This window comes from Candoia aspera, chromosome 6, assembly GCF_035149785.1.
Source record: "Candoia aspera isolate rCanAsp1 chromosome 6, rCanAsp1.hap2, whole genome shotgun sequence".
Taxonomy (NCBI): domain Eukaryota; kingdom Metazoa; phylum Chordata; class Lepidosauria; order Squamata; family Boidae; genus Candoia; species Candoia aspera.
The window spans coordinates 74117688-74189776 of NC_086158.1; the positions used below are offsets into that span (position 1 = coordinate 74117688).

Sequence of the window (72089 nt, forward strand, 5' to 3'; positions counted from 1 at the left end):
ATAGAACCTTGAAATTCAGAAGCAGTATCTCTAAATAATACATTTTAGAGACAAGCAGAATTGGTGGAATGTGCATTCTGTTCCAGTAATATTTTGCTATTTATAAAGGGCAACAGAATAATGGAGTCTAGATATGATTCAGCAAACATCTCCGATCTTACAAATAACAGTTGTATCTTATATTACTTGTAGGATACCTTCCAACATACTTTGATACAGTTGGATAGATTGCACTCTAACCATAGAAGCACATGGATGAAGTTTGGCTTGGAATTTATTAGAAGGGATGAAAGATTTCTGTAGCAACTGTTCTGATTAAACATTAGCAGATTCAAAGAGAATCTGGGCTACTTCCCTGCCCATTGCTACCATTACAAAAATGTGCAAAACTTAACTCGCTAATATCTAGCGCTTTAAATACTTGCTTTTTGTTGGCAGACAGCTGATCTATAAATGCCAAGTGGCACCAGTAAAAGTGGAAGGGCTGAGAATGCACTTATTGTGAGATTGCAAGTGGGGAAACCTAACAAGAATTATTTTTAACAGTGGAGTCAAGAGTACTCATTCAATCCAAGCAGATGCAGCAGCCTTTAAAAAAAGCATTTAAGGGATTTTTAAGGGATTATATCAAAAGGCTTCACCTGTAGAAAACGAATGATTCATATTTAACTTGCTTTGTGTCCATGACATTCTAGCAAAAGCTAATTTATTATGGATCATCATGGTGGAATCCCATTCATGAAAGAATCTGATTGGCTGAAAATCTGGGTCTGTCCATCTAAGTAACCCTGAAATAATAAAAATAGCACTGAACAAACAGCTGATTTTGTATTGGTGAGAATACTCCAGTGGAAATGAAGCTGTTGGGATAGCCATGGGTCCGAGAACCAGGAGATGAAAGGAATCAGCCATTATGCTTACAACCATGACGGAGCCTTTTTAAAGGTCATTGAGTTCACTAACCTCACTTTCTAATCACTTTCAGAAATTGCTTATGTACTGTTCTAGGGCTATTTGAGATTTTTGGAATGACAAGTTTGGCTTGCAGTTCCCTCACAAGAAGCAGCTGTCTGGAGCCCTTGTGGATGATCTCAAGTCCTCTCCTTGCCCAGAGAGGAATTATCGAAGAGCCAGTGTACTTGCCGGCTCTTCATTCCATTGTGGACTTTAGTCCGCCATATCTTCCCTGGAAGTATTCAGGATCACTTATTTAGTAATACGCAAATGTGTCTGGCAGCTTTCAAGGTGGGAAACAGATATCCTGGTTAGTCTACCTGGATCCTAAAGCCTGCCAAGATTTCAGACACACTTGGTTTCCAAATGGGCTCCAAGGAGGATAATAATCATAAAAATTCTCATTCTAAAATAATAGAGATGTTAAAATAAAATGTTAATGATTTAGTTGAAAATCTTATAAGTTAAAGTCATCATCATTGTAAGGTAGCCTCGCTGCTCTCATCATACACGACAGTCTATTCCTTGAGCCATGGTGGACATGAGTAGTAGTAGCTACTACTTGCTTGATGCTGGATAAATCAATTTCCAAATGCATTGGGATTGCAATTCTCAAGTTTCCTGACCAGCATTGCCAATGGCTAGAAATACTGAGATGCAGACCACAGAATCTGAAGAACATGATATAAACAGTACTCGGGTCAGTGAAATATGAGTCAAGGAAGTTGTGAACTTAGTAAGAAACTTTACATGTGAGCAGAGTCTTAGTGGGTGTTTTCAAAGTTTCTTTCTTGCGGGTGGGGAGTATTACATAAATGTAACTGAGAGTTAAGTAATCATGAGTTAGGGTAGTGAAGCACCATCGTGTTAAGCTCACGAGATGAGCTTAAGGCATTTTGTTGCCTGAGTTGGAATTCAAATGTGAAAGGTCTGAACTGGAACACAAAATGCCCCCACATTCCTCAGTGGGTGGATTTGAGCCTGATGTACTAACTTTCATCAGCCTGATCTGCCTAGATGGGTTATTGTGAGGATAAAACAGAAGGAAGGTCAGCTATAAACATTTAATTATAATAATAAATCAAATGATTAATAATTAAATTATAGTTAGGGGTAAAAATGTGTAACTTAAGGTTGCCTGCTGGAATAGACAGGATGTCTGGAATGAGTAGCACCAGTATCTCTGGTATCTTTAGAGTATTCAATGTCAATCCTACCTGGTTTATAAATGTTCCAATTATAATATGGGAAGACTAATACTACCCTACGTTATACATCCTATAAAGAGCACTTGCCTATTCATCGTCACAGATATTCATCTACCATTACAAGAAGGGTAGAATGAGGGTGCTATTATAAAGAGGCTTTTCCTACTGCTGAGTTGAAATACTCCCCACCCATCCTTAAGTCATCAGAAAACTTCACTGGCATGAATTGAAGCATCCTGATCCCTATGCTGCCTGTGTCTTTCTTTCAGTCAAGGTGTCAAAGCCAAACAGATTTTGCACACCTTCAGGCTGCTGTTGGAAGGTATTGAAATAAAGAGAAAATAGTACTTCAACTTCAGTACAGCTAAGGGTGGCTTAAATGCATCTCACTCACAGCCTGGGGATGAGATGGACACATGTCATGGGAATTCAGCTGAGAAAAAGATGTTATCAGGGCACATGTCTGCCATAATTAGGTGCAAGAAACGAAGGGTGCATTTTGAATTTGTGAAGGTCTTCATTGCAAATAAGAGATCCAGTGTGAAGGGCACATGAATGTCAGGAGACAGGTGGTGGCTCTGGGTAGGGATTACTGGGGTATAGAGATATTTTAAGTATTGATAGAAGCTGGCCCTCATTCTACCCTTCTTGTAATGATAGATGAATATCTGTAACAATGAATAGGCAAGTGCTCTTTATAGGACTTATATTTTATGGTCATGGACAATACATAGTCACATGGTGAAAAATCCATTTTGAAATCACATTATTTTATGATGCCCAAACGATAAAACACTTCTTGATCTATTAAGTCATTCAAACATATGGGAGGAGGCATGTTGATGCTGACTTCCAATCTTTGGATTCCCATAATTATTGTTGGACTATTAAACCACAACAGGTGACATGTTCATTTACAACTTCCAAGGAACTATAAAGGCCACTTGGGCTGACTGCATCTAACACTTTCTTAGTGTTAGCCTCCATTAATAATTGTCCTTCAGGCAATATTATGTGAGAGTGTTATTGCCTAAAATCGTCATTACAGTTTCAGCATCTGTATTCCTTTAAGGGCCAAACTGAACATAAATCAGCTGATTTGCAAGTGGCATTCAGCAAGATTTAATCTGAACATTAAATACCAAGTTACAATTGTAATCATTTATATTTTTATGTATCCAGGTTACTTGGCTGGGTCATGAATATCAGTTACCCAACTATACGTGTTCCCAAGTAAGCAAGTAGTATCTTCATAGTCAAAGAGCTGTAACAGCCTCAGCCAGCATTCCTCTAGCCTCAGTAAATGTTCGTTCTCTTCTGCAAACAACGTATAGCTGACAGAGAATAATTTACCCTTCCTTTGGAAAGTGGCACCAACCATTAGCAATTCTTTAGTGAAACCGAAGCTCTGAAGCAGTGTTTCTCAACCTCAGCAACTTTAAGATGTGTGGACTTCCACTCCCAGAATTCTCCAGCCAGCACGCTGGCTGGAGAATTCTGGGAGTGGAAGACCACACATGCTGGCTGGGGAATTCTGGGAGTGGAAGACCACACATGCTGGCTGGGGAATTCTGGGAGTGGAAGACCACATATCTTAAAGTTGCTGAGGCTGAGAAACACTACTCTAAAAGACAACAACAAGGGAGGGAAATAAACACATCTCACAAAGCCCAAATGCGCCTGTAGCTTGAAACTACTTGTGCTAATACAAAGCCCTCACATCATTAGCTTGAGTTGGGGAAATCCTTGTTTTCCCCACATTAAACCTTCTGCCTCTGTCTCCTTTCTCAGGAATCAACTCACACTCCTGCCAGGGCATCAGGGGCAGAACAAAAAAGTAAAAATGGTGACCATGATCAAAGCCCTTCCGCTTTCTATCTGCCTCAATGCATGGAAGAAAGAGGCCACCATCTTTTTTGCCCCCCACCCCCAATGCCTCTGAGTCTCTTTCCACTATCTTTTCTATCTGCTGACATGATGGAGTAGAAAGCAAAAGAAAAAGCAACAGTTCTTGGGGAAAAATAAAAATCTTGTAAGGGAAATTATGTGACTGATCTACATTTACAACCCCCACTTAGCTCCTCTGTTTTTAATCATCATATGCAGAATCCAATAGTTTAACTTCTTTCATCTGCCCACCTCCATCTAACATGGTTTAAAAAAAACAACATTAGTAGGAGCCACACTGGATAGCTTGACTTTGTAGATGGATAGAATCAGGTGCTTCCAAGTGGTATACACTATTGTTCTTATAACTAAGGTTGGGATTTTACACACGCACACTTACAAGAGTATTGGCCGGAATGGTCACTGCTTCAAAATAGCAGGCAATCAACACCCCACCCTTTTTAATGTGTGTCACATGCATTGCATGCACATAAGAAAGGGGGTGGGGCTTCTATCACCTGGTTGCCCCTGCCATTTTGAGGTCAGTGACTGTAGCTGCTGCTCCGTGAGTGTGTGTATGTACAGGTGGTCCTTATTTAGTGACCACAATTGGGACCTGCAACTCTGTCGTTAAGCAAAGGGGTTGCTAAGTGAAATCGTGACTGTGCTTATAATCTTACTTCAGCTTTCCTTCACTTTACAGACCTGTGAAGGTCATAAATGAGAGAATTGGTTGCAAAGTTACTTTTTCATCACCATTATAACTGTGAATGGTCGCTAAACAAGGCAGTCACTAAAAGAGGACTACCTGTATGTATGTATATGTGTGTGTGTGTGTGTATGACACTATGGAGGAATATATATATATATATATATATATATATATATATATATATATATATGTATTTTCCTCCATAGTGTCATTAAGTGAAGATGATTTTATTCTTGCAACAGATGTTATTTTATGGCTATTAACCTGATTTTATATAATTTCAAACTTGTTTATTAATTACATCCTTGATAATTGTACATTATGTATTAACCTACAGACTGGAACAATAATCTCTCTCACCCCCATCTACAACTAGCTGGATTGGCTGCTAGCAAAGTACATCGTACAGGAAACTTGACTTTCCTCACTGATCTTCAACCATACATTTCTATATACAGATTTCTCTTCCCAGGGTACTGCTGTAAACCAAAATTGCTAAGCAATTTGTCACAATTTCCTGCTGCAGTTCTGTGTGTGAACATTTTTTTAGCAGGTCACAAGGTTTGGAAGTTCTGACAATTCTGTTATCATTTTCACAGCAGGGGTCCTTGTGAGACAGTTCCTTTAACAGGGTTGGTGGAGGCAGATGGGAAGGAAAACGCAGAATACGTAAGAAACAAGTCATGGGTTTTATTGTTATTTGCAGGCAGCTAGCTCCAATCCACCACGGAAAGCCCAGAAGCCACAAATATTGATGTTGTCTTCACAGCAGGACTCTGCAAGACACAATTAATTTTACTTTGAAGCATTCTTCCCCACCCAGGTTGTGTTTGCGTTGGGAATTCCTGCAGTTGCCATCCTAACACACCAGAAGGGTGCCAAGTTGGAAAAAGCTGCTTTAAAATAATAAATCATTACTCTGGTTTTTCATGTGATTGGAGCTTGATACTTTTATTATTTAGAGTGATAGTCAAAAGCAAGGGACATAGAAGGTGTTCTGCACTGCTGAAACTCTGATATAGCTGTCTGGCCTGGCAGAAGACACAGGTCTAAGTCTTCAGGAGAAGGAAGACGAGAGAAAAAGGAATGGAGAATCCTGCAAGGAAATGGCTGAAACGGTGTGGGAGAGAGAGATCTGGTTTCTCAGATCATGATTTGAATATTTGCATGATGGACCACAAGGACAAGATGGATTGCATCTCACGAAGACTGATAAAAATGTTTGGCTAAAGCATGGTGAGCTTGATTGAGAAGCCTGAAAACTAAATCCTGGGAGGATTAGAGGAGAAAACCCCGAAGTAAGGACTTCATATGAAAATGTACATGCTGTGGAAGTACGTGAGAATATTGCTGTAATGGGACCTATTAAACCATTCAGTGAAAAATCAGAAAGAACATCCTCTCATAAAATTCATAGTCTTCATCATCTATACATGAATTCACAAAGTGTGGGAAATAAACAAAATTAGCCCGAACTCTTAGCACAGGAAAGCAAATATAATTTTATAGCTATAATGGAGACCTGAGGGAATGACTCTCATGATTGGAATATAGCAGCTAAAGGATACAATTTGTTCAACAAAGAACAGAAGCAATAGAAAGGGCAGAAAAGTTGCATTATAAGTTAGAGGTATCCACACCTGCTCAGAAATCCAAGTAAATGAACTTGGCAGAACTGTAGACAGCAGCTGGGTAAGTGGAGGAATGAAAAAATGCATTATTATTGTTGGTGTCCACTATTACTTGCCCAACCAAGGGGAAGATGTAAATGATGCCTTCCAAAACCAAGCTGAATATTTTTCAAAGAGGCCTGAAGGAGTAGTGATGGGAAAGTTTAATTATCTCACCATCTGCCAACTCTGCCAAGCATAGTCCTAAGAAATTACTAAGCTATCTTGGTGACAATTTGCTTCTTCAGAAGGTGAGGGCCAGCACATGAGAATCAGCTTTTCTTAACTTGGTACTAACCAGTAGGAAGGATTTAATCAAGGAAGTGGAAGTAGCAACCTTAGGAGATGTGATCATGTAATGTCGGTGTTCTTGATTTCAAGGGATATTGAAGCTACATACTCAAACATGAAGTGCCGGTATATGCAGGGGTAAGAGGAGACAGACAGCAGCAGCTTCCTAATTTTTTCTAGCCTGAAAAAAGGTGCATCTGCTTAAATGGTTCAGAAAGTAAAAGCTGGGTACACACTCCTAAGTGTTCATTATTTTTGAACAATTTGAAAAACCACTACTTAAGTATGCACTGGATGGCATGCCAATTACATGGATGCATACAGTATCTGGCTTAAAAGTCGTATTGAAAGACTGCTTATCAGTGGTTTCTCATCAAACTGGAGTGAGATACTGCAAGTCCCCAAGGTTCAGTCCTCAGAGATAATAAAAATAACGCAAAGACTAAAAAGTACAACTGCAGAAAACTTCTCAGTCCCCTTCTTTGTGGGGTGCCACAGAGTTCAACATCCTCTCCCCTCCTGTTTAACATCTACATGGGTGAGGGCATCCATTGTAACGGTACGTGGGAATGACCTTGGGAGACACCCAAAAGACGCAACCAAGGGAAAGGTCAGATAAAAGGCAGCTGAGCCTGCACCAGAGGCAATTGCTGCAAAATCCTTGACTGGCACTTTCCATAGTATTTTTCAGGCCTTATTCAGGTTCCTGATAAAGAGGAGTTCAGTGCTGTCTTGATAGACTGCTAGGCCTGTGTGCTGCAGAGAAGCATTTGAAACATTAACTTAAACCAGGAAAGAGAGCTGAGGTCTGCCGACTAGGTGTTCTGTCACCACTGCACATTTTAAAAATTGTTCCATGCTCCTGCCGATGTTTTGTGTGGTTGCACTTTTTGCTGTTTTTACTCTCTCTCTATGTCTGCAGTCTCTCACAGAACTACGACTCTTACCCTAATCAGGCAATGTTCCTGAGAGCCAGTCTAATGCTGATGCAGTTTCTATAGCTCCTTGTACAATGCAGCTTCATTACTTATAACCCTCTGTTGGTGACAGGTAATGGGTGCAATTATTTCATTCTGGCATTGGGGGCGCTAGGCATCATGGGGATGATTGTTATTGCAAATAGGCCAATCACAGTTATGTATTCTCCATATCTACTTTCTGGCAACTTCCATGTTAAGAACTGGATGTATTGGTCACTTGCTGCCAGTGATGCCCATCCCTTGCACTACTAATGAGGGATGGAAATCCCTTGTTATCATTTGCTCCCTCCTGCACCCACATCCCCCCAGCAACGGTCACTTGTCAGTCAAGCTACTTTCAACATTAATTTGGCATACTTTCAGAAGAACACTATATCCATTTCCATTGTCAATTCTTGATAGCCAATTGTACCCTAAAGCAAGATTCTCACAGAAGCTTCTTTAACTAGATTTATTGGAATGGTTAGAGATTACAATAAGTGATTTGTTTTCATTTTCAGAAGCCATCTTACCTCCCACCCTGCCAAAGGGGAACTTTCTCAGCCTCTTAACCGCAGCTTTTGTGTGCACTGAGAAAGTTGTGGTTCTTTTGATTGGTAAGATAAGAAAGTATCAATGTCCAGAGTGAGAATCCCATTTAGGTTCTGAACATACCATCACACCCATGTATGAGAGGTAAAAGGCAGAGTTTAGATCAAGTAGGAGCATTGGAGTATTCTGTCCCACTTCACCTGATGCTCCCCCTATTAGCACCTGCAACCTGTTACTCATGCAACTTGAAAGGTGTCTAATTCTCTGTCCCAGGTACCCACTTGTCCAACCCTACATTAGAGAGAAGAGTATCCCCTTCCCCAACAGCAGGTGATGCTTGATAAGAGGGAAACAATCCACCATTTTCCTTAACTTGGAATTAAGGTCAGCTCCCTTCACCAGCACTGTTACTGTGGAAGAGTAGGGACTGGCAATGGGGACAACCCAATTTATGCTAGCATAATTTTCTTCTGGTTAAAGACTGATGGTAGATAATACTTTAACTTAGCCACAAGGAAGAACCTAAAAGGCAGGTAATGTCCTGACAAGCAGGAACCACACCAAGACGAGGAATAAGTCTCTAGTGTTTTATTACTGCTACAGTAGACAGAAAATCCTACCAAACTGAAGAAGCGTGGGAAAACCCATACAGATAAATCCCAAAAGTCAAGGCGGGTCTGTTCTGTGTCTCTCTGAATGACTGCTCAAATTCTCTCTACTACGCATGCGTTTTCCCCCCTGGATAGGGGCCCCCTCCTGCTCACCATCAGAGCTCATGACAGGTAATTCATTTAAAAGTTTTTCATTTTCATTCAAAAGAACTCATGGTCATAGCAGAGCTAAAACAAAACAATCCATCCAGAAACCTTCAGTATTCAACACTTACCTCCAGATAGCTGATATCTTTTGTTTCACATTTTTTAGATGTTTCAGTAGCATATCTGATTATGGTATTTGACATATTGTGCTATATAACTACCCTTAGTATTTGGCAAGCATTGCTGTAACTCTGAAATTATTTGATAAGTTGACAGATAACTGCAGACATGATATCCCATGGGTATATCGACATCAATAATCTTAATGCTGCATATGTAAATATTAATCCTTTCCTTATTCTTGATGCCATGGCAAGGGTGTTTGTTGAACTTATCTCATTTTAGTATGAGTGGCTTCTGACATTATGGAATGTGATGAAGATAAGGGACTCTAATCTTCCAGTACTCATTGTTTCTTTGGATGGTTTCCACGTTGTTCCTGCCTGGTGCTATGAACAAGCTATTTACACATCAAGGATTTATGGATTTCATAAAGAAGAACCAAAAGTTCTGGTATGGATGATTTCAGAGCTCTGTTCAAGCATTGTTGACAGTGTTGAAAATCAGTAGGCATGGAGAATGAGACTGTGCTCTCCAGCTGCACTCTTTAATGTTGCACATGTCATGTAAACCTTGCCCAGACATCTGTGTAAACATCTGGGTAGGCCTTCTGTGATCCCAGGGAGTGCATGAGGCTCCAGGCCCCTTTCAGGAGTCCCACAGCCTCTTTTCACTATGATAGTTGAGAATTGGTGGACTGGCGCTCTTCCATTTCGACATATAGTAGGTACATGGTAATTATTGTATCAGTTATAAAAAATGCTGGGAAATTCTGGGAATTGACGTCCACACATCTTAAAGTTGCCAAAGCTGACAAACATTGCTCTAGAATATTCTCCTCCTTGAACTTCTGGTGGTGTTGGCTGCTATATATTTTAGGTGATTTCTTCAGTCAGGCCTTCCCTGTATGAATACAGATCAATAGTTCCTCCCTGCTGCCCTTTTAATGAATATATTAGTCTTGTTATAATACATTGCTTTTGTTAGTGTTTTAATATAATCCTGGAAAATATATTAAACAAAGAAATTTCATTAATATTTTGATGCATGCTCATAGAAATTTAATACTTGAAATGCATGTTTAAATAAGTCCTGTTCTCAGAAGCAATACCCTCTGAATTAGCTGACAGTCTTGCCACCAAGTTTTCCAGCCATGGAGCTGGTTATTGCCTAATGTATTAACCAACAATGGATGCTTGTAAAGGCAATGTTCTTGTGGAACGTGGCAGGCCATTAAGTCCTCTGTTCTACCAACAGCTTCTGCTTGTAATTTTCTCTTCCTGGGTGTTGTTTATGTTTACCTGATGGTTTCATAGCAACCTGCATGAGATTAATTCAAGTGGCAGCATTATCACTGAGTCCTCTTCTGGGCTGAAATTATATATATACAGTATGTTCACTGGATGTGTATAAAATGTGTCCATAGGAAATAATGCAACTCTTTCCCCCTGGAGGGTTTATAGAGTAGACACTGCTGTTTTCATTTCTCTCTTGCTTCATCATTCACGGAAAATGAATGTATCCCTGTAAATTGCTTGACAGTTTTGTTGATATTATGTACACGATTTGTGATGTATGTTATTCCAATCCTCTTCCATGATGCTCATGCTTCTATCTCCCCATTTGGCTGTCATAAGAACCAGTGAGGGAGGGTCAGGCAGAGAAATATGAGCTGGAATAGGCATTTGAGCCCAGACATCCAACCACATTCTTCTGGCATATTAGCCAAATACAATAGTAATAAATTAAACAGCTGGCAATTTGATAACCCTTTGTACTATAGCTGGGCTGCAAAAATCCAGATGAACAATAGATGGTAGCAAAGACTTAGAATGTGGAGTACCTCTTTGCTTCCCCCTGCTGGTCATCTGCATCTTTGCAGTCCAGATATAGCAGTGTTGCCTTTTGTGAAGCAGCTCTCTAATGGTGGGGCTGGAACTAGGGCTGTTCCCTCCTGCCTCTCCTTCATGACTATTTTTTTAAAACTAACTCTGCTCATGTGCTTTTAATTGTATCCCAACCATGTCAGACATTAAACACTGAATTAAGTTAACAAAACAGAATGTGTATGTTCATATAATATGGTATGACCATACTATGGCTTCATGTGGTGGCCTGGTTCACACAGCATGTTAAAACAGTGGTTGAGTTTGCACGATATGCTAAACTTTGCCCCTCCGATTTGTGCTTGAGTTTACACTAGTTTAATTAGCTCAAGCAATATTACAATAACATTCAGACAAAAGGATTCTTACAGGTATGGCAGAAAGAGACACACACAGTTTCTAAAATCTTTGGTTACCTGTTTTAAATGATGTAACGTTAAGTGATTCATCTCTATTTCAAGAATCTGATACAAGAAGAAACAGTTGCTCTGAGCAGATGTGTGCCAGATTATGTGTTTTCATGGTTGTTAATGTGCAGCCATTCAGATCTGAAGTGGAAAAAGGGATTCAGAAGAATGGTGGTTGCACTTGCTGCAACTGTCATAGAACCCATTCCTGCTCCTCCTCCTCCTCCTCCTCCCATCTCCTTAACCCAAATGTGTGTTTTCCTGGGAATGTGCAGCTATCATGCAAGCTCCAGAAGTCTCAGCTTCTTTAAGGAGGTACTAACAGGTACAATGAGCCTGCCTAGATCCAAAGCTTTGGATCCTCATCCTCATCCTCATCCATCCATTCATTCATTCAATAAGTAGATCACCATTATCTGCTAGGATTCCAGGGATTGGTTAATAACAAGATATGCACAATGATAAAACAATAATAAAACAGCCATAGTAAATAAAACAGTAAAACATCCACAGCAAACAAATAAGTCAGTGAAACACTAATAATTAAAACAACCAACTAGTAGCATAGCAAAACAACAAAGAACTCAGAGGGGGGACAGATCTGATTCTGACCAGAAGTTCATTCCAAGGAGCAGGTCCTGCTGCTGAGAAGCAGTATGGACCCATGTGCATTGCAATAGTCCAACCAAGTGGTGATAAAGGTGTGAATTACTGTGGCAAAGTCCCCTCACACTAGAGCTTCAGCTAGTGCACCAACTGAAACTGAGCAAAGGACTCCCTGCCATGGTCAACCCCTGCCCAACTAGCAATAACTATGAGTCCAGGAGGACTCCAAAATGGTCCTGTCAAGAGACAATCCTGAGGCTGAGAAGAACCTCAAGGCAGAAACAGTAGCTTTATCTTGCTTGGATTCACCTTTGGCTGCACATCCCTGGTTGCTATATAATACATTTTATATAATAATATAATAAATACAATATGATATGATGCCATTTATATGACTATAAATCATTTATCTTATTGGCTTGAGTATACAGTACTGAATAGACAAAGTCAGCATCCTCCCAAAAGATGCTGAACCATGTTCAGGTTTGATAGCACTGCATTCATTTGGAAGGGGATTTCTTATCCCTCACTTTCATCTGGGAGGTATGCACAGATGGAACAGTTTCAACTTGGGTTAGCAACTTGTATCTTGTATCCAACAAACCTGAAAATAAGCTAGAGCATTGGTGTTGGGGGAAGCAAAGGAAGGCATGTGACATTTCAGGCATCATTAAATCTTTATTCAAATTATCCAAAATACATAATTCTTCTCATTTGTGCAATGACACCATGACACAGAAGACATCATCACTGAAAGCCTATTTGGTAAAAATATGAGAGTAGCAGTTCCCAGACTCTCGAATTTCTAGCTTCGGGGAGCCAGGATAAAAGTATTCTCTTCTGCTCTCAAGTAAATCCATTCTATATTCAGGCAAACTTTGAGCATTCTGATGGCCTTGTTCTGGGGAAGCAAGTTTAATTGGTTCTGGGATTTGTTTCTTATTGTATTATCAGACTTCTTTAAAGTGATGATGATGATGATGATGATGATGATGTAATTTATATCTATCAATTTCTGAGTTTTAATTATAATACAGTAGATTTATTTGGATTTTAGACTTTGAGTGCTATTATGGGGAGAAAGGCAGGATATAAATTTAAAAGAAAATGAGTAAGTAAAACTGTACCCAAGTTTATTTTTTAAATGTTCTGTCTTCAAAATGAAGTGATATGTGTGATCCAAAGCCTATTAATATAAATCAAATTCAAATGGCATGATATGGATAGATAGCTGGTCTGAAAGTCATCTTTCCCCCTCAAACTGTTTACAAGACCTCTTTTTCAAATGATCTGGTTGTGTGAATCCAAATGTTTATTCTAAAAGGACATCTCCTACGTTCCTGTTCCTCTCTCCACAATGTTTGGTTCTTGTCATGTTTGTGATTCTTGTGGGCATAAATGCTGTCTCAAATTGAGGAATACTTAATCCACCAATAGCATGAAGTTGAATCATCATCTGTCTACATCTTTAAGGTTCATTAATGTCCTAACAGATCTAGGAGATTTCCGAGAAGCAGACTAGCATGTCACTTTGGGCAAAGCTCTGCCACTTTGCAGCAGCTGAGAATGTCAACCCTGCTCCATCAAGAGACAATCCACACGTGTTTCCTCAGAGCTAATATTCCACTTCATATAAAAAGACATACTGATACCCCTTGGCTCTAAGTCCATCTTTTAAAAAGAAATGAACAGATATACGGGAAATAGGGAAGCAAAATAGCACTTCTCACAGTTTTCATGATAAAACTAGCTCTGTATTTGTGTATTTGTTTGTTAGATGGGTATCCCACTTTCATTCAGGAGCATAGGACAGTGTACACAGTGCTGTCCTCTCCCATTTTTCTCCCTGGCAATCAACCTGTGAGGTAGAGTGGGCTGAGAAAAAGAGCTGCCAACTAGGCCAAAATCACCCAGGGAGATTCCATGGCTAAAGGTGGATGTGAACCTGGGTCTCCCTGGGGCTAGTCCAACACCTTATCCAGTAGGGCTATCAGATAGGGGCTGCAACAGTCTGGACAGCCAGAAGATGTCAGTAAAGAGTTAGTGTGTTCTGTATCCATCTAGTGGTCACCTGGATTTTGTAGTTCAGATCTGGTAGCCCATAAGTCTATGAAGTGGCTGCCTCAGGTGACAAATGCTGGTGTGGGCGGGGAGAGTGAATGTAAGTAGTCTCCCTTCTGGCGTTTTCTCCAGGTTGTTTCCTTAATTGGAGAAGACAGCTATGTGTGTCATACAGTCTGCCCCATGCCATTTAGCATGTCTCTGTCAAGGGCAGTGGAGACATGTTGTCCCACTGCCAGTGTTGAAAGGAGGTTTAACTGGCAGTCCAGTAATCTTACGTATGTGTCATGTATTTGTGTGGGAAGACCTTTTGTCCTTTGTCTCAGGCAGCAGAATATCTTGGCCACCCAGTCACTTCCTCACTGTGGACAAGCAGCAAGTGCAGGGCAACAGAGTTTATCACATCCCACAATGAAAGCAGGGAGCTCAGGGAGAGGTTCCAAGTCCACATACAAAGGCTCTAAGCATGTGTGGTTTGCACATCTTCTGTTCCAGCATCTCCAACCCTGCCCAATAAATCCTAGACTATCCTGCAATGAGGATGGAGATCTGAGGGGTCTTCCTCATATATTTGGGTATACAGAAGTAGAAGCATCTATCCAAACAAGTCCTATGCTTTCAAATATTATCCCCCTCATATGACTAGGCTGAATCTTAGACAGGGTTGCAGTCTGAGCATTGTGCATCAATGTGCCACAGTGTTATGCTTCATGAACCATACCACTTTTCTTTCATTCTAAGGTCTTTATACCAAATGGCCATTGTATCAGCCTTCCTCATAATCCAGGAATGTCCACCTTTTTTGAGGAGCATGGGTCATGGTTGAGAACATACAAGGATATAACTTAAAAATGACTGAGCAGGACAAAATATTAAATTAAAAATGATTTATGTTTAATTAACACTAAATACAACAAATATGATTTTTTTTCTCCAGCCAATTATTTAGCAACTTCCACTTTCTATTACTTAAAAAATTACAAGTTGATACAATCTGAGTTTGTTAGCAGACTCGGGAAACCATGCCCAAGTCTTCTGGCTGGGGTTCAAGATGCATACCATAGCAATAATGTGTAACCAAGCATGGCCATTCTGACATGCTCTCACTCTTCATCTTGGTTGGATCTGGTGAGAGGTAACATCATTTTGTTTGGTCCATAACATCATTAATCTGAAATTCCAATTAATCATCTATGAAAGTGAATAGGTTGAGAAATCTGTTCATACATTGCCTTCAAATCTTGCCAGGTGACTAATCAACTAACAAAATATATGTACATTCAAAAAAACTCCTAACATTCACTTTTCCCAAGCTTTTTTCTGAATGAGTTTTATTCTAATCTCCATTATTGTTTTTTGTTAGGACTGTGAGTGATTTTAAAATTTTGGAGGGGTTGTTGTAACATTTGTAGTATGTTGGTTTTGTTAATATTTCAGTTTTTTGGAATATGAAAGCTGCTTTGGGAATGTGTTTTCCTTCCAGGAAACATAGAAATATTTTACCAAAATATATATTTTGCTTCTTACTTTTTGAATTAAGGAAGCCATATCAAATTGCCTTTAATTAAAAGCAATGTGATATATTGGACAGAGTTTTCAGATCCTGTTTGCTGAGTGTTCTTCACTAACCTACTTTTTAAATTAACCAGCATCGCAGGATAATTGTGAAGAGAGAGAAACAGTAACAAAGCAAATATTCCTGTAGTCTTCCCTCTTAGCTGACTCTCCTATAAAAGCAAGTCCAGCAATATATTAAGTTTGATGGATATACATTTAATAGATTAGTATTTATGGGTTCTGTGAACTTAAGGGTAATGTGGTTGTCTGAATGTTGAAAGCACCAATGGACAGTTGCTGTTTATGCAGAATCTCAAAGAGCTTAATAATCAGCCTTTTGAAACTGCCTTGAGAATGCAACTTAACAAAGATTTCTGAAAAGGATTGGAAGGAAGTTCATCTAGCAGATTAATCAATGAAATGCAATCAATGGAGAGCATTTAAACTGTTATGGAGTCTATGAAATTTTAATAGGAATTCTGAGGGTCATTGTGCACTGCCTCCAATATTCTAGTAGGATATGAACACACACACACATGCATATGCACACCCATATTTGTTGGTGGGAGTGAGGACGGTTGTATTGATTAAGTGAGGAAAGAAATGCATTCTTGAAAAGTCTCAGGTTACTGATTTCTGTAGGAGATATCTACTTTTGAAGGCCACTTTTGAGCATGCTGAAGTTGTTTTTCTTGAATAAATAAATACTTTCATTCTCATCCAGTGAATTTTACTGGTCCTTTGTACATCATTCAACATCCAGCTAGGAGATATAACAAACTGAAGTGGATTATATTTAATGCTTTTTAAACTTCTATCCTGGCTTCCCCCTAGTATCTCAAGCAACATAGAATCATAGAATCAAAAAGGAGGATGTGGCCTTTAAGCTGTTGTGTCTAGCCCTCTGTTCATTGCAGGAATCCAAATTAAAGCATTCGCCAAAGATGACCATCTAGCTTCTGCCTGAACACCTCCAGTGAAGGGAGCCCACTCCCTCCCTAGGAAATTGGTTCTACCATTGAATTGTTCATATTGTTCATGAGATTTTCCCAAACTTTCAAAACTGTTATTCCATGTCTTGCCCTCTGAAACTATTTGAAACAAATCATGGCCTTCTTCTATGTGGCATCCTTTCTGGTACCTGAACAATGCTTTCATAAGATGGGTGGCCATATAAATCAAGTAAGTAAGTAAGTAAGTAAGTAAGCAAGCAAGTACTCTCTCCCTGACTCCAGCCATCTTTTCTCAAGGCAAAACATATTGAATTCCTTCATTCTGTCTTCAAAGGAATTAGTTTCATCCTCAGTGCCCTCAGTGGGCCAATTTTAGTTTCCCTGAACATTTAAAATCTGATGCCCAGGACAGGACACAATACTTTATGTGGGGTTTAACAAATGCATCATGGATACAGTGGAATTATTACTTACTTTGATTTGGAAACCGGTATCAGTATTTCTAGTGATACAACCTAAATATACCATTGATCATATACTGAGTTTGCCATCATCTACAATCTAAGATTGGTTTCAGAATTATTACCAAGTCATTCCCCAACCTATATCTCCACATTTGTTTTTATATTCTTAAGTCAAGGAACTTCCAGCTTATTACTTTAGCTTATCAAATAATCTTGAATTCTGTTTCTGCCTTCTAGAGCATTAATAATCCCAACTAGCTTGTATCTATACATTTGACAAGCATTCCATCCATCTCTCCATACAGACTCAATAAAAGTAGTTATAGTCTTCCTGTGGACTTTATTTCCTGATCTGGTCTACTTAGTGGGTTGATACATCCATTCCATACTTAACAAGGACTCTCAGATTGCACACCAATCTGAAGTTGGAAAGTGCAATGCAACCCCATTAGAGTTAATGATGGAATATTTTGAGAACCAGGAGGCCCAAATAAACAGAGCCACTGGGTCTGTTCAGGATTAAGTCTGAGTCTGTTCATCTCCATCCAGGCCTGCACAGTCTCCAGTCACTGGTCTAGGACTTCAACAGCATCATTCAGCTGACCCAAGGTTCAGACGTATAACTGGGTATCATTGGCATACTGATGACACCTGACTCCAAATTGATGGATGATCTCACCCAGTGGTTTCATGTAGATGTTAAACAGAAGGGGAGAAAGCATTAAACCCTTCAGCACCCCTCAAATAAGGAGCTGTGGCCATGATCTCTTCCCATCTGTCAACACCGAGTGAAACCAGACACAGAGAAGCAGGAGAACCACAGCAAAATGGTGCCTCCCCCCATTCACTGAAGCTGGTCCAAAAGGAAACTGTGGTTGATAGTATACACCACCCCCATCCTGGCTCTACCGGATGTCATTGACAACTGCAACCAGTGATGTCTCTTTTATTAATGTTATATTGAGCATAAATTGCACAATTTTAGTAATTCCCTTTGTCCACTTATCAACATTATCTCTTTTGAAATTATGTCTTTTTCAAATTAATAAATACATCAGAAGATTTCACCCCTGCTGGTGAGTTCTGTTAAGGCCATGTCCATGTTCTAACTAGCCCTGGGTAACATTAGCCCGGCACCTGTTTCTCTGCCACGGAATGTCCTCCAATAATTTTTTGAAGGATAAAGTGCCATTTCCTCCTTCTGCCCTTGACTTTGCTCCTCCTTTCTCTCACAACCACTTTAAGCACATCTTCTGACTTTCCCTATTTCAATTTATTTCCTCATGAGAATGCTGTCTGGGAAGGAAATGGCTATCAGAAGAATATTTTATGTAGCAACATTATATAGTAGTGCAGTAAAATTGGGCCTGGATTGGTTACTGAGGGCACTCATCTGAAATTATTGCTGCTAATATGACTATTGATTTTAGTGGGATATTTCTTTTCTCTTTACCGTAGTTTATTAGATCTGTATTTTATACTTTGATTCTTTTTTTTTAAGGACAGGTATTTTTTTTAAGCTGCACGTTGCCTTGGTCACTTGGAGATGGAATATGATTTCAAAATCCAATACTTGAACTTTTGAAATGGCTTTTAGTGAGGACTGATTAAACAGATTAGGATACTATTGACCAGTTGCATCTTTTATGTTTACTTAGGGCCAAAATTCCAATGTCCACCATAAATTCTTCATTAAAAGTATACCTTGGACAAGAGTTAGCTTTTTAAAAATTGCTATAATTTCTCTGTCTTTTCCAATTTCATTGGAAGTCTTTACTTATATTAGATTGTCGTTTCACCTTCCTGCCCCTTGAAACCAGAGATCATAATCCCTGTTTATAAGCAGTGACAGATTCCAGAGAAAATGTAAAGCAGGCGAGTTTTGCGTTCTTATCTTGATGGCAACTTAAAGTGTCACTGAGTCCTTTTAGCACCAGAGACATCACTCTGGCTTCATAATCCCTTCAGAAAATTCTTCTCGACAAATATAGACAAGTGACATCATGATAAGTGTGTGTGTGTGTGTGTGTGTGTCTGTGTGTGTGTGTGTGTGTGACCAGTGGTCAGGGGGAAGAATACATTTCCCCACAGAACTATTTATAAACCCTAGAACAGGCTATCATGAAAATAATTATTTTCCATAAGTTGACCTACTTCTTTGTTTATCCACAAAACGATGGCTGCCTTGTCTTTTTCCTGGTGTCTGTTGCTCATGTGAAAGTCAGTTATGATAAAGGGTGGTATCTGCAGACAGCTGTCCTAATGGGCACTGGACAGACAGAATGGCTAGCATTGCTGAGCTATTTAGTCACTGTGAATGGAATGAAGCTCTTGTATTTCACACTGATTCAGATATTCAGTGCCGTTACACTGCAGGACTTTTCCTCTTCCCCTCACCCTCCCTCAACCCCACCCCCCCTCCAGTTCCTATCCTTGACACTAGATCTGGCTAGTTAATATGCCTGGAATGTGAAAACACCTATTGCTGAACTGTTTGGATTCCCAGGTTGGAAGCTTATCTCACTCAGAAGAAGTTTTTGCAAAGATATATAAACTAACAGAGCGTGGCATGTCTCAGTCAAGTTGCCTTGGATAGTAAAGGCATCTTTCTTGAGAGGAGTACTACACTGCACCATCGGCTTTGGATCAGACAACAGCCACCATGATGATGCTACTGGTAGAAGATCTGGTAAGTATAAAACTACCTTGTGTGATCATTTTTTAAGGTGGGTACTGCATCCAGTTCAATAGCATGTGGGGGTAAATAGCATGCCATAGGACTTGTAGTGCTAAGAGAAAACTGACTGTTTCTTGTGATTGAAGGTGAACTCATGCTACACATAAGAAAATTATATTGGAATGAAAATATCATTGATGAAAGGGTGTGGGCCTTCCAAGCAAACAAGAACAAAGCAACGAAATCTACCATTTGAATCTCAGTTCACATATGAACTCACCAATGGCCTTAGCTGAGCTGCTGTCCCATAGTTTTAACCACTACCAATATGTTACATTGTGACAATAATGATATTGTCCTATGTTAAAAGATTATTATGAAGATTAATGAAATGACGATGTGTGTAAAATGCTTTAAGCCGATAGGGAAAGGGTTATTTATTGCTGAAACTGTCGCTGAAGAAAAATGATCTAACTTTAGGTTAAATACGGGTTATACATTTAATAGTAGTAATTTATGTAGAAATATGATGTACTATAGTTTAGCTTGCAAACTATACAAAAAAGGAAGCTTGGTCTTATTTAATTGCCAACATACTTTTAAATAGAGTGTATATATTTATTTTATGCCATCTTTTGCCATATTGGGACTTCCAAGATAGTTCACAACAAAATACAACAGAAACAGAGGGAGCATGATGGGTTCACAGCTACTAATACAGCCCGTGTGATTCAGAGTATTTTCAGCTATGCGTGTACTATGCCAGGCACACAGGCCTGGCTCTGAGACCCATTCTGGACAACACAATAAAGAATCAAAACAGGACTTGAATGACCTAGCTTTAATAGGCCTCTAGTCACCTCTGCTGTTTATGACTGTGTTATTAATGGCAGCAAGTTGCAGTGAAGGAATGGAAAGAAAATAGAAGTGTTTCTGAAATAATTGCTTATCTCAAACAGTCCAGCAAACACTTTAGCTGTAATTATAGCACATAGTTGTTCTGACAAATAAGCAAACCCTTTAGTTATTCCGCCACTCAGAGCTTAATTTGTCACCCAATACTGGTACGACAACCTGGATTGTTGTTTATGAGGCCTAGCAAATGAAAACTGAAAGTAAGTCCCATGTAATTATCTGAGAGTATTATTATTGAATTTAATTGGACTCAGTGTAGTGGGTCTTATTTCTGAATAGATGTGATGTTTCACATAGACTACTGTGGTTTGAGCTGAAAGAGATCTGTGTAAATCTTTCATGAAATGGGGATTTCTCTCCTTTCAGTGGAGATACTGTATGGTTTGTCAACAACTCACAGACAAAACTGGTGTGAATTCAAGAACAACATGATAAATTCTGTGTGCCCAGGAGATTTTTCTGTTTTTCAACAGCAGGATCCCAAGTCACTTTAAGCTTCTTCTAAGCCAGAAAGCATTTCAAAAGCAGATGGCATAGGAGCCTGTCAGTCTATAGAGGGTGGGGAGGAGAAAGGGAGTAGGATATTTAAAAAACACACACACACACATCATTGTGCTCTTGGATAGATTCTTCATCATTTCCCTTAATCCAGCTAAACAGAGTTGTGACTAAAACCCACTGGAAGCAATGGGATTTATAGAAGTCACAGCTAAGTTGTTTCAGTGATTTCAGTGAGATGTAGCAACATCTAACTTTAGCTCTTGCATACTGTGAATACTGCATGTTTGCAATAGAAAAACTTGATTCTAAATTTAATATAAATATATTAAATGGACAGATTTTTTTTCCTCTTCCATGTAAGATATTCTGTATCTGAGTCCATTAGTATCCAAATCTTTCCATGTATTGCCACCTCTCCAAATGCTAAGTCTAATTCAAGCTCACTCCCCTTTCTACCTGTCTGTCCAGATGCCACTGCTTAGTTACAGGAGGCTAGTAATCATATCATTAGTGCAACAATTGCTTAGTTGCAGACAACTAGTAGTCCTGGCGTTAATTGATGACTAGCTGTGTGCAGCTAAGCAACGTATGGCTAATTCACATTAATGTATAAAAGTCTGCCCTGATATCCCTCAAAGGTTCTGGGCTTTCATTGTCCCAGGTCACAATGCTGCTGTGATGGCAAGTGCCCTAATGTAAGTGTTAGATGTTGCAACCCAATACTTTCATGGTCCACAGTGGTAATTGGTCTACAGTTTCCTTACTTTAGTCAGTCGACCATCCTATCTCCAGCCCTCCCCTGTGTGGGTGAGGGAGAACCCCAGGATGATTTTCTTCTGGGTTTCTCTGTTTTGCTACATACCTTGTCCCAGTCTCTCAGATTGCTGCTACCCTTAACTGTTTTTCTTGAACCACTCGGACTCTTGATAACTATCCTACTATTGCTATTTTGTCCCTACCTCCCAACAGAACTGAGCATGCTATTCTTAAGGATTAACAATAGTCCTCCTGCTTTTGTTCCCCTCTGGCTCTTTCCAAGTTTCAGTGTCACCTATTTTTCTTCGGGTTTCTCTTTTGCAGACTATTTCCTCTGCTCCATCCGTTCCTCAGACTCCTTGCTTCTGAATATCCTGATACTTAACCTTTTTTCCACAGATATTGGATTGCAAACATACTATTGCCCTCAGCAATGCAGTCCATGCCTTCTTATCAGCCATTTACCATTTCCTCAAGTCTCTGCCTCTGATGATAATCTCGGGCCATTGATTTCACTTCTATTTCTCAACAGGTTCTTCCTTCTGTATTTTCCAGTGGTTGCACAACCCATTTTTCATAAGCTTTCTCCATGCCTTGGTCTGTCAGGGACAACTTTTTGGAACTGTAAGCTTAAGACTTATGTTTCTTTTGACAGATGACAAGCAAAAAGTCAGATGATAGAGAAACAGGGGATTTCCTTCCGGAGGACTTCAAAGATGGAGAATATGAAGCTACAGTGAGATTAGAGAAACAAGAGGACCTGAAGACGGTCATTGATCCCTCAGTGACACGGCGCAATCTCACTTACAAAGAGGAGAAGGAGCTGCAAGCTGAGGTAAAATATTGAGTTCTTGTATATCTTCTGGGAGGATATTCACCAATGTTTTGGTTTACTAATGTTCTCTACAATGATCATATTAGAAGGAATGTTAGAAGGTCACAGGCCAAAGAGTCTGGTAGGACTGTGCTGAAAATCAGGAAAAAGTTGCTCAGTCAAGCCTAATTATAATGAGAAAACCAGGAATTTGAGACTTGAAAGAAATTAGAAGCATGAGCTATTAAGAATCCCTAGGGAGTGCCTAAGCTTTGCATTCATGATATAACACATTTCCTCTTTCAAAGAAGTTTTAGATGAAAGTATCTCAAGCTACAAAGTTGGGGCATTTTGTTTTGAGAATCTGGACAATGTCTGCTACTCATGGAGCATCAGACAAGACTGACACAGAAACTATATGGTACTGGTTCATATGAGCATGATTCAAAAACTTCCTCAGATGCTATAGGTGGTGGCAGGTTATTTGCTTCCCCATCTATTTACTTATAAAAAGGAATATCAGATTAGAAAACTCTAATGCTTGTAATTCTGCTCCTGCCATGCAGCAAATGATTGTCTAGTTACTCTTAGCCAAAAAGAAAAAGAAAAAAACCCATGGCTGCCATTAGGTCTTCAAGCAAGAGCCATGAGTCTAGGAGGACCTCCAAATTGTACATTGGCCTATATGGGGTAGTACAACCCCATCCAGGACCAAAGTTGGAAACTTGCTAGAACCAAGCAGTCCCAAAATTCACAGCCATTCAATCTTGCCTCCATATACCAAGATTAAATTTAAATGACATGACACCTAATCCCATGCTGACCCTACCCAGAGATCTCATGTAAATATTGAAATGGGGAGAAAATCAAGCCCCGAGGCACCCCACAAAGTAAGGGCCAAGAGCTAGACCTTTCCCCCCATCAACATTGATTGGAACTGACCCTGGAGAAAGGAGGAGAGCCACTGTAACACCGTGCCCTCCACTCTTAGTCCCTCAAGCCAGTCCAGAAGGATATCAGGCTCGATGGTATTGAAGGCTGACAAGAGATCAAGGAGGGCCAGGATAGATTAGAGGGCCAGGTCCAACCATAGGTCAGTGCTCTCTCAATACTGTTCCCAGGTCTAAAACCCAACTGAAAGTGGTCCAGATAATTTGTTTCCTCCAGAGGAAATGCTTTTTCAAGATTTGTGGGACATTTTTAGTAGGATCCTGGATTGCATGGAGAGTTTGGAATCAGGCTCTTCCCCTGACAAAGCTTGTTGTAAAGATGGCTTTTGAAAATCGTTGATCAAGAATCGCTTCAAAAAATAGATGCAAAGGGGCTGTTGGTGCAATAACTATTATACATTATGGAATAGGTTGTCACTTAACATCGCACTCATTAACACCTCGTGAAAAGTCACTTGAGCTGCTACACTGTAAGAAAGATGTGTCAGCTTGTATTTAAAGCAGAGACAACATACTCCTAAAAGGTTCTCAAGTAACTCATAACTGCATCATGTAACAGACTGTTGCTTCTTACTCATCTACTGATCTTACCTTTGAAGGACTAGCAGGAGAATTTCAGGAGCATGTTGTATGACGTGTAGCTCATTTGGCTGACTCAACACATTTCTCAATTTGTTCTGCCGTCTCTAATTCTCTCTATGTGTCTCTCTCTCTTTTTTTATGCCTTCAAGTCAGTCATGACTGCTAATGACTACATGGACAAATCCATGCAATTTTCTCAGCAGCATTTTTGGAACTGGTTTGCCCTTTCCTTCTTCTTCCTATGGCTGAGAGAGAAGGACTGGCCCAAAGTCACCCAGCTGGCTTTGCGCCTAAGGCAGGATTAGAAGACACAAGTCTTTTGCTTTCTAACCTAACACCTTACACCTTTAACCAATACACCAAACTGGCGCTCAGCTCTCCCTCTGGATTCCCTCAAAAAGCTACTTTTATCACAACATTTTTATAGAGTAAGTTTATTTATGCATTCAAGTATTCTATCTTCTAGATGCACTACTAATAATTACAAGTATAATTATTGTACAATACCTCTCTTCCAACAAGTTCTTTACTAAGTTCTCAGGTAGGAAGAAGGGGACTTGCAAAGACAAAATCCATGGTTGTTTCCACCCCTCAAAACTATTTTCTCTGCATACCTACCAACAACATAGCTTTTAAAATCTGCACTCCTGCACATCAGCTGCAGACCTAGGCATATGGATATCAAACTTAAGAAACAAACAAATAAAAGACCAGTAATCTCACCCTGCCAAGACAAAATTAAAACTGATGCAATCAGTGGATTCCTCTAGAGAAATGTGCTCATTGTACACTACGAGACTTAATTGCTGGACACTGCCCTGGGGCATCTGTGGGGTGGGTGGGGAGAGGTAAGGAGAGTAAAAGAAGTCAAAAGACAGCTGCAACCATGGGATTGAAGCCTTTCCTCTTTTTAATGTGCATCACTGCCATGCCCCTCCTTTATTGCACATTTGGAAGCATTGCTTCCTCTTTCTCTTGCAACCACAGTACAAAAAGAGGATTGATCATGCTATAAAGACAAGTGAGAAAAACAGGTGGGCATCCTTATAACCCTGCTTACTTTTCCTGAAACCTTTTTGCATTGTATAATAAGCCCAGGCGGTTTCTTCCTTTCATATGCCTTCCCCACTATAATCATACTTAGAATATTGGCACAGCAGTGACTCGGAAACAAAATGGCTCCAGCGTAGTCTGTACCATTGTAACAATTTTCTACAGGTATGGCTCATTTTAGACAGCCCCATATGGTCCTATTCAGATGAAAACCAGAGGAGATTCTGAGGGAGGACTAAGCCGAGCTCATTTCGGGAGGCCAGCACAGTATTTCACTTCAGGATATGAATCCATAACTTGTATCTGGTTTAATTTAATTTTTATGCACTCAGCCTATAGCTCATAATACATAGCAGACATAAGGTACAACTATGGTTGAATCTTACGTGAACATGGAAGCTTTCCATTTCTTCCTCTTGTGTAGAAAGGAGCAAGAGAAGTTAGTGGATCATCTTCTGAAATGATCCATTCTGTTCTCCATCAAATGATGAGAGGTTCTTTTAGATTACAGATTCAGTCTATGTTTGCCCTGAGAACTGACTTCTCTCTCTCTCTCTATATATATATAATGATGATGATGATCATAATAATAATAAATGAATCAAAAAGAAGAAAAAGAAAAAAAGATTAAAAAGTTTCAGGTGAATAAACAAAGAATTTACAGTATAAGTGTCATAGACATGGAAGGTTTTTTTTTTAGTGTTTTATTGATTAATTGTAAATAACTGATTATATTATATCATTTTAAAAAACTAATAATCATTATTAAGAGCCAGTTTGGTTAAGGCATCAGGCTAGAAAGTGAGAGACTGTGAGTTCTAGTTCTGTCTTAGGCACAAAGCTAGCTGGGTGACCTTGGGCCAGTCCCTCTCTCTCAGCCCTAGGAAGAAGGAAATGGCAAACCACTTCTGAAATCTTGTTGGAAAAACTGCAGGGACTAATCCAGGCAGTTGCCAGGAGTCAAGGCTGACTTGAAGGCACCAGAAAAAAAAAATCATTATTATACTCTAAACAGAATATAAATATCAGGAACAGTCAGACTGTAGAAATAATAACATTTTAAGAAATACTACAAAACTAAATATTAAGACTTGATATAAAAAAAGAAACCCAGTTTTTCGATGTAGTTCAAATCCATATAGAGACCTGACATCTCTGTGAGTTTTCCACTCTTCTGGGAATATCTTTTAATCCCTGTCTCCATTATGTAGGTTTTCTCCTTCTTCCCTCCCACTTACTCCACCTCCTGTCATCTAATGATATGAAAGCAAGACAGAAGTAATCTGATGAGTCTCCACAGAGGAAACTTCTCATAACAGTGGCATCATAACAGAGAAGGCCATCAGCTCTATAGGAGTTACAGCAGTGTTTTTCAAACTTGGCAACTTTAATAAGATGCGTGGACTCCAACTCCCAGAATTCCCTAGCCAGCATGCTGGCTGGGGAATTCTGGGAGTTGAAGTCCACGCATCTTATTAAAGTTGCCAAGTTTGAAAGACACAGAGTTAGAGCCTAAAGCAAAATTGTATGGTTGGAAATGCCAAAATGGACCCTTGAGATTCATGTTAATAATACTGTATTGTACTTCTTTCAGGACAGTCACATACAAACCACCTTACCATATTGTTCATTCCTTTTGTCCAGCTCAAAAGAAAGAAACTAGAGGCAAGATCAAAACTTGAAAACCTGGAAGATCTTGAAAAAATCATTAATCTGAAGAAAAGAAAAAAAGTTAAGAAGGTCAAAGTCCCTGTTTTCAAGGACCCTGAGCAAGAAGTTATAGTACGTTCAAGTGACAGAATATTTTAATTTCTTCTGTTCTGCATTTAGTGGCATCCCCGCCAATTGTGATGATCTCTTTCTGCTCTATATCAGACAGGACCTGTGGATGTCCCCACATTTTTAAAAGCTGCCTTGGAGAACAAGATGCCAGTGATTGAAAAGTATTTGGCAGACAAAGGGGATCCAGATGCTTGTGATGAGGTATATCAGCTCTGATTGATTTCTGTACTACTATTCATTTGATCCTAGTGGAACAGTTTCCCCCAAAAGGATACTAGAAGCTATAGCTCAGTGAACTGTTGTCTTTGAAACACCCTAAGCTTTCTACCACCAGTTTCCAAGTTTTCTGGGAGAGAGGAAATCACTTTCAAAATCATTTTAGGGTGAATGTGCCCTCTTCTTAGAGTGTAATCCAGCCTTTCCTCCCCCAACATTGGGAAGAAAGGTCTGACTTTGAGGGTTACATCAATACTTAATACTTTAACACCTCTTGCCTCCCTGATATTAGAGCTCCCAAAACCAGCAGAGGGAAATAAATAATATTTTTAAAAAGTTAGACTGGAGCTTTGCTGAATGTGTGCCAGAAGAAATTCCTGATAATTATTATAGGCTCTATAGACCAGTGTGCCCCAAACCTGTATGGCAGTTTTGGTGCTATACGCACAAAGATATGCACAATCTAGATGGCAATACTTAGTTAACATTAGGCTGATCCAGAAAGCTAAACCACGTTGGCTCTGGTTAGTACTTATATGGAAAACCATCAGGAAATCTGAGGACTATAGATCAGAAAATCACCAGGAGAAAGAGAGAGGGAGAGAGAGTGTTCTTTTAAGGCAGTTGTTTATGATTTATTGTGCTCTCTCTCTCCCAATTGACAGTATAAGCGTACGGCTTTGCACAGGGCATGCTCACAAGGACATCTGGAAGTTGTGGAAAAGTTAGTAGAAGCTGGGGCTCAACTTGAATTCCAAGATATGGTAAGCTGAAACTGCAAGCACTCATACTGCTCTTTGGGCTGATTCTCAAAAGCATGTGAAGCACCTGAAAGAATTATGAGAACGAGAAGGAGCCATTTCCCTATTCATTATTATTTTTGAATAGAGTATGCTGACAGAAGGAACAGAGACAGAATTAAGATACCATCTCACGTCATACCTGCCTGGCCTCCTTGTGTCATATGGTGGTGGTGGAAGTGTCTTTAAAATTAACCTGACGATGAATGAAGCCTCACAGGGATTCTGCTTTATCCTTATTCTCAATCACATCAAGCAAACTCTTGTAGACCACAAGCCCTCTTCTCAAGTTGACTTTCCAGTTGACATGAAGAAGTGATCAGGATAAAGGATGTGAGCTGTCTGGAGTGAGGCCAGCAGACATGACTCCACCCCTGTTATTCATGTTAGCAATGCATACCTCTGGTGAGATGTAATTGCTAAGGAGACTGTTGTTTACTGCACTGCACAATTTATAAAGAGGTCTTTGTGATAAGTTGCCTTCTAAGGGTATGCTTCTTCTGCAATGGTACACACATGACTTTCCCAACTTTCATGCCAAGCTGAATATATGCAGAAGCTTCTGGTCAAGTGGTAAGGCTTTTTGGCCCATTGCTTGTGTGATTAAATTAGCGCATGGGGAGTTGAACATATCCAGAAAGTGCCAAAGCAGAGACAGCTAGTCACACAGATCAGTGTAAAAGTCACTACATAAACACTGGAACAGAGCACATAATGAATGCCATAAGGTTGATTCTGAATTGGAGAGGGACTGTAGCATAATGATAAAACTTATGTTTTATATACAGTCCTAGGCAGAGAAAGGCATTTGTTTTTGACACTAGAAAGTAATAGCTACTAGTCAAAACAGACAACAGTTTAACCTGGAATAAAGCTGTGCTTATGTTCCTCAATAAACACAACTTAATCAAGTCTTGGTCACTAGGAACTACTGTTTATTTTCAGCAGCCACCATGACCTCAAACCATCTGTTTATCTCTAACTTGCTGGCTTGTATCCAGAAAAATCTGAATCTTTTATTGAAAGATCTTTCAACTTTAGTTCAAAATAATCTCTGTGTCCAAGAACCTGAAAAATTGTTGCCAGACTAGAGGATGACCAGCCAACAGCCTGAATACTTTTAAGGCAGGTGTATGCTTTCATTATTCCCGCATTATTGTAATCTCCAGTCTTTTGTTCTGTTTCTTCTGATGTAGCTTGAATCAACAGCTATTCATTGGACGTGTCGAGGTGGAAATGTAGAAGTCCTGAAATTCCTGTTAAACAAAGGAATAAACAGAAATGCAAAAGACAAGGTATTTTATTATGGTTGTCCCAAAATTCGGTTTGGGGAAGATGTGGAACTGGAACCTATTGCATGAAATCCTTTTCTCAATCCAAGTTTATTGTCTGCCATTATGGATTATGCTTTTTTTCACTTTTTTTTCCTTTCCATTAGTTGCTCAGCAGCCCTTTGCATGTGGCAGTAAGGACAGGCCAATATGAATGTGGAGAACATCTCATTGCCTGTGAAGCAGATCTCAATGCCAAAGACAGAGTAAGTATGTTCTCTCCTTATCAACAGAGGATAGAGTAGGTGGTACTGGAATGCCCATCAGAAGGCAGTATTGAGCAAGATGAACCTAGCCTATGGTAGCTCTCTGTGCTTGTAAAAGTGGGCCATTCAAAATGACTCAAATACAGAGGAAGAGAGGCACGTGATGCTACTAAATAGCATGAATAGAGTGACCATCAGCCAAGCATAACCACTTTCTACATAGCATTCATAGGCCACAGATTTTCAGAAACAGACATTAATGCTTTTCAATATGATAAATAGCCATTTCCTTTCCATTTCCTGGATTGCTATGTGAATACGATAGTTTTGCAGTCTTCTCCTCTCCAGTGATCCATAAGAACAACAAACTTCTTTCATAGAAACTACAACTCTAAGAAAAGAAAGGTAAATCACTCACACATTATTTTTACAAGCTGCAAGGACTTGTTGGAGATCTGAATTCAGCAAGAGCTCTTGTTAGAGGATATGCTCCTGAACATAACCAGAGTATTGAATGACTGCTGAGCAATTAAACTGCAGAAGGCCCCATTAAAAATATAGAATATTCTCATAATATAGTTGTCCTGGGTACAGAATGTGAACTTATTCAGCTATCAATGAATGCTAACAGTTATTAATGATAGTTTCCATAAAAGGTCGATTTATTAAGAAGTATGTGAGGATAGAAAAGCCTCACTTCTACCTAAAGTACATTTTGAAGAGAAGGAAGTGAACAAGAGGGAATGAGAGAGAGAGAGAGAGAGAAACAGGAAGTTCCCTTTTGTGTCTTAAACACAGAGACTCATTTAACTAACCATGGGCCAGAGGAGAAAGAGGGTTAGCATGTAAAGACCCTTTTTCTCTGTCTCCCCATTTTCCCTAGTGGTGAAAACAGCTCATAGGTACAAAGAGATGATACAAATCCAAACAGGAACGAAGGTGGTGGGGCAAGAACCAGTGTTTCCAGGCTAGAGAGAACTGCTGTGTGAAAATAGATCAGCTGTCCTCCGAGTTCATCAAGAGCATGGCCAAAGATACATTGATTTGGAAAGTTGGGAGGAAAAAGCCTACATTTTAAACCCTGAAACACAGACCTATAGATAAGCCGTGACTTCACTGCACTAAGTAGACAAACATTCTGGGTGTACAAGGCTTTATTCTCATCTTCAATAAAAAGACTATCTTGCTGAGTCATATCAGTGAATCTGCTGAATAAGGGGCTAAACGTCTGACAATGAAGATGTACAGCCATATCTCTGTCTGCAGCCTGACCCAAGCCCATATTCCCCCAACATTTGTAGCATACCCATAACAGTAAAAAAAACTAAGCTTGAGAACCAACTTGTTCCCTTTGCTCTTTGTCTAGATTATATGCCATTAGTGAGTAACTCGTAATTTATGAAGGTGACTTTAGGTGATGTAGGCTTAGTAAGGGCATATCTACATTTGCATACTTGTTTCCCCTCTATAGAGATTCTAGATACTTAAGGAATGGCAGTGTTCTCTGTAACAGGATAGCAACTGTGTTTAGGATGCCTTCTGTCCAGCCATTCCAGCTCAGTGCCATGATACCATACCTCTTTTCTAACAGCTCTTGGTTGCAACATGTTGGTATCATTTGTTAAGAATTGTCAATATTATTGATGACAAGCCTCCAAGACCATCGTATTCAATTTTCCTTCCTTCTTCTAGGAGGGTGATTCTCCTATGCATGATGCAGTGAGATTAAATCGATATAAAATGATTCGACTCCTGATTCTCTATGGTGCCAACCTGAATGTAAAGAACACTGTAAGTAGCAGGTTACTCCATTTACAATTTTCCCCTACTGTGATGAAACTGAAGTCATATAGAAGCAGAGTTGAAATCAGACGAAGTCATACAGAGAGCAGATGCACTGAAATCAATAGTATTTACAGTAACAGTGATTCAGTTTAGTCTCATGGAATTTAATGAGTCTGTTTTAAACGTGATGAAACAAACTCACAAATTGCAAATTACATGTCAAATTATACTCATTATTAACATACTGCACATTGCAACCCTTCTCCGAAAAATTATTCCTACTGTTTTTAAATATATTTTTCGGTTCATTTCCCCCCCCCCCCAAATGATTCTAATGCTGTATTTGGAAAAGACAGGATCTAAAATAGGCTATTTTAAAGATGGGACTGAATACTATTTTGTGGAAGGAAGCATTGGATAGACTCCTACAAGAACATGTCACAATTTGGGCAGATCATACCAGATCTGCGGTGCGAAGAAACCACTTGCCCAACATTGTGAAGCTATTTGGATTCAAAGATGAAAAGGTGCTTCAGATGGGATGTGGATGTTTGCTTCCTCTGTTAGCACCACCTTAGAGAAGCTACCCTTTTTCCTGGTCTTGCACAGGAGCTGTGCGTTCCCAGGAAAAACGTATTTGTGGAAACACAAATAAGATGCAATAGGTTCATCATACGCTGCTGCTGTGTGTGTATTTTTCTGGGGATGTGTGTCAGATGTGTATTTTTCTGGGAATGCGCAGCTGCCACAGAAGCTTAAAAAATGACATAGCTTCCTTAAGGAGGTGCCAGCAGCTGCAGCAAACACATCCATAACTCTTCCAAAGTATTTGCTCATTCCATATCCTCCACAAACTGGGACTTCTGCACTGTTTGCTTGTTAATGTGGTTTTCCTTGGTGCTGCAGATTTTATATAGAATATGCAAGCCGAAGTGGAATTTTGGATCTTTAAACTCATTTATAAACCTAGAAGCATCTCATAGAAACTGATCCTAAAACTAATTGAAATCACTGCAGTGGGACTTGCTTGCAACAGATACCTCCAGTGGTTTAAATTGTTTCTTATACACATTTGTTGATGATGCCATTTATTGGACATGTGTTCATAGAACTGATTGTGCAATATTATTTTTGTATTTTTAAGCATAGGCAAGGTAAAATAAAATGAGCAGAATTCTCTTTCTTGCTTTTGTATGTCCGTGCGTATTTCAGTGCCTCACTGCCTTTCTAGATTTGAGAATTTATGCAAATGGGTTTGGCTCTTTGGGGCAAATGTAGGTAACTGAATAAAATAATTTTTTAAAAAGATTAAGTAGGCAAGTTCATGAGAAAACAATCACAGATCTGTTGTTGGATAGCACTGGTAGGGTCTGGACTGACCATTTGGAACAGAAGATACCCTTTTATGGTATTTTGGTTTGTCTAATAAAGGTACTGCCTACTTGTGGATTTTGGGTGAAGTATGTGTGAAAGATGAATGGGACAAGAACTTATGGCAAGGGTACAATACATACTACTGTATACACTGAAAACACATTCATTGTTCAAATTGAATTCCATGTTGGCATGAACTCTAGAAGTGTGAAACACCTATTTTCTTGAATGTGTTTATTCAAAGTGATGTGATCAGATGCATGACAGCTCCCCCCCCATTCTGCCCTACAGGAAGTTGATCAAGTCCAAAAATATAAGGTAGCAAAAATCACATTCCAAGAAAAATAATCATTTTTTTCCTGTCTTGTATAGGAAGGGAAAACTCCAATGGATCTTGTTCTACAGTGGCAAAATGGCACCAAGGAAATTTTCAACAGCCTGAAGGAGAATGCTTATAAGAATTCTCCCATTGATACATTCTGAAAACCAAGGCTTCAGTGAATGACAGTTTCTTTGCAAATGGCACAATTGCCAGCATGAATGAACAGCGTGAAGAACAGTTCCATGATAAGGGATGCCATATTTTCCTCACCAAGCAAGTGGTTTATTGCCTTTGTTAAGCCACATGGAATAAGTCTGAGGACTAAATATTCAAAGGCATGGCTTGAGTGTTACAATTCCACTGATTTCAAGTCTTTTTTTTTTTTTAATTCCTATTTATATCTTGTATTCCATTCTTCCCTCTTTCTTGGGTAAAGTTTCTTTGGCTATTGTTTCTCTGCTGATCTTTCAAAAAGTCATGTTGATACTACAGTTGTAGCGGGTTACTGATGTGATAATCAGCTAGGAGCATTTATACAAAACAATCACATTTCAGAATATATTAGCAGCTTCCCAACAAGCTTCTCTTCCCCACAACCTAAACCCAACATAATTAATTTTTTAAGTGTTATCCAACATTTCTGCTGAATTGCTATTATCAGAGTAAACTGTTAAAGCAAAAGAATGGGGGCTGGAGAACAGCAGTATGGAAAGCAATGAAATTACGAAGGAACAGTGGAAGTAGAATTAAAAAGGAACAGATCTGCTTTTTGAGTAAAGTTTATTAAGAAGGGTAGACCAGTTTTTACCCCAAATAATGGAAACTGAACTACAAACTTCAAAACAGAAAGTTACACAGAGGAAAGTGTTGAAGTGAAGTTAGAGAAAATGCAGTGATATTTTCAATGCTCGGTAAGGGAGGAAAAGTTCTGTATATTTGTATGGCTTTTTATGTACATTTTGTATTAAATTCTCTCCAAGATTTAAGTAAGAGAATGGCTTTTCTTCTGCCTGAGTACTTTACTTACTTGTCTGAAGATCTGGGGTGGAAGACATGTTCCATCAACTAAAAAAGAAAATGTTTGCCAATTCTCAGTATAAGTGTTGAAGGTTATAAACTGTAAAGCTATGAAAACTCTTTACAGGTTCCCTTCTCAAATCAGATGGCCAATACTCAAATTATTGGCACTGACTGGATCAATACTTTGCACTAAACCATACCATTTGTTTAGCTTCGGCTTAGCATTTTGGGTAAGTTGTGGGTTTTATACCATAGTTACTGGCTTAAGAAGGTTACATGAACAAAGCCAATGGTGGTGCATTCAATAATTCAAGTCTAAATAAACCATGGCTTGCTGTCATGGTAGGCTACTAAAGACCATTGAGTCTCTATCTGTGGCCCTCCTTCCCTCTGTAATTATGAGTGATGAAAACTTTCAGCAGTTTTGAATGGGTGCTGAATGAAAGCAGACTGAATACAGGCGAGTGATCAGTAACCAGGGCGAAAGCAGTATGTTGAGGTGGTTTGGCCATATAGAAGGAATGAATGGGGATCAAATCGCATTTGAATGAATGAGTAGGTTTTGATGAAGACAAGAAAGTTACAGTTGTATGGAGTTGATGAGATCCTCAAAAAGAGAGGAGAACAAAAGGCAATGTTTGGTGCATTGTACGGACATGGTGGAAGGATGGTTGGCAATGACAGAAATGCATGGAGAGGTACAGTGAATGGTATTGGCATAAACTAGATTTAGTTAGATTTCCTTTCATCTCCATCTTTGGCTACTTCTAACTATTCATCACTTTACGTAACATAGCTTATCTGAGAGAAAATAGCACGACAGGTATGTCATTGCGTGGATGTACAGACAAGGTCTGCTTAAAGCCCTAGTTCAAGTTATATGGACTAACTTCGACATTTACCTAAAGTGTTTTGGAAGCAGGAAACCTGAAGTCAAGTTGCAAACCACTTGGCCAACATCAGGATTACTGATGGATTGCTGGTTTCAGGGCTAGACTCAACCAGTAGCCTCAAATTGGCAAACCTGGACCCTGAACAACTGCTCCACACCCTCCAAGTCTTCACAAGCTTATCATCAGGATCTAATTTCAAGTGACAATAGTGCAACCCTTGCACTATATATAGAAAACGTGTGATGTTCTGAACAGGTACAGAGCAGAAAGTTGAAGGAGCAATTTAGAGTGGAGAAGCTGCAGGAAGTGTTGGGGTGCTGAACCCTCTCTCCCCAGCTTTGGTTTCCTGATATGCTTCACTTCTCAATCTGGATATCTGGGTAACAGTATCTTCCTTCCACCTACCATTCTCTGACCAGAACCAACTTTTAACTCACACTTGAGGTCCACTGTATATACTGTATTCTTGAATACAGAGATGGACAGGAAGAATGATCCACTCTAAATTAACATTCATTCGTGAGATGAGATGGAAACGGGCAAGCAAGCCTTAGAAACATGTACAGGACTATTATATTATTTGTGTTTATTACCTTGTTTGAGACAAACATGCATTGCCTCTGAGCCCACCTCATCTTGTCTCATCTTACAGCTGGCAAAGCATGGTTACTGCTAAACCCTGCATAGTACGCTACTTCTAGTTAAATTGCACAAACTATCTGGATGCTCCAATACTATAGCTACAAGTAAGGAACTGCTAGAAACTTTGCTCATAGCTAAGGCAGCAGTTCCTTCAGATGAAGGAACCTTCTGACCTTACAAACAGTAGGTCGCACCAATAACTCTGTAATCAGAAACTCAGATGTGGAATCCTTGAAACTTTATTTATTTTCTATCCTGCCTTTATTATTTTTATAAATAAGCCAAGGCGGCTAACATACCTAATACTCCTTCCTCCTCCTATTTTCCCCACAACAGCAACCCTGTGAGGTGAGTTGGGCTGAGAGAGAGGGACCGGCCCAAGGTCACCCAGCCGGCTTTCATGCCTAAGGCAGGACTAGAACTCACAGACACCTGGTTTCTAGCCCGAAATTACAGTATTGTAATAATTTTCAGCATGCATACGTAGTCAGAATAAAAGCCAACACAATTTTTAAAAACCCAGATTACATATATAGTGTCAATTCCTGTTTTGAACATTAGAGTGGGCAACTGGATAGAAAAGTTGGATTTGGAAGATATATTTATTATAAAAGGCAGCATAGCTATATAGATGTTTTCCCATTCCTTTCAAACTTTATATTGTCATCATCTACTGCTTCCAAGATCCATATAATCACTCTGAGAGTTCATCTAAGTGGTAGATATTATTACCACTTAAATAGAGACATAAAAAGAGACTCCTCTTCTCAAGCCAGCCTAGGATATGACAGCATGGAGGTCTGGTCTGAGTGGTGGGTGTTAGAGAGGTGAACTTGTACTTCACAAGTCTGTCTTGGCTTTTTTATTGAGTGGAGCAGAATCATCATCATCTTCTGGAGTTTGAGGTTTCTTCACTGTATACACCACTCCAGAGGCAGTCTTCCTGGCTTCTAAAATTAAGAATGTTTCACAAACAACACATAGAGAAAAGTATGATGAGATGTGCGATGTAAGAACCTGCTCTATTGCAGACAATCGAGCCAATGCAACCATGGAGTTGAATTACCTATTGCAGTGTTATGGGACCAACTAGAACTCTTACGTAGGTGAAAAGAAAGTTCAGCATCACATGCAATTGTGGGTATCAAGCCATAATGAATCCAGTTTGATAGTTCCCTTCCCCATATAAGCCAGCCCTAAAATAGAAACTGAGGACCAGAGTAGATTATCTCACCCTAACTGTGCAGGTTGCCACAGAAACTAGCTTGGAACAAATCACTCCATGCTCTTCTTGGTTATCTACACTTATACTGTAGGGTGAAGGACCGTAGTCAATCCAAGAGGATGCTTACAAAACAAATGCCTGTTCAGAATAGCAGAGGACAACCTTTTTCAACCTGGAACCCTCCAAATGAAAATAGATACAAGTTTATTGCAATCAAAGACCATAGAAAACAAAGAAACCCATAATGAAATAAAATAATTGAAAACCAACAATAGAAAACTTACCTTAAAAAGAAAAACCATGTATAATAACAATATATATCCAGCATCAGTTGTTTGCATCTGCTGCTGTATAAAACTTGGTGACATTATGTGTGACAGAAATTACCTTGTCTGAAAGGAGAAGGATGACCACCTGTCATTTAGTGCCCTCCTGTTCAGTTAAGGCTGCCTGGGAAGTGAGGTGTGGTTTGGTCCATAGGGTGATGAAGGCATTTTTGGGTGAGGGAGTGCTTCTGCCTGCCTTGAAGGAGGTGATGGAACACTGTCTCCTCAAGAAGCTATTGCTGGACCCAACGTTCCTCCTTTTTTAGGGAAGGTGGTTAATAAAGAAGATTGGGTAGCTGCTTCAGGGGGCCCTGGAGGAAGCAGATTATCTGGATCCTTTTCAGTTAGGTTTTAGGACAGGACATAGTATCTCTGGTGGAGCTGGGACAATGGTAATGCAACTGCCTTGGTTCTCTCTGATCTCTCAACAGCCTTCAATACCACTGATCATGGCATGCTCCTGGACCAACTGTGGGGTTTGGGAGAGGCAAAGTGTTTCAGTGGTTCTTCTCCTTTCTCTTTGACCAGTTCTAGTTGGTTTTGATGGGGGGGGGGGGGAGAGGCTGAGTAAGGCCCCTGACTTGTTCTCCCCACCACCACCATTTAACATCTACATGAAGCTGCTGCGGAGATCATGCTTTGACATGGAATCTGGTATCAATATGCTGATGATACCTGGTTGTACATCTTGACCTCAGGCAAACCAAGTGATGCAAGGTCTTGGGGTCCAGGTGGGGAGGAACAAGCTATATGTTTCTGGTTCTTTTGGTACCATGGATTCTCCATCTTTATATCTGAATGGGGTAGCCCTCCCCCAGGAGACAACTGGTGTGCAATTTGGGGGTCCTCCTGAATTCACAGCTCCTACCTGAAGAGCAGGTGGCAGCCTTTGCCCAGATTCGTCTGGTGCACCAAATGCACCTTTTCCTGGACTAGGAATCCCTTCTCATGGTCACATATGCCTTTGTCACCTTGAGTGTGGACTACTGCAACGCATTCCATATGGGGCTGCCCTTGAAGACCACTCAGAATTGCAGCTGGTCCAGAATGTAGTGGCACAGGATATTATGGGTGCACCTTGGTACACCTATGTAGCATCTCCACTTGAAAGCTGCATTAATTACCAGTAAGCTTCTGGGTTCTGGTTGTGACCTATGAAGCCTAGCTGTCTGTGGGAACACCCTTCTCCCATTCTTTCCTCCAGTCCATTAGAGTGGGTGTGCTCCAGATCCCACCCTAAAGCGGTATCATCTGATGGGACCCAGGTGTGCCTTTTCTGTCGTGGCACCTTCCCTCCAGATAGTATCTGCCCAGGGGTTCAAGTTGCCCCACCTCTACTGTCAGCCCCACAAGGCCAAATGGACCTAGAAATCAACTCAAGAAGGCTAAAACTACTTTTATTGAGAGTGGCTATAACAGAATCTTGCAACTCTGATTGTGCTGTATCTTCTCCCCCTTCTTATACTCATGTGAATACTCAGTTTGCCTGAGCCACTTCCAAATGTTATCTGTCTGTTGTGAACTTAAAATATTTTTCACCCCTTGTCACTTTAGCAACAGATCTTGCATATCTCCATGAAGGACATCTTTGTACTCTCTACACCTAATGTCCTTTAAATAAGCCTTGAAAACTCAGCTCTTTCCCCAGGCATTGGGTTTGAATGTATGTGCCTTAGTGAAAATTTTGTGAATGTTTTGTATATCTTAGTTAACTTTCAGGAAATCCCACTTGAGAATGCACCCCTATTTTAAGTCTCCAATTAATTGTTCCATGATTGTTTGCTGCAAACTATGTTTTCCCCTCCGGTAATTATAGGCACTGGTTATTGGTGAGATGTCAAGATTAAAGATAGACATTTTGGGCATCAGTGAACTGAAATGGACTGGAATGGGCCACTTCACATCAAATGACCACCAGATCTACTACTGTGGACAAGAGGACCACAGAAGAAATGGAGTAGCCTTCATAATTAATAGTAAAGTGGCTAAAGCAGTGCTTGGATACAATCCAAAAAACAATAGAATGATCTCAATTCAAATTCAGGGCAAGCCATCTAACATCACAGTGATCCAAATATACGCCCCAACCACAGATGCTGAAGAAGCTGAAGTAGAGCAGTTCCATGAGGATCTGCAGCACCTACTGGACAACACGCCTAAAAGAGATGTCATTTTCATCACGGGAGACTGGAACGCTAAGGTGGGCAGTCAAATGACCCCTGGAATTACAGGTAAGCATGGCCTGGGAGAATAAAACGAAGCAGGATATAGGCTGATAGAATTTTGCCAAGACAACTCACTCTGCATAACAAACACTCTCTTCCAACAACCTAAGAGACAGCTTTATACGTGGACTTCACCAGATGGACAACACCGAAATCAGATTGACTACATCCTTTGCAGCCAAAGGTGGCGGACAAAAACAAGACCTGGAGCTGACTGTAGTTCAGATCATGAACTTCTTCTTGCACAATTTAGGATCAGACTAAAGAGATTAGGGAAGACCCACAGATCAGCTAGATATGAGCTCACTAATATTCCTAAGGAATATGCAGTGGAGGTGAAGAATAGATTTAAGGGACTGGACTTAGTAGATAGGGTCACGGAAGAACTATGGACAGAAGTTTGCAACATTGTTCAGGAGGCAGCAACAAAATACATCCCAAAGAAAGATAAAACCAAGAAGGCAAAATGGCTGTCTGCTGAGACACTAGAAGTAGCCCAAGAAAGAAGGAAAGCAAAAGGCAACAGTGATAGGGGGAGATATGCCCAATTAAATGCAAAATTCCAGAGGTTAGCCAGAAGAGATAAGGAATTATTTTTAAACAAGCAATGCGTGGAAGTGGAAGAAGACAATAGAATAGGAAGGACAAGAGACCTCTTCCAGAAAATTAGAAACATTGGAGGTAAATTCCAGGCCAAAATGGGTATGATCAAAAACAAAGATGGCAAGGACCTAACAGAAGAAGAAGAGATCAAGAAAAGGTGGCAAGAATATACAGAAGACCTGTATAGGAAGGATAAGAATATCGGGGATAGCTTTGACGGTGTGGTCAGTGAGCTAGAGCCAGACATCCTGAAGAGTGAGGTTGAATGGGCCTTAAGAAGCATTGCTAATAACAAGGCAGCAGGAGACGATGGCATCCCAGCTGAACTGTTCAAAATCTTGCAAGATGATGCTGTCAAGGTAATGCATGCTATATGCCAGCAAATTTGGAAAACACAAGAATGGCCATCAGACTGGAAAAAATCAACTTATATCCCCATACCAAAAAAGGGGAACACTAAAGAATGTTCAAACTATCGAACAGTGGCACTCATTTCACATGCCAGTAAGGTAATGCTCAAGATCCTGCAAGGTAGACTTCAGCAATTCATGGAGCGAGAATTGCCAGATGTACAAGCTGGGTTTAGAAAAGGCAGAGGAAGTAGGGAACAAATTGCCAATATCCGCTGGATAATGGAAAAAGCCAGGGAGTTTCAGAAAAGCATCTACTTCTGTTTTATTGACTATTCTAAAGCCTTTGACTGTGTGGACCATAACAAATTGTGGCAAGTTCTTAGTGGTATGGGGATACCAAGTCATCTTGTATGCCTCCTGAAGAATCTGTATAACGACCAAGTAGCAACAGTAAGAACAGACCACGGAACAACGGACTGGTTTAAGATTGGGAAAGGAGTACGGCAGGGCTGTATACTCTCACCCTACCTATTCAACTTGTACGCAGAACACATCATGCGACATGCTGGGCTTGAGGAATCCAAGGCTGGAGTTAAAATCGCTGGAAGAAACATTAACAATCTCAGATATGCAGATGATACCACTTTGATGGCTGAAAGCGAAGAGGAACTGAGGAGCCTTATGATGAAGGTGAAAGAAGAAAGTGCAAAAGCTGGCTTGCAGCTAAACCTCAAAAAAAACAAGATTATGGCAACCAGCTTGATTGATAACTGGCAAATAGAGGGAGAAAATGTAGAAGCAGTGAAAGACTTTGTATTTCTAGGTGCAAAGATTACTGCAGATGCTGACTGCAGTCAGGAAATCAGAAGACGCTTAATCCTTGGGAGAAGAGCAATGACCAATCTCGATAAAATAGTTAAGAGCAGAGACATCACACTGACAACAAAGGTCCGCATAGTTAAAGCAATGGTGTTCCACGTAGTAACATATGGCTGCGAGAGCTGGACCATAAGGAAGGCTGAGAGAAGGAAGATCGATGCTTTGGAACTGTGGTGTTGGAGGAAAATTCTGAGAGTGCCTTAGACTGCCAGAAGATCAAACCAGTCCATCTTCCAGGAAATAAAGCCAGACTGCTCACTTGAGGGAATGATACTAAAGGCAAAACTGAAATACTTTGGCCACATAATGAGAAGACAGGACACCCTGGAGAAGATGCTGATGCTAGGGAGAGTGGAAGGCAAAAGGAAGAGGGGCCGACCAAGGGCAAGGTGGATGGATGATATTCTAGAGGTGGCGGACTCGTCCCTGGGGGAGCTGGGGGTGTTGACGACCGACAGGAAGCTCTGGCGTGGGCTGGTCCATGAAGTCACGAAGAGTTGGAAGCGACTAAACGAATAAACAACAAAATTATAGGCACACAGCTACTGGAGGTGGGTGGTGAAACTAGAAAAGGGAAATGCTTATCACCACCTCTTTGCATTATGTATTTGTCAATATTGCTAACACACTGACTTTGCAATACAAAGTTCATCACTGTTCGGACTCACCTCCATGAAGAAGGACAGCTCGGCTGTTAGTCGAAACAGCTGCCTTGGCGTTGCTTTCTGAGAGGCCAAACAACCACCCTCTGCCAGTTTCATTAAGGATCTTTGGGTGTCAAAAGATAAACATGCTTTTCATCAATGAACAACAGCCAAGTGCAATACAGGAGAAAGAGGACCTAAGGTGGGAACTGAGCTTACGCACCTTTTTATATGCCTATGGACCTGGGCTGGAATGAGAAGGTGGGAGAGAAAGTGAGATCAGAAAACCTGGCCAACAGAATGACTCATCTGATTAGGTCCTTCTCTGGCCACAGGCCTTCAATATTAAATATAGCTGATGTCTGGTGGGCAGGTATCAGATTTTTCTTCCGATTCCTTTTCATGTCTAAACTGAGTCAGTTATTTAGGCACTCATGGTCAAACCTCTCCAGGTTCTATTATTCAGACCACTGCAGATTCTGCCTTTTCTGGCCTGTTTTGTTGACTTACGAGTAATACTGTGGTCTCGTATCCTGCTGGCAGCATTTTGTGTGTTGTTTCCTTTCCAAACTTTTTACTCCTCTCACAGAAGAGATGCTATTCACTAGCATTCTATGGCTGATGTTCCCCAGGAAGAGGTTACAAATACACATCGTAGCATATTTTAAGAGTTCAGGGCCTTATAAATTCATTTTAAAAGGATACAAATTAGCCACATCGTACGGACTTCGCAACTGGAGAGGCTACAGCAGGAGGAAGGAAAAAAAGAGATAAATACAGATGCAGGTCATAAATTGTAATTGCATACTAGAGAGTTAAAGCACTGCATTCTGAGAGTCAACACTTGGACTATGGGAGGACAGCCTTCTTCCCCCAACCATCAAACAGTTCATTAATTTTTATGGAGACAAGCTGCATCACATAATTATCACTTAAATCGTCAAGATTTTATGTAACAACATCAGCTTTCTCCCAGACAAAGAAATATTCAATTTTTGCCAAAGGATGTATTATGTTCTGCAATAGATTCCAAGGCCATGGACAATGGAAGACCGCATGTTCCCCACCATGGCTTACTCACAATGGCTCTCTTCTTTCCTCCAACTCAAGCACAGGCACCTGCTCCCTCCTCTTTTTCCTGTGCATTCCATGGCCCCTTTATGATCCTCTTTAAAAGCAAGTAGTTTGCCAGTCTTTGCTAATGCAATCCTAGGTGTCAAAGGCTGGATGCAGCATTAGCCACTGGAGAAGGAAGGTGCATGGAGATGCTTACTTTCCTCCCAATTCACATTTTCACATTCACACTCCCCCCATCAAGCCAAATGGCTGCAGCGGCAATCGTGGGAGGGGTCTGTGTGTGCGTCACAAAGTCAAAATGGTGGTCACAGCAGCACAATCAAATGCATGCACATTAAATGCACGTACAAAAGAGGCAGGCCTTTGGATGTGCTGCCATGACCACCATCTTGGATTTTTTGACACCCCTGCCTATGGACCTGGGCTGGAGCGTGAGAGTGCGAGAGAAAATGAGATCAGAAAACCTGGCCAACAGAATGACTCATCTGATTAGTTCCTTCTCTGGCCACAGGCATTTAGTATTAAAACATCTGATGTCTGGCGGGCAGGTACCACATTTTTCCCCCCGATTCAAGTCTGAACTGAGTCAGTATTTACACCCTTATGGTCAAACCTTTCCCAGTTCCAGTGGATTTTTTGACAAGCTACTGAATGGCAGAAATGTAATTATGAGCTAGAAGGCACAAGAGGGTCCCTTGCCTTTGAGATGGAAGGGAGGGGGGAATTTGGGACACCAGAACGAGCCACACAGAAAATCAAATATGGGTTGGCTGAATGACTTTAATGGATTCCTTTAAATAAAGGAGGCACCCCTTCACACAGCTGCTGATCCTTAAAGAACCAGAGTGATGCCTAAATCCAGCCTTACCTTTTCTGCTGCACTGGACAGAATGATATTCTAGGAAAGAAGGCAATGCAAGAGTTACTTGTTTTAGGCATGGAGTCTACATAATCGGAACAAACTGCCAGAGCACCACATTCTCAGAGAACGTTCCCATTTGAGCAAAGGCCTCATTTCTTGCACCAATCTGTGCATCTCTCTTTAGCAACACAGCCTGTACACTCTGCGCAAAAGAAAGCAGGGAACACGAGGTAAAGGAGATGAAAAGGAACTGCTGAAAGTATATAGAATAATCCAAGTCAAGCTCTGCTACAGCTGATATGTCACTCCAGACACTGAGTGAGACTTATTATGAGCAACGATGAACCATGCTGGCTGGGAAAATCTGGGAGTTGAAGTCCACACATCTTCAAGCTGCCAACGTCGAGAAACACTGCTTTACCCTATCCATCCTGTTTTACAGATGTTACAAAGATGTATTGGAAAAAGGAAAGAAAATCATGCATGCTCCTTTTAGCTGCATGGAAAAATGGTAGGATATATATATATTTTAATCTGTCTGATCATGTCCGATTCTCGGAGACTGCCTGGACAAGTCCCTGCATTTTCTTGGCAATATTTTTTTTCTTCAGAGGTGGTTTGCCATTGCCTCCTTCCTAGGGCTGAGAGAAAGCGACTGGCCCAAGGTCATCCAGCTGGCTTTGTGCCTAAGGCGGGACTAGAACTTATGGTCTCCTGGTTTTTAGCCTGGTACCTTAACCACTACACCAAACTGGCTCTCAGAATATAAGTGTAATCAATCAAATACATTTTAAAAAACCTATGCTATGATAACCTGAATCCTGCAACCTGAATTATCTCAGTTGAAAGGATTTAATATTAGCTGTTTTCTTCTTGTCTATAATCACAGCCTCCTTTGCTGATTTTGAAAAAAAACAAATGTTACAAACCTCACAACCATTCATGTTTGTCTGAAAGGGCAAAAGCAGGAAGGAAGGAGGCCCAAGAATATTTATTTCCTTAGTGTAAACATCCAATATAGATTGGAAATGTTAGCAGTAGAAACAATAATTCTGAAGCGAAGACAAGGACATTCCCACAAGAAGAAATGCACTTCTGAAATACATTGGGTGTTATAATTGTCTAATTATCATCTTCATTATTATCATAGCCGCTTTGTTAGAAAAAAATCTCTTTTGTTCATGTCTGTGATTTAGGTGGCATATAAGCTGACAGACCAATATATAAGTATCTGTTCATGAAAGGCCAGCTGACATCCTGCAGCTGTGTCAGACCACAACATGGGTCACATCTCAGCTTGCATGATCTACATTGATCAGGGTTGTAGGCACTGTAACTCAACACATCTGGGAGATTAAGGAAGGCTGGCAATGGGCATTCAATCTTCACCCTAACACCAACAGCATCACAAGGCCGTTAGAAAGCTGGGCACCAGCTGAGAGCTGGTGGCTTCCCTAAGCAATGGTGATGAGAATGAAAGGGCTACAACTGTCCATATGGACCACTTACTCTCCTCTGAGAGACCAAACCCCATGAATTGTGAGCATTATCTCTTCTCTTCTCTTCCCTTCTCTCTCTCTCTTTTTACCATCCTTTCTTCCAATACCAAATGTCAGCAATTTACTACCTATCAGTTTGCTGAGTGATGCATGCAGATGAGACAGACTGCTGGCATATTGTGGTGATTCCAAAAGAGATAAATTTGCTAATTATTCAGGAAAAAGATCTCTTCCTCTAATAACACAACAAGGCTCCATTTCTGTGGCTTTCACAGGATGTTCTGAAGACATCCTTTATAGCTCAGAAGACTTTGAGCATGCCAGAAGGTTCTCCTTTGGAGGACAGAGTGTTTATACCATAAGGCTAAAACACTGCCCTCTCTGTGAAATTAACTGGAGAATAAAAAGAAAAAAAAATTATCCTTTTTCCTCTCCCACTGTCTGGAAGCTTCCCATCTTCCCATCTTTATTACTTACTCTAATGGAAGCATATGGATTTGAAGAAAGGAAGGAAGGAAGGGGAGAAAGAAGGAGAGAAAGGAGGAGAGAAGGAAGGAAAATGAGAAAGGGAAAAAGAGGAGAAAGGGAAGACGAGAAAGAGGAGAAGGAGGGAGGGAGGGCATTCCTTGCCATCAAGCTTAAATCTAGAAGACAGAGTACAAGGAAAAAGAGATGAGAAAGTAAAAGGACAAAAGCTGACTGGGGCATCAGTCCTTAAAAGGGGTTAATGTGGGGGGAGGGAATAAGTGCATCTAGAATTTGAATGGTGTGGCGGCAGCAGCTTCCAAGGCCCAGTCCAAGTGGGCAAATCCAGCTAGAAAAATCCATTTTAAAACAAGTGTTAAACATCTTTGTACATTTACATTCATGTAACACTTGAAACACATATGAGCATTTCCATGCACAAGTACCTCCAAATTGTTCTTTGTCCTCTTTTTTGTTTTTTACACTCTTAGTCTCCTCTTATTTTTATTTATTTATTTATGATATTTTTTTATGTTGTGTCCATTTCATTAAAATTTTTTTTTACAAAACCTAAATCTGGTAAACCATCCTATTGCATTAACTAAAACACAATTTTAAATTAAAATGATGCCATTAATGTGTTACTCCTCATGCATTTCAGAATTTTCCCCTTCTGTCCTATGAAAAGTCATAGTCCAGCAGCAATTTGCACAGGGGTTTTGGGGAGTCACATGGAGTCCAGGGACTTGTGCAACTTTGTCCTGAAATTTCAGTAACAACAGTAAAGCTCTGATGATTCTACCTTTTTTGTACCGTATAAAATATCAGGTAGATTTTTTTTCTTTCTTTCTTAGTTTGTATTTTTAGTTTTTTGAATTTTTCCTTAATTTTATTTTTTCCCCTTCCCTTCCCTTCCCTTCTTAGTTTGTAAATTTTTTTAAACATTCTTTTTCTTTAAGATTAAAGATTGTCTTGTTAACTGTGTATGTATAAACTAAATAATTAAAAAAAAGTGCTGGTGATTCATCCTGGCAGCAGGGGAGGAAACAAGGGGAACTTGCATGGGAGAGAAACCAATTCTTTATTCCTTTCCCAGGAACCTCCAGCAGCATCCCTGGGGGGGAGCAGGGGCCATGCCCGTGTGTATACATGCACAGGTACTAATCCCACCCCTCCCCTTTTCCTGCCAAGAGCACTCAGGGCCACCTTGGGGCTGTTTTTGGCCAAAAGGCACTGCAACCCAGCTCACCTGTTAAGATAATTTCTTTGACTTCCTTCAGGATTTTGCAAGCTTTTCAGGTGCAGACAAAGCTGTTGCAATGACATACAACCTGTTTCCTCTTCCCTTGAAACAGATTAGTTGAACATATTGAACAGATGTTTGCTGACGGATCCATTTATTATTAATGCTACAGTAGGAGCATCTATGGGGGAGTGGGGTGTCAAAAAAGCCAAAATGGCGGTTGCAACTCCGTGATCAAAGCTCCGCCCCATCTGGCACGTGTCAATGCATTAAAAGGGCTGAGGCTTTGGCTGCATGGTCCTGGCTGCCATTTTGATTTTTCTGACCCCCTTCCGGATGCCTCTGCATTCCAAAATATAGGCGTAAGCAAGCTACATTACATTCAAACCAGCTAACAGGAAACTCTAGTGATGGAAGGCACGGGGCAAACACTCCTTGTTTTTTGATCTCACCTTTCCACGGCAGATTTGCATCAAGCTGAAGGAATTCGAAATTGTGTACCGTCGCATTGTGGAGTCTTTGATGGCCGGAACATAAATAAGCTCAAAGTAGACACCTCGCTGTATTGCCTTTACAAGAAAAAAAAAATCATCATCAGTTGAAGGAAGTGGGGATGGATAGCCATGGTTTGTTATGGATGGGTTTTCCTTGCCCACTTCCTCTGGGGGGAGGGGGAGACAGCCCTGGGATCAAGGGATTGCCTTCCAAAAGAATCCCTCCTCCGACGCACAAGGCATGAAAAAGATATTGCATTCCACATTAAAGCACCTGGATTTCTGCAATCCAAAATGCCATATAGAACTGATTTTTAAAAGACAGACTTTCTCTGGGTATGCAGTAAGCTAGGTTTCTTTGCATGCATGAGTGAGTGAAAATTACTGTTTTCAATTATATGAAAATATGAATTAAAGAACAGACTTTGGGTTCTGGGAAGGTATGTACAAAGACATTTGTGGGGTGGGGGTGGGGAGTGATGCAAACAGTGTTGCAAGAAAGGGGTGGAGCTTGCAGAAATAACACTGAATGCATCATTCCAATAAAAGCAATTGAGAACTCAAGAAATCAACTCGCATGTTAGGGCTAAAACTACTGTGATGAAAATCTGCTATAATCTTGCAAGCCTGATTATGCTTTACCTCCTCCCCCTCTTATATTAATGCAAAATAAGGAGGTTTCTGTCTGTGACATTCTCATGTTCCTCCTTCATTGTATGGTCTCAAGTAACACTTCCCTCCTCACTGCTTTAGTAAGGGCTCTCTCCTTTCTCCATCAAGGTCATCTTCCTTACTCTCTGCATTGCAACAGTGTAAGCTTAAGAAGGTACCTTCCTGTCTTTCAAGACGTACTGAGATCTCACATGGCACAAAGGCTGGATTTAATCCTGGTGTGTTGAATAAACCTCAGCTGGGTTCCTACCTAACACCGAGCCATAAATTATGGCTTACCAACCTCAATATTTGGGTTCATTTAGCATGCAGAGGCAAAACCAAACAAATTGCCTGCAACTTGGATAACAAGTCACAAATAAAACAAGCCAGAATTTGTAAGCTCCAACAAGTCCTGGCTTCTAAATGAAGTTGGCTGCTGAAAAATACCATGCAATATATTCCCAGTGAGGGGCTGAATTTAACATGTTGCAAACTGACTAAATCACAACAGGATTTATCGTTACATGTGAAAGCAGCCTGTAACCTGTTAGTTCTACCTACCTCACAACTAGCAAAAGAGAAATGTCAAGACACTAATTAAAGGACTCTCTTACCACATTAACAGATGGTCTCTTGATGAAGAAGGGCAGCTTTTCTGTCACATCAACACACACCAGATCTACATCTAAGGTTGTGCATGCCACCTAAATTATCAGTATGAAAGTACACAGTCAGATGATACATTTCAAAAGATACTGTTCTATGCAGAAATGACAACTGCTCCTCCAACAGGATCAATATTCAGCAGGACCGTTCATACCCAAAGACCAAGTTATACTACGCAAAGTTGGAGTCTCACATCTTCTACTGCAGAACAAGCTGTAAACTAGGACTATCCAACTTCCATCAGCTTGGCAGGACACCCAACCTGATGCAGTCATGACCCATTTCTGGAAGCAGTTTTGGGGGGCATTAAATGGTAAAATGGGGGGAGGGATTAAAGGCTAAAATGTTGCTTCTTAGCTTCCCCAACTCCCCAAAACACACGTGCATGTGTGTGTATACACACACATACACACACACACACACACACACAAAGGTTGCAAGCTAGAAAAGGATTTTCAGTGGGCCAGCATTTTTTGCTCCTGCTATTGATCCATGGAGTCTGTCCTAGAGCCACAACAGAAGCAACATGTTTGGAGGTAGCCAAGAGTCTACCATTTAACACTAGGGAAAGAGGCTGAGGCCCCCAGAAGTCAATGTTGTCCTGGAGGTGGGTTTGTGCACACAAGACCCTGAGAATTTTCCACTTTTTCCTTCATTTTGGGATGTAATTTTGCTTTCTTTTTCCTTAAAAAAAGCAAAAGAAAAACCTGCTATGCTAAGCCTCTTTCAAGGGTTACCCTATAATTTGGATGTGTTTTTTTTTTAAATGGCAGGAAGTAGCACTACTGTCTTCGGCAAGTGAGGATGGATGGGGATCTGTGGTTGCCAAAATGGCATTCAGGGGCCAGGTCCTAAGGGTTTCAGATGCCCATCCCTGCACTGAGAAACAGGAAGGCAAGCTTTCAGCTCCTCCCAAGTTTTAGGACAGAGAAAGAGGCTGTGTGAAAAGGCCATAACTTCCACTGACCACCATGAGATTTCTCTTCTGAGCACTCAGGGCTGGCGAGAGACATACAGTTTGCCATCATTCCTACTTCTCAAATCTGGTGACTGAATCACAGAACAGTCACTCAATCGTAACCGAGGCACGGAAAGCAAGTGGAAAACCCAACTTACCAGGTTAGCATCCAAAGAACTTGGAAAGCACGCATAACCTCCTTTTCATACGATCAACAATTTGTAATTTTGTTAATTATCATCCCCTTTGTGCTTTCGAGCAGGGGGAGATCAATTTCAAAATGATGGCATTCCAACCCCTCCCTTTTATCCACATTCCCCAAATCCAGCAGCCAAAATCTAGGACAAGAGTGTTGCAGGGAGGGCATCCATGTGTGTGTGTGTGTGTGTGTGTGTTAAAAAGTTAGAAGTGGCCATGACTCAAAGCCCCCCTTGTTTGACTGCACAGACACAGCTGCCATCTTGACTTTTGTGATACTTCTTCCTCTGAACTGCAGGTGGACAGGGTTGAATACACTAAAAATGGCAGAAGGGTATACTTCTGGACAGAGGCTTAGCCCAGGAATTTGTGATCAGTAGTAAGACCAAGTTCATAAGTCACTTCATACAAAAAATACATCTCCCCGATCTTTTCCTAACCAGCAACCTAATCTAAGGAAAATATATTTTTAGTGGTTGCTATTGTTAGCTAAGATTGAGAAATCTTTTTTGGTTTCCCTGTGAGTCACTTAAGAGTTTTATGAGTAGATTCCCACGTACATTCTGCCATTCCCTGACATTTTATTGGCATCGTTCTTTAAAAAGAGGTAATTTTTAAAAATCAGTACAGAAAAAGTCATCAAACAGGACCAGTCTTCTTAAAGGGTTCTTAGAAATACTAAAAAACTCCCCGAAAACAAAACTATATGCCAATGTTCATCAAGATCAAATACACTGTGAAAATGTCTTTTGGAACAAGGGCCTGATTTTTTTCCCAAGTCCTGCAGATATGTAAAATATGGGATTGGCCCAGAGAAAGCAAAATGATTCTTCACTGTTTGTGCCAGACCTTGGTGGCAACTCCAGGTCTCTGTAACCAAAGCAAGAGTGCCATCTGCTGGATTGTGAATTGTTAACTCTACCATAGACGCTATGCATAAGCCCCAAATTCCTGGCTGATTTGTGGTAACTCTCCCAGAAGGCAGCTAGTTGATTTAACAACCATAGCTAGTTGTGATACCAGCTGATTTAACCACCATAGCTAGTTGTGACACAATTTGTATAATTAGTAACTCTGAGGGAGGTTTTTCTAAAAATAAGCTCCAGGCACATGGAAAAGGGGCAGGGCCTGGCTTGCAACTCCATGCCTGCCATCTTGCAAATTTTTACACACACTACCACCACTATCCCGCTGCCCCCCCCCTGTGCCCTGGGGTGTAGAAATAACTAACAATATGACTGCAGAGTAATCCGATTAACTATATTTAATTGCCATGCAAATTGCTAATGTGACAAATTTCAATGGAATTTCAATGGAAAAATATGTAAATTTTGTTCCACTTGCTATATACAGCCATTAGTGCAGAAAGAATTGCCTATCCTATCTAGAAACCCAAACATTTCCTTCAAGGAATAATTTTGCAGCATATTGGAGAACTTCATTCCACTTGAGGCTAGAGACTTGGAGCCCAATAGGTGAATTGCAAACAGAGGCTCAATGGACACTGCTATTCCACATGAAGAAATATCTATGGATACAGTACTTGATATTAGCCCCAACTGCTTTCATCCACTGTTTCTTCTCTTGCCCAGCCACCTACACTTCTGTTCCCATGCCAGAGAAAAGCCCACTTACGTGAAAGAGTTTGGCATTCTTAGGAAATACAGCAAAGATGTCGTAATATTTGATATTTGTGGACGTCGCTCTCTGGGTACAGAAAAAAAAACACACAAAACAAAATACAACCCGTAAGGCCTTTATCAAATTAAAAAGGAAGAATGTTTGCGGTTTATGCTGCACATGCAAATATTGTGTAGTTCAGTGGCCAAACAACAGACTGAATTTATAGCTTATTTCGTTCAATATGAAAGGTGTTGCTAGCACTGTAAAATCAATCAAGGGGAACAAAGAACAATTATGAGTGCAATAAATACTCTTCATACAACTCTTAGGATTTCAATTATTCAAAATAAACACAGAACATCTCTAAAGATGCGTTGATAATTACTCAAGAATCATAAAGCACCCCCAGATTAGGGTTTTTAAGTTATTTTAATGGAAAGCCCACTTTATGGATCAAAGGTAAATTGATGATGGTAAATGTTATGGATTATCCATAAAACAATTCTTGCTCATCGCCAACTTGCTTGAAAATTAATTTAAATGAGGAAGGTAGCAGGTTCATCTTAGAAACTGCACATATGGAATTGCTAAGTGAACAAAAAGTCCACCACAAAATGACTTGGCTTAATTTTTATATGAACACTTACAAAAATATTGTTTCTTATCTTATCAGCACACCTGACATATTATAATAAAATGTGTCTTGCCTGTGACTTAAAAAAGAAACTGTGAAAGTGCATATGTGTTCAAACTACAGCTCCACAGATTATACTGTACTTTCTATGTGCTCACTCCTATAATAAAGAAATGGTTAGGATTCATCAAATATAATTAATTATTCTAAACAATGTTTTGAGAAATAAAGTTATTAACAAGTTTAAAGTGGGAAAATGTTTCTAAAAAGCTCTATCAGAGCTTCTTTACATTATTATGACTAGAACCCAATAAATAATAATAATAAATTAAAATTTACCCTTTCCTATTTCTAGTGGAACAGAGTTCCACTGGTCATCAGTATGAGAAAGAGAAAATAGCCTTCAGCTATCACCTCTCAATATCAAGCAGCAAGACATATCCCAAACCAAGTCCTTAACGAAGGATTGTGAAGCAAGGCAGCTTGCAAACTGCGTTATAAACTTACTAGAACATTGCAGTGGGATGGATCAGAAACCACAAGTGTCAGCCTTGATAAAATCTTAATTGGCCTGCATTTCCCCTGTAAGGAAAAACCTATGAGAAAAGAACCGAGGCAACGAGACTCCTACTCATCATTAATACAAAAAACGAAGAAGGAGGCTTTATCCTCAACCGGAACCCACACAAATCTTCATTGCCACAGAGACAGCAGAGAGATGTGTCCCTTCCTTAATTCAGAAAGCCCACAGCAACTCCTGCCTCTTCTAGGATTCTAACCAGATGGCCCACGTTGAAAGCAAACCGGCTCCATCAAAATCCTCTTCCTTCCATAACATTCTTGTCCAGTTATACGACCTCCATTAGTTTTCAGTGCCGCAGCTAAGAAGGTACCCCTGGGCTTTGAGTCACGTTTGGGTGGCTATATAAATTCGATAGATAGATAAATCAATAATATTCAATTGTGTTAGGTTATTTTTAATGGGGAGGTGTTGTTCTACATTTTAGTTATTTTAGGGTTTATCTTGTTTCGTTTTCTGTATTATCATTTAATACTGTACTTCCCAATTTGTTTTCCACTCCTGTTATTGAGTGTGTGTGTGTGTGTATAAATAAGAGCTAAAGATTCCTCAAAGTTGCTTTGCCCAGCAGTGTCTTCAGGAGAGCTCAAAAAGGACAAGATGGTGCTGACACTGAAGCCGCGCCCCTTCCTTACATATGTCACACTTGCAACACGTACAAAAAGGGGAGGCATTTAATCACACAGTTGTGGCTGCCATCTTGTCTCCCACCCATGGATGCTTCTGGCCCTCATTGGCAATTCCTAACTATGGTAATAGTAAAGGCTCAAGAAGAGTTCTCCCCTTGAGGACGGCATACATTTCAGTACAGAAACACTGGATTGAACCCAACAAAGGCAAGTAAATCTCACCAGGCTCTCTCCATATCTGTGGAGGTAAAATAATAATAAAGCAAATGACTGATCATTTCCTGCTGCACACAGACCTATAAACCTCCTTTCAGAGGTGACTGTCTTCTTTTACCTAATGATAGGACCAGCCCCATCAGTGGCTTCTCGCCCTCATTTGTTTTGGCTTTGGTCTAAATGGTGCAGTTCACAGGCAACCTTTGTCAGCTCCACTAGGTAGACTAGACCAGGAAATCAACTCCACAGGAAGGCTAAAACTACTTTTATCGAGATTGGCTATAACAAGAGAATCTTGCAAGTCTGATTGTGCTGTACTTCCTCCCTCTAATACTTCAGTGAATTATGGAGGTGTTTGCCTCAGCCACTTCCTAACGTTATCTGGAATTTGCTCTGGACTTCAAAAAATGTTTCAGTCCCTTTTGGCTAAGTAATGGTTCCTGTATATCTCCCTCAAGGTCATCTTCCTTACTCTCTATACAACCCTTCCACAAACACATGGACAAATTAATTTCATTTAATCATAAGGGCTGGACCATTCAAGGATTAAAATATTATCCAACTATAAGTAGAACTGAAAAACTATTCAAGTTTTTTTAAAAAAAAACCAACAACCTCCATGCAAATATAAAGCCAATATAAGAGGGAACCAGCTAACCTAGGATCTTCTTCTCAAATGGCTAGTTTTGGATTTGCAGGGATTTTTTTTTAAGAAAGCAGTTTATTTATTCCAAATGCTTCTATACCACTTCAATCACAACAACTCTAAGCAACTTGCTTTAAAAGGCACACCATCCACATTCTAAGTACATTCAGCTCATTCCACATATTTGCTATGTGCAGACCAGACCCTATTTCCTGGGAGTGAAAGTTCAATGGAATTTCTTTCCAAGGAAGCATAAACAATATCACAACCTCAATGAAATCTGCCAGGTGATATCTGTATTTCAGAATACAATGTTTTTAAATATATAGACATACCTGTACAAGAGGCAAGGCTGGAAACAGTTCTGTGGGAGATATTGGCTTGACAATTTCCTAGAAACAGATTATACACACAAACATATATATATGTATGTGTATATATATATACACACACACACACGCACACACACACACATATACACACACATACATACACACACACACATACATATATACATACACACACAAATCACAAATACATTTACAAACAGATAAAGAAAAAACTCAAACACAGATAGCTGGGTGGTAACCTTGGGCCAGTCCCTCTCTCTCAGCCCAACTCACCACATAGGGTTGTTGTTGTGGGGAAAATAGGAGGGGGAAGGTGTATTAGGTATGTTAGCCGCCTTGACTTATTTATAAAAATAAAGGCGGGATAGAAAACAAACAAACAAACAAATAATAATAATAATAAGTAAGCAGAGCTATACTGAAGAGAGGCCTGTGAAATAAACAATAAAAAAGCCAACTAACATGAAGAGCTATTTCGATAGCCTGTACTTTTTTTTTTTTTAACAGTCATCCATGGTTGATCCATATTAATCAATTCTGCAAACCAATGAATAGCTGGAGCCGAATAGCCTATACTTGATAGATAAGTGGTTTAGGCTTCAGTTATAGGACAGCTAAGCAACAGAAACCTTTGCTTTTACAGTACAATTCTATACATATCTATGAACCCATGAAGGCCTGCAATGAATGCATTGGGACTTACTCCAAGGTAATAGTACAATAGTAACAACCCACTACGGGCATCAACTAACCAACTGAATTTGAAATCTCGCAAAACCCAGCTGTTTCCTTACCTTTCCTTACTCACTGAAACCAATAGGACTGAAAAAATGCTGACGATTCAAGCATGCTCACCATGTGATTTTGTTTGTTTTACTGGACTTTCATACTTGCCAAGATAGATATTTGTATGTTCTTAAAAGCCCTAAAATGCAGCTCAGCTGCCACCCCAGTTTGAAAGAATGTGAAGCCTTGTGATACAACCATTTGGATGCTGCAGATACTGATATTCATTAACTAGAAGGCCCTTCTTCAAATTTGTGTCCTCTGGATGTCGTCAAGTGCAACTTCCATCATCTCTAACTGGAAATAGTGAATTCTGTCACATCAGTGGTATGCGTATACGTGTGTATGTGCATGCAAGAGACTCTGTATAGAGCAATGTTTTTCCAACTTGGCAACATTAAGATGTGTGAATTTCAACTCCCAGAATTCCACACACAGAGTTGAAGTCCACACATCTTAAAGTTGCCAAGTTGGAAAAACACTGGTATAGAAGGTATATAGAAAGTAAGGCTGTGGAAATCCTTTGAATCAGGGGCTTTGCATTCAGAACACCTTGCTGAATTCTTCAAGCAGCTGCATCTTCCCCCAGATTCTCATGGCTGGTTCATAGACTGATTCTGTCTCTACACTTGCTTTGCTGACACACAAAGATTTATCACTGCCAAGACACAAATATCCCACCATCTTTTGTCCAGTTAAAAATACCAGTTTCTTAATCCAACAAAGTCTGCCTAGTCCCTTTTCAAGCCATTCAAAGAAGATGCATTGTTTTGTAAAATAAAGTGAAGCAAACTCGTTATCTGTTGTGCAGAAATCACACATCATACTCCTGTAGTGTTTGTTCTGCTCTGCCACTCTTTACAACTGCAGAAGGAAGTCACTCCTACAGCCTGCAAATAGCATCAACTACATAAGGTCATAAAGAATAAATGTTTCAGACAGAAGGCTTACTTTTTTCTTTTCTTCATAGTTGACAACATAATTGATTGCTACAGTTGAATAGCCAACTTAAAAAAGAAAAGATAATACAGTTAATCAACAGAAGCAGAATACTTAAAAAAAAAAAAAAAGCATTTTAGTAGATCCAGCAGTTCTGCCGGAAGCTATCCTTATGTTGTTTTCCATAATCGTTCCAGATAATGATTTCCTCTGCCTTATTCTGAACAGCAGCACACAATTTATGAACATACATATAAAGTTTGCCAAAAGAAATCGAGATTTTAGACTGAATTATACACAATTGTAAACAAAACTATTTCCATCTGAAGTTCTGACAGGCTTAAGATAAATTTCACTTTATCATTTTGCAGCATGTCAAGGACTAGATAGTAATTAAGTAAAAGAGGCCTGAAAAATATTATTTGGTGGGTGTAAATATAATAATAATAATAATCATAATACTTTGTGCCTTTGTAAAATATTACTGTTCTGATCTTATGCAGATACCAATTCCAACAAAATATAGTTTAACACAATCTTCAAAATATTCTGTATATTAAAAACAAAAAAACAAAAACAAAATAACCCTAGCCTACAGTATTTGAATGTGTATGTCACATCCAGCCTCTCCTTAAATTTTTACTATATATATTCAAATCTTCACTTAAATTCAGTGGACATGCCTGAGGCTATTCTACCTTACATCAGATGTCATGATTCTCGCTTTTATAGTAATAACCTTTTTAAAAAAATCAATGTGATATTATGCTCCCTGAGCACATCCAGAGTGTTTATTATTTTATGGAAGGGAATAAAACCCGTATCCAACCATTTCAATTCAGACTGTGAAAACGATAACAATGGGGAAATAGGGAGCAATGCGTAATAATCAAAAGCATTTCACATACGTTATTTCAAGAGTCTTTACTCTTCTTGTTCCAAACTTCCAAGTGGGATCCTTGAGTAAATTCTATTTAGTGTGTTATCGGATTGAAAACAGGAGCTTCCTAGCTAACGTGTGTCTTGGCCTCCTACTCTACACAACCCTTGGCACAATCTGTACACCTTTCTAAAAGGTGTAACACTGAATGGCAACGGGGAATCCACAATCCCTAGTTTAAACTAGTTGATGGGTTTGGATAAGGTCAGAAATAGTGCAGCCATCTCCTCTTACCCCAGCTGCCCTCGCCCGGGAATTATGGAAAGTATTGATCTGAACTCACGGTGCGCGGCAGCCTCCACCAACTTCTTTAAAGCCTCTTTCTCCGGTAAGTAGAGAATATTCAGATCTGCAAATGCGGCCATCTTCCATCCACGTGGGGACTGCAGGAGCAAAAAGAAAACAAGTCTTGCGTCTTTAAGTTGCTTTGCATGTTGGGAAACGTAGTTTTTTTAAATTCGTTTTCCAGGGTCGCCTAGCGTCCGTTTCTTGCAGAGCGCGAAAGAAAGCAGCGCACAAGCGGTGTTCAGAGTTACTAGGTTAATTTTTAAAAAAAGGAAAGGAAAAAGAAAAATGTAATTTGTGTATATTCGGCAGGAAGGTGGTGGTTGTTTCACTCTTTAACAACGCCTCTCCAGTGAACAAATAAATCAGTGTTTCTCAACACTGGCAACCTTAAGATGTGCGGACTTCAACTCCCAGAATACTGTCTGGGGAATTCTGGGAGTTGAAGTCCATACATCTTAAAATCTCCAAGGTTGAGAAACACTAAAGTAAATGAATCCTAAAGGGTTGTCCAAAACGTTGCAGGAGAGGGGGCATGCTTTCAGATGTTCCTGAATTCTCCATCAGGCAAGAAGTTGCAAAAAGAGAAGGAGGCAGCCTCATAAATTAGGCCAGATGTTCTAACCATGGCTCATGGTCTGTGAGGTTTGCTGTTCAAACTTATCTGAAGTTGCAGATTGAATGCAGGGTCAGTGTTATGTGCTTCTCATCAGTTTGTGGAGTGCTTGGAGATAAAATTAATGGTTGCTTTCCTCTCCCTACCAGGAGTTTTAAAAACACAAAGGTTAGTCCCAATTTACTTCCTTCCAGGTGTGATAAAGGAAGCCTCTTATGGAGCTGGACCTGATGCACAGAGTAGCCAACAGCTTCCAAATGCCTGAGAGGAAATAATAGTAATTACCTGTAAATTCAAGAGAGCAAGTATTCCAGAGTGCAGGTGCACCATGGAGAAGACCTCTTTGGTGGTGACCCCAAGATGATGCTCTGTCATCCTCTGCACACACAATGGAGCAGCAAGCGCAATTTGTCTGGAATCCCCGTTTTCAGCTCCATTAGGGGCTTATTTGTGGAAAATCCTTATTTGGAATCCAAGTTCTCACAGCTGCTCCGTGAGTGGCCTGTATGCTTCGTAACCTTGTAATGACACCACTCCAGCTGTAGTAACAGATCTCATCCAGATGGGAAATCGTAAGATTTTTTTGGATAAAACACAATGAAATTTCTCTGCCAGATCCCAAGACCCCATTTGAGAATCACTGCCCTGCTAATTTCAACCAGAGCCACCTTGCCCCGGTCATATTGCATCTGGGAGAGACACAGAACGTTACATATGGAGAAATCTATCTATCTATCTATCTATCTATCTATCTATCTATCTATCTATCTATCTATCTATCGGTGTCTTTCAATGCCACTAGCTGGCATTGTGTACAGGAACATCTGCACAGCATATGGGCTAGACCCTCCCAGGTCCAGATGGGAAATTCCACAGAAGGTTGTGGAGAATGACAGGGCTAAGATCCTGCGGGACTTCCAGATCCAGACAGACAGGCAGGTACTGGCCAATCAACCAGACATCGTCATAGTAGACAAGGAGCAGAAGACAGCGGTGGTGATAGATGTAGCAGTGCCAAGTGACAGCAACATCAGGAAGAAGGAGTATGAGAAGCTGGAGAAGTACCAGGGCCTGAAAGAGGAACTAGAGAGGTTGTGGAAAATGTAGGCTGAAGTGGTCCCAGTGGTGGTAGGAGCACTCAGGGCTGTGATTCCTAAGCTGGGAGAGTGGCTCCAACAGATCCCAGTGTTGGAAGTCCTGGCAAATCCAGCATGGCTCATTAGCATGTGAATTAGCATGTAAATTAGTTGATCCCAAGATGCAATTCACCATGCTTCTGAGGAAGCTGTTTCTTGCCACTCCTACCTCCTCTCTCTCTCTTCCTCCTTCTTCCACCAGGAGCAAGCACAGGGCTGTGTGCTGCTCTCTTTCATTCTGGGCACCATGCGGTGGGCCTGGAATTCCCCTTTCTTTCACACAGCACTTGGCAGCAAACAGGGCTGAGGGTTTAGGGCAAACTAAGTATTTAGAAAGAACAGAAGATACAAGGAAGTTCATTTTCCACCAAAGATGAATGTAACTGGACAAAATAATAAAGTCAGTAAGAATTCTTTTACTTATCTTTAAACCTACTATGTCTAAGTGTGTGATTCTTTATGCTTAGAAGGGCTGAGTGTGTAAGATCAATAACGTGTGTTTCTCTGGCATGCTCATTAAAGCTATTTTAAGATAATATTCTTTTTCTGTGCCAGCTTCTCAGCTGTGTTATAAGCTCTGCTCCATTTCAGTGGTTCTAGCAGGCCACTAAATGGCTTCACCCAGGAACAACATCAGAGCTCTCTGTCCAGAGGAGTGCAGTGCTAGAAACAGCTAAGATACTGTGCAGAACCCTCAAACTCCCAGGCCTCTGAGAAGACACATACTTCTTTTTTTCTGTTTCTTTTCCTGGAGGCAGCTGACTGCAAATTTCACAGGAATTTGTTTGGCCAAATCTGACCAGAAGTTTATATGACACCTGTATCATTTTTTTTAAAAAAAAGACATTTGTAGCACTTCGAAGTTGGGCTGTGTTTGGCCTGTTTACTGCAATTATCTTTCCTCCTTTGTTCCAATAACTAACCTGAAAGGTGTTGCTAAACTTTTTAAATTACCTTCACACATTTCTGCTATGTATGGCCAAGAGAAAGATGCACCAGCAGTTTACAACCCATGTAAAACCAAAACAAAATATTCACATCCACAGATGGTGTCTTTGCCCTTGGGGAGAGTGGACAAGTTGGTTCCCTAGAACAGGTTCTTGATAATGATTAAGAGTGATTTTTCAGTGCACAAATGGCCTTTCCTGTAAAACCCAGAAACAGAATACAAATTGTGGTTGTTTTCTTCAGTGCTACACTGACATTGTGCTATTTCATGAGCTTTTCATTCTCCATCGATGACTTCATCTTTATTTATGTATTACTTTGTATTACTGTATATTGTGGGTAAAATACAGCAACCCAAATATAATAAATCAAATAAAATACAACAGTGACGGGACAACCAGAACAATGTATACAGTAATGAGGAACATGTATATATTTATTTATTTAATCATTAAATCTGTACATCACCCAACAAACAGGGACTCTGGGTGGTCCACAAGTAAAAAAACACAGGAAAGTGACAAGAAAACAATGCAACAGTAAAAAAAACAAAAACAAAAAACAAGGAACAAAAGAGTTTCCAGGAAAAACAGAATCTTGAAAACTATTGAGAGGAATTCCTGCTGTGTGGCGACATCCCTGCTTGAAATGCTTAATTTCATTATCAGATGAAATTGTGGAGAACTTGAGGCACATAGAGCTTAGGGATGTTAACCTGACCCTGGGTGATGTTGCATCTGGAGAAGCTCAGCAGTTCTTGGCTACCTTACAACCATGGACCTGATCCAAATTATTGAAGACCCCAACACATATGAGGAGTCACATGTTAGATCTGGGTTTTGTCTCTAGGCAATTGTGACATGATCTATTGGCAGAGGACTTTACCATTGGTCCTTCGCTGTGGTCGGATCACTCTCTGTTTTGGGGCTTATCAGCACTGCTTCCCATCCCACCCCTGGCAGGGTAGCAGGAATTTTTAACAAAGTCCACCCCAGGCAAATGATGGAGCCTAATGGGTGCTAGAGGGAATTTGGGGTTTTCTCTGAGGATCTGGTGGGTAGTTTGACTGAGACCTTAGTTGGTATGTGGAATGAACATGCCTCGGATGGATTGCTCACTGTGCATCAATCCTCAGGCGCTCCTTTCAGGAACTCCAGGGGATGAATCATCAGCAGAGATGCCTAGAGTGCCATTGGAGGAAAACGAAAGTGAATCAGACCAAGCACAAGTAGGGATTATATCATATCAATAACAGCAGCAAAACAAAGTTATTTTTCTGCTCTTATATCTGCCAATCACCCCAGCGGCACTCTTTAAGGTGATCCATTTCTTAGTGGGGAAGGACAAGCCATAGGACTATCTGTTGGGCTGCTGGAAAAAAAACAACCCTAGACTTCTGGAGGATAAAACTGCTCACAACTGGACTCTGATTGGCAAATTGTGTCAACATGTTGGAAGCATGGTCATACGTGGTTTACCTGGAATGAATCTGAGTCTGTAACTCCTGAAGAAGTGGGCCTTCTTTGTCATGGTGCATGCCCTTTGGAATAGCATTCCCCAGAGATTCATGTGGCCTTTTGCCTAATCTCATTCAAATGAGCTCTTAAAAGCTAGCTGTACAGGCAGGGTCTGGTTAGGTTGGGTGGTAGGTCCTTGTGGGAAAACTGTAAGTTGAGAAGGTGTTGGTTTTGCTCCTTCTAGGTGTTTCACTATCTTCGTTTTTATTGTAGTTGTTAATTAGTCTTTAATACTGTACACCACCAGAGTCACTATGGAGTTAGGTTGCATGACAAAATTGATAAATAAAAAATAAATAAATGTGAGTCAAATTGCCCTCAAATTTTTGTAATATCTGATGACTTCATTTTAAGTAGGCCTGCTCAGGGTGAGTTCCAGTCCTAGGATTAAAACACAGTGGGGAAAACACAAAGTGGTGGGAGAGGGTAGCACATTCAGCTGCTTGAAGCAAAAGGCTGAGTGCTATTTGAGTGACCTTTTCCCCTTTGGAGTCCAGGAAACAAGTGGGTCCTAATGCAAAATACAGTTGTCATTTGAGAGAGGGGCAGGGAGGAAATTATCAGGAGACAAAGAGATCAGTAACGCAAATTGTCTTGAAACTGACACAAATTCTACTCCTTGTTGGCAAGTGCTGATTGCCAAGATAATGCATGGTCAAGCATCTGCTTGTATGAGGGTTAAAACAGTTACTTTACAGAATCATACATTTTCTTTCTCAGTTTTGGATACAGGAGAAGACATCAGTTAATACCTGTCCATGTGGAAAAGACTCACTTCTTGTTTGAGTTAAGCCCAGCCAATTAAATTCAGCCCTTAATTTAACTCCCTTTTATTTTCTAGGAAAAATATTGGATGCTTTGGGCAATTTTTTTCTGCAGACTAGAAGACTGCTTTGGTCTTTTGACTGTTTTGGTCTTCTGCTTTGGTCTTCTGGAGGAAGACAAGTTTGGCTTTGTTTTCAGTTCCCATCCTTTGCTAGAAATACAGAAGGAATGCTTTGCTATGAAGCCATGTTAAAAGGAGATACTGTAGATTCTTCTGAAGACCAAGCTGCCCATATATGGGGCTATGCAAAAAGTTACAGGCCCTGATCTTTTTGCAGTCAGAAATAAAATGGACGCCTCTGAACGTCTTTTTACACTTAGCCAACGTCAACAAACTGCCCATGACCAGCTTTCCCTCATTTTTATTGTTAGCTGTGGCTTTCCTACTTTCCAGATGTCAAAGAATAGCTTTAACTGATGCTTCAAATCTCCCTCACCATCTCCTGAAGGCTATTATTCGTTTATTTTTAAAATGGTGAATCACTTGAGCTGTTAGTAATGCAAGCAAGATCATACAAGTCATACACACAGAAGCTCTTGGACACAGATATGTGTTTTCCTTCAACATTTGCCCCTTACTTCTGTTAAGAGCTAGGGTTTTGGGTGGCGAAACCTGGCTGATTTGGGCTAGATGGCCTGAAGTAGTCAGCAGGAGGGATCTGTGAACCAGTATAAATCTGGCTTGTTCTACTGTCCACATCAGTAGGATAAAGTTCCAGTCTGTTGTGTTTATGAATTAAAAACCAGTCATCAAAAGATTCACATTTCCTAACATATGGAACTTCAGCAAAGGATCGTTACCTTGTTGTGGTGCTGGAGCTTGAGCACCTCAATGATGCCTTGAGCTAAACCATGAAGGGCCACCCAAGACAGGAAGGTCATGACAGAGAGGTCAGACTAAATGCGATCCCTGGGGAAGGTAATGGCAACCCACCCCAGTATTCTTGCCATGAAAACTAAATGGATCAGTACAACCAGAGATATGTCGGTATACCATGGGAAGATGAGACCCCCAGGTCGAAAGATGGTCAAAATGCGACTGGGGAGGAACAGAGGATGAGTTCAACTAGCCCCAGACGTGATGACGCAGCTAGCTCAAAGCCGAAAGGACGGCTAGCGGCCGACGGTGCTGGTGGTGAACGGCGAATCCGATGTTCTAAGGATCAACACACCATTGGAACCTGGAATGTAAGATCTATGAGCCAGGGCAAATTGGATGTGGTTATTGGTGAGATGTCAAGATTAAAGATAGACATTTTGGGCGTCAGTGAACTGAAATGGACTGGAATGGGCCACTTCACATCAAATGACCACCAGATCTACTACTGTGGACAAGAGGACCACAGAAGAAATGGAGTCGCCTTCATAATTAATAGTCAAGTGACTAAAGCAGTGCTTGGATACAATCCAAAAAACAATAGAATGATCACAATTCAAATTCAGGGCAAGCCATCTAACATCACAGTGATCCAAATATATGCTTCAACCACAGATGCTGAAGAAGCTTGTCATGCGCTGCCTGCCTCTGAATAACACTCAGACACTGGTTCGTGGATCAGGCTCTGATTTATTTGCAGGGCAGGTACAGCGTTGGTAGAAAAAAGCTGAGAGTGACAGGAGCGCGCCGGTGCGGGGTTTAAATACCCCGCGCCGGTCAGCGCCCCCTCGCTCGCGGTCACGTCACCCCCCTTTGTCCAATACGTTGCCCTGCCGGTGGGTGAGGGTTTCCGGGATCGCCCATCATCAGGTTTTCCATTCCTCTGCTGATTGCTTTCAGCTGGGCGATCCCCGTTGTATTGGCGCTGATGGCTTGGGTGTGCTCCGTGATCCGTTTAGTTATTGTTTGTTGGCCGTTAGTCGTTGTGGGTTGATGGCTACTTATCTTGTACCCCTTCACCTATTTCCTTGCCATTGTCATGTGTGCCATTGCGCTGATGACTTTAGCTCAACGGCACTCATGACATACTGCCCCCTTTCCGAATAGTGTTCCCCCCCGGTTTTCTGGGTTTTTTTTTTTTTTTTTTTTTCCCCGTGGAGCTGTCAAAACGCCACATTTTTTTTTTTTTTCAAAGTTCCCGCCGGAGTAGTTGTCGCCCCTCCCTTTGCTCCTCCCTCTACCACGTGCCTTCCCAGGGTGTGTCCATGGTGCGCATGCTCGGGTCCTGACCTGGCGTGCGCATGCTCCAGCCACACCCTGTTTGTTTGGCTCAGTTCGGCGAGGAGAGAGGCGTGGCTGGTCGGGTGCTTCTCAGCTCCAGGTAGGGCCCTTCTTTTTTCTTATTTAAAGTGCGTCGCCTTTGTTGTGTCTCCTGGGCGTTGCCCCCAGGTTGCCCTGTTGACTTGCTTGCCACTCCCCCGCGGCCGGGGGGGCGGGGGGAGGGTGCTGGCGAACGTTTGTCACCACCCCGTGGGCCCGGGGCGGGGGGAGTGAGTCCCGGGGGGGGGGAGGTCCACCCAAGTCGCGGGCTTGGGGGGGCCCTTTCCCTTGGGGCACGGGAGGCGGGGGGGGGCCTGCGGGGGGGGGGTTTGGTTTGCTGACCTTGGTTGTGGTTTGTCGGGGTATGCCCGGTGAAATGCTCTGGTCAGGTCAGGCGCGTTAACGTTGTGCGCCGCCACCCATTCCGGGTGGGGGAAGTGTTTCCACCTGACCAGATAGTGTAGAGTTCCTCGTTGCTTGCGGGAGTCGAGAATGTCCCTTATCTCGAAGTGGTGTTGCCCGTCGATCATCACCGGTGCGGGCTGTGGCGTGCTTGGGTGCCATCGGGAGGTGGTTGCCGGTTTCAGGAGGCTGGTGTGGAACACCGGGTGGAGTCTCCGGAGGTTGTGTGGCAGGTCCAAGCGTATTGCTACCGGGTTCACTATTTGCGTGACTCGGAACGGCCCGATGTACTTAGGCCCCAGTTTTTTCGAGGGTTGGGTTGACTTTAGGAACTTGGTGGATAGATAGGCCATATCCCCCGCCTGGAACGTCGGTTGTTGGCGCCGGTGCTTGTCGGCCTGCTCTTTGTAGGCTGCCTGTGCATCCTTCAGCGCCGCCGTGATTACTGGCCATGCTTCCGCGATCTTCCGTCCCCAGTCGCTAGCGTCCACCTGGGGTTCCGGGGGTTGAGGTAGCTCCGGTATGGGGACGAAGTCGCGCCCCGAGACTACTTCGAACGGAGTTTTCCCCGTGCTCGTGTGGACGGCGTTGTTGTATGCGACTTCGGCGAACGGGAGCAGTTCAGCCCAGTCGTCTTGGTGGTAGTTAGTATATGATCGTATGAATTGCTCTAAGGTGGCATTAAGAACCTCTGTGGCTCCGTCCGTCTGGGGGTGCCAAGCCGTAGATAGGGCCTGTTGGGTCCCCGTCAGCTTCAGGAAGGCCCGCCAGAATTTGGAGGTGAACTGTGTGCCCCTGTCGGTCACCACACGTGCGGGACATCCGTGTAGCCTGTACACGTGGATGAGGAAGAGTTTGGCTAGCTGTTGTGAGGATGGGACCGACGTGCAGGGGATGAAGTGGGCCTGCTTTGAGAAGTAGTCCTTCACCACCCAAATGGCCGTTTTCTTCTGGCTGGGTGGGAGGTCCACTATAAAATCCATAGAGATTTCCTCCCATGGGCGGGAGGGTTCTGCCACCCGTTGCAATAGCCCCGCGGGTTTGCCTGGTGCCCGTTTGGCCCTAGCGCACGTTGGGCAGGACGCCACGTAGGTTTTTACGTCTCGCCTGAGCGCGGGCCACCAGAATTGACGCCGTGTTAGGTGTAGGGTCTTGAGGAACCCAAAGTGTCCCGCTTGCTTGGCGTCGTGTGACCTATGCAAGATCGCCTGGCGTTGCGAGTCCGGGACGTAGATTCTGCCTTCCCCCCATGCCAGGTCTTGTGCCATCGTTACCTTGTCGGGGTTTGCCAGGAACCAGGGGTCGGTTTTGAGGGCGGCGGCGAGGTCCGTGCGCATTCCCCCTGGTAGTTGCGGTTGGCTTCTTCCAGTCGCCGGTTGTCCCGCCGTCGGCTGCGCCGTAGAGTCGAGCTGCCTCCGCGCGCCGCTTCGGGTGGTCACGGCCATCCCCAATTGCGAGGCGGATAGGACCGTCCCAATGGTGTCTGGGGCGGGCTCTTCGTCTTGGGGCAGTCGGGAGAGGGCGTCGGCCAGGAAGTTCTTTTTGCCCGGCATGAACTTCAGCTGGAAATTAAAGCGGCTGAAGAATTGGGCCCATCGGACCTGTTTTGGGCTAAGGCGTCTAGGCGTTCGTAGGGCCTCGAGGTTCCGGTGGTCAGTCCAGACCTCGAATGGTTGGGTGGCTCCCTCGAGTAGGTGTCGCCATGTCTCTAGTGCCGATTTCACCGCGAAGGCTTCTTTCTCCCAGACGTGCCATCGCCTCTCTGTCTCGGAGAACTTCCTTGACAGGTAGGCGCATGGTTTCAGGAGTCCCGTGGGGTCTTTCTGTAGCAGGATGGCTCCCAGGGAGAAGTCTGAGGCGTCGGCTTGGACCACGAACGGCCGTTCTGGGTCCGGGTGCGCGAGGATTGGCTCCGTAGTGAACAGCGCTTTCAGCTTGTTGAATGCGGTCTGGCACGCGGGAGTCCAATTCAGCACTGTGCCTGGGTTCTTGGCGCGTCGGGTGTCCCCCACCCCTTTGGTTTTGAGGAGGTCCGTTAAGGGGAGGGCTATCTCAGCGAACCCCCGGGCGAATGACCTGTAAAAATTCGCGAATCCGAGGAAGCTCTGTAGTTGGCGTCTGTTGCGGGGCCGCTCCCAGTTTAGCACCGCTTCGACTTTTGCAGGGTCCATTTCGATGCCGTCCCCGGAGATTCGGTACCCCAGATAGTCTAGGCGCTCTTTGTGAAACTCGCACTTTGTAGGCTTGGCATAGAGCTGCGCCCTTCTGAGCTTGTCGAGGACTTGCCTGACTAGGGTCACATGTTCCTCGTGCGTTTTTGTGTAAATAAGGACGTCGTCGATGTAGACCAGGACCCCTTTGAACAGATGTTCATGCAGTACCTCATTGATGAGCTGCATGAACACCCCAGGGGCCCCCGCGAGTCCGAAGGGCAGTACTTTGTACTGGAAGGCGCCTAGGGGGCAGTTGAACGCCGTCTTCCATTCGTCCCCCTCCCTGATTCGGATGCGATAGTACGCCTCGCGAAGGTCCAGTTTGGAAAAGACTTTGCCCGTGGACAGGTGGGCGAGCATGTCCTTCACCAGGGGTAAGGGGTATTTGTTGGACAGGGAAGCCGCGTTTAGGCCCCGGTAGTCGGTGCAGAGCCGTAGGGTCCCGTCTTTCTTCTCCCGGAATAAGACGGGGGCTCCGACCGGTGAGCATGCTGGCTCTATGAATCCCCTGTCTAGGTTTTTATCGATGAACTCCCGGAGGGTTGCCATCTCCTTCGGGGTCATCGAATAGATCTTTGGTCTAGGTAAGGGGACGTCGGGCAGTAGGTCGATCCGGCAATCCGTCTTGCAGTGGGGGGGTAGTTGGTCAGCTTCTGCCTCTCCGAAGACCTCGGAGAAGTCGGCGTATTGTTCTGGTAGGTCTGCTGTGGTAGCGGCGTTGTCTTGTGTGGTCGCCTCCGCTCGTCCTACCGTGGGGTTGGTTCTGCCCGCTAGAACTGGTGCTCGATACTCGCCGTCGCCGAATGTGAAGGTGCGGGTCTCCCAGTTGATCCGCGGGTTGTTTGTCGCGAGCCATGGCATCCCCAGGACTGCAATGGGCCGTCCGATGTGCGTGACTACGAACGATGTGCGCTCGGTGTGAGTGCCCATTTGCAGGGTGACCGGCTCGGTTTGTAGCGTGGCTGGTTTCCCTCCCGCTGTAGAGCCGTCCAGCTGGTGGAATGCCAGCGGCGTGGGGAGGGGGAAGCAGCGGAGGTCGAGTTTGGCGACTAGGTCGGGGTGGATGAGGTTTTTTGAACACCCAGAGTCCACTAGTGCCGCGGCCGTGGTGGCTCCGTTGCCGGCAGAGAGTTTAATTGCTGCCATTATTACGGGGCTTTCGTCGTTTCGTTGAGGTGGTCCGCGCTGCTGTCCCACCGCCTGCCTCGCCACGCGTTTCAGGGCAAGCGGGGAGCATTTCCCGCCGGCTGGTCGGTGTCTGCGTTGTCCTCTTCCCCCCCAGTAAGCGTCCCAGCCCTCCTCTGGTGTCGCTGTGGCCACGGTCATTCGGCGGTGAGGGGGCGGCCCCAGGTTGGGTGGTTTGGGGCTAATTTTCGGGGTGGGTTTGGGCGCGCTGGTCGGCGGTCGGTTGGCGAAGCAATCCACCGTCTTGTGCCCTAATTTGCCACACCTCCCGCAGGGCTCCCGGTTGAACTTCTTTTTTGGGTATATGGGGCCGGCCATCCCCCCGTGTGGTGCGGGTACCTTTTTCCCGGCATAGTTTGTGTCTTCCGTGGTTGTCATGAGGAAGGTGCGGTGCGCGTGTTCGGCTTTCCCCGCGAGGTGGATCCACCCGTGTAGCGTTTCTGGGTCGTCGCGGTAGAGGGCCCATTGGAGGACGTCGCGGTTGAGCCCCCTTTTGAACATTTCCAGCAGGGTGGTCTCGGACCAGTCGCTGACCTTCCCCGCGAGGGCTTTGAACTCCAGGGCGTAGTCAGGGACCGTGCGTGTGCCCTGTTTAAGTCTTTGGAGTGCGCTTTTCGCCCTTACTTTGGCTAGGGGGTCTTCGAAGTAGTTTTTCATCTCATTGATGAAAGCAGGGAAGGTGGCGAGGGCGGGGGAGCTGGACTCGTACAGTTGGACGTACCAGTCCGCCGCCCTGTCTTGGAGTTTGATCGCCACGGCGGCGATCTTGTCGGCCTCGGAGTCATAGGAGTGTCCGTGCCTCCCCATGAACTCCCTAGCGTTCGTCACGAAAAACGAGAGTTTTGTGGGGGTCCCATCGAAGAAGATGGGGAAGTCCTTTGGGGCCCGGGCGTTTTGTGCGGCCCCGCCTCTCGCTTCCCGGGGTGTGGTGTCGGCCGCCTGTGCCGTCTGCTGACCCTCCGCTGGCCCGTGTGGGTTCGGTGCTTCGCTCGGGGTGTGGGCCTGTGCGGGGACGTCGTTGGGTGGCGCGGGGGGCATAAGCGACTGGAGCATGGTCCGGAGTTCCGTCAGTTGAGCCCGCATGGCCGCGAGTTCAGCTTGTGCCTCCTCGTCCACAGCCCGCGCCGCCGCTGGGGCCGGTTCCGTTGGCGCGTCCTCGGGGGTGGGTTGCCAGCGGGGTTCATCGTCCCTCTGCCGCGGGTCCGCTTCCTCCGCCGTCTGCTGGGTGTCTCCGTCGTCCTCCTCCGTGTTGACCGCCGTTGGGCTGTCGCTCCACGCCCGTTGCTGGGGTGCGATGTGGGGCGCGGGGTCCTCCGCTGGTTTCGGAAGTCGTGCTGCTCCCTCCCGCGGTCGGGTTGCCTCCGTCGCCATCTCCCCTTGGGGTTGGAGCTGAGGCTCGGGTCGGGTGGGGTGGGCGTCCATGGCTCCGGGAGTCCGCGGTGCCTCTGGCTTTGGTCGGTCCTCCTCTGTCTCTTGCCGCGCGGCTCGCCCTCCTTGCCCGCGCCGCTCCGGCCTCATCTTGCTGGTCTTCTCGCCGTCTAATCCTCCCGCGGCTCGTTGTCGTCCGGTGGGGCTCGGCGAGGCTGAGTTTATGACTCTCAGCTTTATGTCATGCGCTGCCTGCCTCTGAATAACACTCAGACACTGGTTCGTGGATCAGGCTCTGATTTATTTGCAGGGCAGGTAAAGCGTTGGTAGAAAAAAGCTGAGAGTGACAGGAGCGCGCCGGTGCGGGGTTTAAATACCCCGCGCCGGTCAGCGCCCCCTCGCTCACGGTCACGTCACCCCCCTTTGTCCAATACGTTGCCCTGCCGGTGGGTGAGGGTTTCCGGGATCGCCCATCATCAGGTTTTCCATTCCTCTGCTGATTGCTTTCAGCTGGGCGATCCCCGTTGTATTGGCGCTGATGGCTTGGGTGTGCTCCGTGATCCGTTTAGTTATTGTTTGTTGGCCGTTAGTCGTTGTGGGTTGATGGCTACTTATCTTGTACCCCTTCACCTATTTCCTTGCCATTGTCATGTGTGCCATTGCGCTGATGACTTTAGCTCAACGGCACTCATGACAAAGCTGAAGTAGAGCAGTTCCATGAGGATCTGCAGCACCTACTGGACAACATGCCTAAAAGAGATGTTATTTTCATCACAGGAGACTGGAATGCTAAGGTGGGCAGTCAAATGACCCCTGGAATTACAGGTAAACATGGCCTGGGAGAACAAAACGAAGCAGGACATAGGCTGATAGAATTTTGCCAAGACAACTCACTCTGCATAACAAACCCTCTCTTCCAACAACCTAAGAGACGGCTTTATACATGGACTTCACCAGATGGACAACACCAAAATCAGATTGACTACATCCTTTGCAGCCAAAGGTGGCGGACATCTATACAGTCGGTAAAAACAAGACCTGGAGCTGACTGTAGTTCTGATCACGAACTTCTTCTTGCACAATTTAGGATCAGACTAAAGAGATTAGGGAAGACCCACAGATCAGTTAGATATGAGCTCACTAATATTCCTAAGGAATATGCAGTGGAGGTGAAGAATCGATTTAAGGGACTGGACTTAGTAGATAGGGTCCCGAAAGAACTATGGACAGAAGTTCACAACATTGTTCAGGAGGCGGCAACAAAATACATCCGAAAGAAAGAGAAAACCAAGAAGGCAAAATGGCTGTCTGCTGAGACACTAGAAGAAGCCCAAGAAAGAAGGAAAGCAAAAGGCAACAGTGATAGGGGGAGATATGCCCAATTAAATGCAAAATTCCAGAGGTTAGCCAGAAGAGATAAGGAATTATTTCTGAACAAGCAATGCGCAGAAGTGTAAGAAGACAATAGAATAGGAAGGACAAGAGACCTCTTCCAGAAAATTAGAAACATTGGAGGTAAATTCCAGGCCAAAATGGGTATGATCAAAAACAAAGATGGCAAGGACCTAACGAAGAAGAAGAGATCAAGAAGAGGTGGCAAGAATATACAGAAGACCTGTATAGGAAGGATAAGAATATCAGGGATAGCTTTGACGGTGTGGTCAGTGAGCTAGAGCCAGACATCCTGAAGAGTGAGGTTGAATGGGCCTGAAGAAGCATTGCTAATAACAAGGCAGCAGGAGATGACGGCATCCCAGCTGAACTGTTCAAAATCTTGCAAGATGATGCTGTTAAGGTAATGCATGCTATATGCCAGCAAATTTGGAAAACACAAGAATGGCCATCAGACTGGAAAAAATCAACTTATATCCCCATACGAAAAAAGGGAAACACTAAAGAATGTTCAAACTATCGAACAGTGGCACTTATTTCACATGCCAGTAAGGTAATGCTCGAGATCCTGCAAGATAGACTTCAGCAATTCATGGAGCGAGAATTGCCAGATGTACAAGCTGGGTT

At 42.2% G+C, this 72089-nt stretch overlaps 2 protein-coding genes across 2 annotated transcripts; one reads left to right on the top strand and one right to left on the bottom strand.

Moving 5' to 3' along the window:
• The first annotated feature begins 19608 nt into the window (after window positions 1–19608).
• Window positions 19609–34095, top strand: ANKRD1 (ankyrin repeat domain 1). The gene is made up of 9 exons (XM_063307422.1): window positions 19609–19734; window positions 22550–22729; window positions 26938–27075; window positions 27169–27276; window positions 27957–28055; window positions 29288–29386; window positions 29530–29628; window positions 31321–31419; window positions 33160–34095. The coding sequence occupies exons 1-9, from the start codon at window positions 19708–19710 to the stop codon at window positions 33268–33270; spliced, it is 960 nt and encodes a 319-aa protein (XP_063163492.1). The 5' UTR covers window positions 19609–19707; the 3' UTR covers window positions 33271–34095.
• Window positions 34096–36247: 2152 nt separating this feature from the next.
• On the bottom strand, window positions 36248–57762 carry RPP30 (ribonuclease P/MRP subunit p30). Its single transcript, XM_063307424.1, has 11 exons — window positions 57662–57762; window positions 56451–56506; window positions 54699–54755; window positions 52800–52874; window positions 51671–51742; window positions 48828–48917; window positions 47518–47634; window positions 43865–43894; window positions 42625–42662; window positions 41944–42023; window positions 36248–36614 (listed from the first exon to the last, which is right to left on the bottom strand). The coding sequence occupies exons 1-11, from the start codon at window positions 57741–57743 to the stop codon at window positions 36505–36507; spliced, it is 807 nt and encodes a 268-aa protein (XP_063163494.1). The 5' UTR covers window positions 57744–57762; the 3' UTR covers window positions 36248–36504.
• Between the last annotated feature and the right edge of the window lie 14327 nt (window positions 57763–72089).

Bases quoted from the DNA above. Each gene is read 5' to 3' on its own strand.
- RPP30 (XM_063307424.1), bottom strand. From the start codon at position 57,743: ATGGCCGCATTTGCAGATCTGAATATTCTCTACTTACCGGAGAAAGAG. The intron at 56,507-57,661 runs GTGAGTTCAGAT...TTCTTTTTTAAG, and splicing joins GGTGGAGGCTGCCGCGCACC to TTGGCTATTCAACTGTAGCA. The intron at 42,663-43,864 runs GTAAGGCTGGAT...CTCCTGCTGTAG, and splicing joins TGTCCAGTGCAGCAGAAAAG to CCTCTCCAGTTGCGAAGTCC.
- ANKRD1 (XM_063307422.1), top strand. From the start codon at position 19,708: ATGATGATGCTACTGGTAGAAGATCTG. The intron at 19,735-22,549 runs GTAAGTATAAAA...TTCTTTTGACAG, and splicing joins TGCTACTGGTAGAAGATCTG to ATGACAAGCAAAAAGTCAGA. The intron at 27,076-27,168 runs GTACGTTCAAGT...GCTCTATATCAG, and splicing joins ACCCTGAGCAAGAAGTTATA to ACAGGACCTGTGGATGTCCC.